At 37.7% G+C, this 60,948-nt stretch overlaps 3 protein-coding genes across 3 annotated transcripts in view; 1 reads left to right on the forward strand and 2 right to left on the reverse strand.

Moving 5' to 3' along the window:
* Positions 1-1,307, reverse strand: part of LOC137008630 (GTPase IMAP family member 4-like) — a 2,344-nt gene extending 1,037 nt beyond the window's left edge. The window contains exons 1-4 of the mRNA XM_067370367.1: positions 1,192-1,307; positions 544-575; positions 418-451; positions 1-304 (exon numbers count right to left, since the gene is read on the reverse strand). The exon at positions 1-304 is cut by the window's left edge and continues 1,037 nt beyond it. Of these exons, the coding sequence (XP_067226468.1) occupies positions 1-304; positions 418-451; positions 544-546 (341 nt within the window). The 5' untranslated portion in view covers positions 547-575; positions 1,192-1,307. The remainder of the gene's footprint in view (positions 305-417; positions 452-543; positions 576-1,191) is intronic.
* Positions 1,308-2,216: 909 nt separating this feature from the next.
* LOC137008646 (GTPase IMAP family member 9-like) lies at positions 2,217-5,518 on the forward strand. Its single transcript, XM_067370368.1, has 2 exons — positions 2,217-2,320; positions 3,297-5,518. Exon 2 carries the CDS (start codon positions 3,299-3,301, stop codon positions 4,295-4,297), a length of 999 nt encoding a protein of 332 aa, XP_067226469.1. The 5' UTR covers positions 2,217-2,320; positions 3,297-3,298; the 3' UTR covers positions 4,298-5,518.
* A 49,375-nt stretch (positions 5,519-54,893) lies between these two features.
* LOC137003432 (GTPase IMAP family member 9-like) lies at positions 54,894-60,168 on the reverse strand. The gene is made up of 4 exons (XM_067363586.1): positions 60,135-60,168; positions 57,320-57,385; positions 55,883-55,918; positions 54,894-55,750 (listed from the first exon to the last, which is right to left on the reverse strand). Exons 1-4 carry the CDS (start codon positions 60,166-60,168, stop codon positions 54,894-54,896), a joined length of 993 nt encoding a protein of 330 aa, XP_067219687.1.
* Between the last annotated feature and the right edge of the window lie 780 nt (positions 60,169-60,948).

Raw genomic sequence — 60,948 nt, forward strand, 5'->3', positions numbered from 1 at the left:
AATGGCACAACAAATAAAAACGCATGAACTCCTGGAGCAGAAAGATACATGCTTCTCGCAAACTCCCTCGAGAGCTGCTCTTTTGGAAGATTAGTACAAAAAAACCCAGGAGTGTCGATGACAGACACAGATCTGCCATTAATCTCTGCTCTCTCAACACTAGATATATTTGTAACAGCAGACAGACTTCGTCCACATCTGAATCTGTTCTCTCCCAGGATGGTGTTTCCTGCAGAACTTTTCCCAACTCCGGTTTTCCCCAGGAGGACAATATTAATGTTGCTATTGTTCTGCAGTGGAGCTTCTACATGTTCCAACAGGAAGAGAGAAAAACTCAGGAAGAGACATCATCAATGGATATTATTTCTGTACACATATTGTGTGTGTGTGTGTGTGTGTGGTCAATACAAGATTTACCTGCATTATTCCTCCTCTGACGCAGATTCTCAGCCTGTGTGAGATTATCAGACACATTCATAATAAAGTATTAAAATCATAACAAACATTTTTTTTCTATAAGAAAAAATGTCCAAATTTTTATACCATTGTCTGCTGTCGTCCTGTTGCTGCAAGACCTGTAAAAACAGCAAATTTTCATTATAATTTTGCACACAAATTGATCAGAAACATGAAATAGAGGAACCCTCAAGTTCCTCTTTCACTTCATTCCTTTCTATTCAATACTAAACTAAAGTAAATAAAAACAAATTGCAGAGCTTCTGACTTCCTGTTTTTGTTGTTGGATCTCCAGTCGATTTACAGCTAATTTTATCATGGTGTGATTTTATCTGGATATAAATGATAGATCTACTGAAATGTTTGCATATCAACAGGTATGAAGCATGAAGCTGGTAAAAGGGATACAATTAAGTCATGTTTACGCAGTAAATCATAATAAAACACCCAGTTCACAGATTTTGAACACAAAACTGCAGTCATTTTTGTTCATCTTTTGTTCCAGCAGCTCTGAGGAAATCTTCCTCAGCCTCCACACCCATTATAGACTCTTTCAGTTTCATAATGACATGAAATCCCCTCATTCAACTCCATGTTTAGTTCAACTGCAGCATTATCACATCTATCACACTCCCTGTGTCTTATTTTTATAACACACTGAACAGAAAGAAGACAACAACATCAAACAACCATGTTAAATCTGCTATTAAAGTGTAAGAATTTAAAAATACTCACTGCAATGCTGATCTTCAGACACTTGAACTGTGTAAATTTAGTTTCAGTTTTTGAACGATCCCAGATTTATAAACATATCAGATGTCATCAGCTCCACCCACCAGAGCAGAAAAGAGGTCAGAATGGAAATTTCCTGAATCCAAGATGACACAGCAGATGTTGAATTCCTGTGAAATAACAGAGAACAGTCATTATTCTTACATGATTATAAATTATAACTTGAGATTTACCTTTATATAAGAAAAGTCTAATTGAAACTATACTGACATTTAATTATAATGTTTTGTGGGACAATTATATCACTTATATAACAGGATTACATCAAAGATCATCATCAGGGACTATTGTGAAACTTCACTGATCACATATTTTCCCATTAAGGGCCTCATTTCAACCTTTGTGTGTTAAATATGATCAAATACAAACCTGAGATAAAGTTCACCTAATTTCATCAAGCAGCAGTTGAGCTCTCTTTACATGATCATCATATGAAAGTCTTGAAGACTTATAGTGTATTGAAGATTTAGTTACTCTGGGCTGATGTAGAAACCTCATGATGTGATTCATGAACCTTCTCTATTAGGCCCAGGCAATACAACAACAACAGTTTGATCAGTACAGGTGGATAAAACCTGTAGTAAAGAAACAAATAGGCTAAATAAAACATTTTTTTCAGTAGTCATCTTTGCATTTTCCCTATGTCGCTTTACACACGTTTGACCAGCAGATGTTTCTGTTGTCTAGAAAGAGTGAATCATTTTCAGTGTCGACTGGTTGAGACTCAGAAATACGTGAACCCTGATTTCTCTCATATGTATAAATAACCCTGATTTACTTGTGAGTAGCCTAGCCTAGATACAGCATTAGTGAACGTGTGTTATCCACGTCTTATTTTACCGTCGATTTTGTTGCATTAAAAATTGTAGGCTTGGGAAAAAACATAACTTGAACAAGAACAATGGAGCTGTGGAGTTCAGAAGTGGGGCGGGACAATCGAAAGTGAAAGTACAGACGCCATTTTGATGAAGCCACTGAAATCCATTTTGCAGCGCCAGTGCTGCTGTCAACCTGAGCATAATCAACTGCACATATTAACCTCTTTGGATCAACAACCGAGACAGAACAAACGGTAAGGCGACCTGTGTCCTATATACGAATGCAATTCGTATTAATTACTTGATCAGTAGCCTAGCCTTTTTTATTATTATACGCGATATCTAACATCAGCATACTGACGAGCTGATGCTGAACATAGCGGATAGCGGGTCACAACGCTTTTTGACTTTCTCAGTTTGTGTAAATCTTCTGAGGGTTCAGAGAACTTATTTTGTTCCACATCAATTTCACAAATATGTGGCTTTGTTTCATTAATACAGTGTATACTTTTATTTACCCCGAGAGAAGAGAAGGGAAATGTGACAACATGCCCCATAGGTAGAGAACATTGTAACATGAACATATGACAGCTTAAAATGTTATCTGATCTAAAATACTATACATGACAAACTGAAATATTTTGTCAATAAAAGACAATAATTATTTTTTCATATAAAATAATAGCATTTTTTTAGAAATTCAAATTTAAATAATTTTGTAGTTTGACAATGAACACTGTAAAACACAGCTATACAGCACTGGTCAAAACAATATACAGACAAACTGATGAAGAAAGACATTCAGAAAATCACAGAGCTGAACTCAACACTCTTCTCCCTCCACAGAACACAAGACAAAGACGAGACAGTACAAATGCAGTATTTTGAGCTGAAACTTCACAGACACATTCAGGGGACACCTTAGACTTATATTACATCTTGTAAAATAACATTTGATGGCACCTTTAAATAAATGTTCAGTGATATCTCCCAAAGATTTTTGAATTTTGGCGCAATTTTTCTCTATATATTGTCGATATGGCAACTAGTAAATATGCTAAGTTTCTTCATGCTAGCATGTGTGGAAGTATTTAAACCCCACGTTTGTGCCCTGCGCTCCCCTACTAACAGAGTGAATATTGCTGTTTATTTTTAAAGCTCTTTTAAGAATGAACATAGCTTAAAGAATAATAATACCTATAAATACGCAATATGTCTTGTGTTTTTTAGTGATGGAGCGAACTGTCGATCTTCGGATTCTGCTGATCGGTAAAACCGGTTCAGGAGTGAGCGCTTCTGGAAACACTATCCTGGGTGAAAATGTGTTTCAATCCAGTCGGAGCCTGACCTCCATCACTGACAGATGCCAAACACACACGGCTGAAGTGTCAAACAGAAGAGTTACTGTGCTGGACACTCCAAACTTCTTTAATTCATCTAAAATTGATCTGAGTGTGGAGTTGAAGAGAGGACTGAACATGTGTTCTCCGGGAATTCATGTGATCCTTCTGGTTCTCCCTTTACACACTTTTACTCAGCAAGATGTGGATACCCTGTTTTTATTCAAGCAGATGTTTGGAGTGAAGGCCATGAAACACACATTTGTCCTCTTCACACACGGAGAAGAACTTCAGAATAAATCTCTTGATCAACTAATAAGACAAAACGCAGAGCTGTCCAAACTAACAGAAGAGTGTGGAGGGAGATTTCACCTGCTGAACAACAAAGATCTGAATAACAGAGATCAGGTCACCAAACTCCTGATGAAGATCCAACGAATGGTGTCTGACAATCAAAACAGCTGCTACACGTTACAGATGTTTAAAGATCAGTCGCTCAGAGTATTTCTGCTGAGATTTATGAAGCCCAAATACCTGTATGCAGTCAGTGTTGTTATTGTGTTTGCTCTGGGTTGTGTTAATATGAGGAATGAAGGTTCATTTGATGTTAAATCATTTCTGTATGGCTGTGCTGGAGGTGTGTTGTCAGCAGTGACAGGAGCCGCTTCAGGAGCCGTTTGCACACAGATATACAACAATCACAGGATCAGGAGATTCACTGAAGTACATCTGAAATCTGATCTGCTGGAAATCATGTGTGGTTGTGCTGCTGGAGGGATCACGGGGTGTTTTGTGGGTCCAGCAGGTTTATCAGCTACATTATTGAGAGGAACACTGGGGGGTGTTGGGGTTACACTCTTCTGGAATTTGCATGATAAAATATTATATTGATATTATGGATGATTATAATAAATGGATGCACAGACGGTTCATTGTGCAGAATGTAATAAACCAGCAGTATCTTCAGTGAATGAATAGCTATTTGAATGGACAACTTACAAGTTTTGTTGGGCTTAAAGGGATAGTTTACAAAAAAATGAAAAACCCATCATCATTTATTTAACCTCATGTTGCTCTAAACCGGTATGAGTTTCTTTGTTCTGCTGAACACTAAAAAGATATTGTGAAGAATGTTTGTTACCAGCCATCGACTTCCTTCCTTCCTTTCTTTTTTGTTGTTGGATGAACTGAAGAATGAACAATTTTATTTAATATTTTTTACTAAATATTTTAGTGACTGGACATATTGAGTCAAATTATCCATATATATTTGATTCATAATCAACTTTATTTTTATTGTACCTTTAAAGCAACAAGGAGGTTTACAGACCTGCAGAATTCAGCTTCAACCCTGATTAAACACACCTAAACCAGCTAATCAAGCTGAAAATGCATATTTTCCTACTATACTCTGGTGAGTAGGAGTACATGAAAAGAGTCCCTTATAACATATTCCATATATTTATGATTTATGATCAAACTGTGATACCATGCAACAAAGATGCATTAAATTGATCAAAAGTGACAGTAAAGACATTCATAATGTTACAAAAGAATGTTTCAATAAATGTAATTATACTATTCATTTAACTTTCTATTAATCAAAAAATCCCGAAAAAAAATCACCATTTCTACAAAGATCTGAAGCAGCACAAATGTTTTCAACATTGATAATAATAATCAGAAATGTTTCTGAAGGATCATGTGACACTGACGACTGTAGTAAAGATGCCAGAAATAAAGACAACATGGCAAATGTATATGTCCAGGTTGCATTTATACAACATATCCTTTTTTTTATATGATATGTGAAATATGATCTGAGGGGCAGCTGAAGATTTCCTCCTCCACAGAGAAAGTGCATTTTTAAGTGCATTTCAATCATTACACATCATATAAACTAGCTAGAGACTCGAAGAATAAATAGACTTTTAAAGATCCCAGCCTAGCCCAACTTCATTTAAAAAACACAACACTGCAATGAGCAAAGCTCTATTTATTGTGTTGTGTGCTTGGCTTTTGTCTTTGTACCTCACTTAAAATCTGAAATGATATATGTCAGATCATGTAATTGTGATAATTCACCTCTGGCTAATTTCGTGCTGCGCTGTATTTCCAGATTTGATTAAAACATCTAGATTGAGTTGACTGCTGAGATTCTTGTGTTCACTGAAAAAGGTTAAATGTATTTGATACTCGAAACAAATTTTCTGACTGGCTTGTGGCATGAGAGCAATCACATTATATATATTAAATTATTATATTTAAAATCATCTTTTCTTTGGCCAACAACATCGGTAAAAACGTATTAATTTGTTAATGATAAGTTGCTTTACTATATACAATGAGTAAATATAATGGGATATATTATCTTACTCTGTAAGAGATTTCACATTAGATGTTTTTTCATCAAAGTAACTTTTTTCTTTTTTTCTTATAAATTAATATTTCTTACAAATTACTAAATTAAACTAATGACTATTTGTATGCATGTTACCATGATGGTGTTTTATATATGTGTGCAAGACACTGTGCACCTTCTGTAAATTAGTCTTTACTTCAATTTATTCAATTTGCTTGTTTTATGGAGGTTATCAGTATATTATAAAGGTTCAAGGCAGATTTTAGTACTTTGGATGTTTGGTATTTTAACATTATAAAACAGGTAGTTCCGGCTCTTGATTCTGATTGGTTGAGCCGCATTTGAAGCTGTTGTAAAATTCCCAAAAACATAGAGCTGACCGCATTACATGTATCAATTTACTGACAACAATAGGAAACATAAATGAGTTAAAGAATGAATAAAAGTAACCATCACAATAAATAAATGCATATACAAGTCAACAACACACAAAACAAAGCTTTATTCAAACTTATTGTTCTGACAATCAGTTATTTACAGGTTGTGAACCATCTCACACAGCTGTGCCAATTCTGTGGCTTTATTCTGATCAAGCAGCTGATGAACACCTTCATCCATCATGTCCCTCACTGCTGCTCTTCTCAATGGGGACATCATTGATCCAGAGGATGAGGAAGATGATGATGGACCGCTGAACCCCTCAACCTTGAAGCAGGAGTGGGAGAAGATGTGCTGGAGAATCTGACTGCTGTTGTGTCATGTGCTCTCCATCAGCATGACTAAATAAACAGATTAAAACATTTCACAATTCATTCATGTCAGAATTCAGTTTCTTGCCATACTAAATTGCATATTTATACAATTAAAGGCTAATTTTTGTCTTGGCTTCATTACTTTTGTGGTGTGGTGGTCTAAACCACTGAGCTGGTCAGCAGAAGGTTGCTGGTTTGATCTCTGCAGCGTCTCCTCCAGTGTGTCCTTGATCAAGACACTTTCCTCCAGGTTACTCCAGCGGGATCATCCCTGTAATAAAAGCACTGTAAGTCACATCGGATAAAAGCATCTGTCAAATGTACAAATGTAAATGTGATTTTTGTAAATCCTTTTTTCTAGTGTATATTATAGTTATAATACTATAATATAAATGCGTACATACATTTAATACAATTTTTATTTGTGTATTTACATTACTGTACATTCATGTAATGTTAGCATGTTGACAACAGTGTATTCTACATAATAGCACAAATTCATCACTCAGATGTCTATTTTATGTTATGATGTGCTCATCATCTGCAATACTTAGTGAATATTTTCCTGTCAGATGTTAAATAAACATTTAGTAGGCATCTAGTAGTCTATGTATGTGAATCTGGCTGTGGTTAGTAGTGGAGTGATGAGGTCCTCTGCTGGTGGACTGGTGTAACTGCAGTCTTGACAGTTGATTTATTCACAATTACACGTAAGCTGGGAATTCAGCTCTTTTCCTCTCGCAGGCTAAAAGAAAACTATATAATAACATTAAGGTGTGCATTTAGTTTTCTGACAGACATTCTGAGCACAATTAATTGCAAAAAAGGTACCAGGAAAATCAATGAGCCTTACCACACAGTCAGCCAGTCATCCATTACAAATTAAACCTGACGATATTAATCTGTCTGACACAAAAATAAATAAATTGATAGATAAAATGTTTATTTGAGTCCAAATGACTATTATATTACAGATTACAACAATGAAAAACCTTAAAGAAGCAATGCACAAAATATTTGGACAAAGCAACAAAACGCTATAATAGCCTGCATTTTAAATATAAAAATTAATTTGGTGACTATAATCTATTACAAATAACAAATAACCACTTTTGGTCTGGGATAAGATCAGCAAATTATTAGTAAAAGATTATTACATTTTGATGAAATGTCAGTATTTTTTTCAACTTTAATTGTGGGTGCAAAAATTCAGCGTTAGTTCAGGCAGGCCTCATAATAGTCAAGCTCCGCTATCAGCTGCTCCGGTTTCTTTGGACTTTATTGGCAACTCTAAAATAAGGCGCATTACTTAAACGCAGCTTCCATCTCTCTGCTTGCTTGGCTGCTTACAACCCACCTCCTCCCCAGCTCCTCCTTAAACTTGTGTTTAACTTAATCAGTGTCATTCTGTTGTCATTGATGCAGCTCTGTTCTCAATAGGGGGATTTTCTGCTGCTCTCCTAGTTTAAAAAAAAATGGGAGGTTGTCCCCAGAAGCTGCTGCTGTTTCCGGTCTTGGCTTTCATGGAGCTCATGAAAAGGACTGGGAATTTAGAACAGAGCCATACCGCCAAATTGTAACTTTAGCAAAATATGCCAATAAAAAATCAACTAAATTTTGTCTCTTGTAATTTTTGACTTAAGTGGTCCTGACTGAAGTGATGTTGATTCAATAATTAAAGCAGGGTATCTCTCCATGATTCTCTCTACTGTCTGTTCTTCTAGCAGATCACCATGAGTGAAGAGAATGATGACCAAAGAACATCTCAATCTCAATCTCCTCTGTATATTTTTTTTTGTTGAGTGTAATAACAATACCAAGTAATTGCTTAATTGCTGTAAAGTGCAATATTCAACATTCTATAACTTAAAACAAGTAAACACAGTAAAAATAGCCCATTAATGAGCAATATTAAAAATTATTCAGCAATCCAGAGTTTATTACACAACACTGTACACAACACAAACATTACAGTATTAAAAATCAATTAAACCTAAAAAAAAACTTTAAACATTTAAAACATTATTTTTTACTCAGTGCTTCACAGCATTTAGTCCTCTCATATCTGTCAGCATTCATATTAATAAGAGTTTATGAGACAACACAATATACACAACACACAATAATTGCAATATTAATTAAAATATGTTTTTCATTAAAACATTTTTTTTTTACCTCTGTTTTCATGCCTATAAAGAGAATGTGAGACAAGTAAGACCATCCTGGACTTTCCTGGACCCTCTATCATTACTCCTGTGGCAAATCCAAATTAAGATTGATCTTATCTTATCCCTTTTAACCTAGCAGTCCTCATCACTGCTTTCCTCCAAGTCCTGCCTACCAACATGGTTACCTCCCACACCAGCCAGTGCATCCTTAGAAGTTGTAAACTCTCAGATTAAATCCTAATTCACCTAGAGGGAGGATGAAAGACAAACTGTCCTGAACCTTCTCCATCACTGGCTGCTGTGTTTGAGTGTTTGTGTGTGTGTGTGTGCAAGTGCTGCAGCGGCCATGATAAAGTCTATCTTATCCTATCTTACCTAGCAGTTTCAGCACATCAGCCTTCTTTTCTTTCCTGACACAGTTGATCCTTAGAGCAACAACTGGCTTAAAGGTGTTAAAAAAGCATTGATAGCACACTAATGTTCCTATTTTGTCCCATAGCAGGAATCTGAGAAAAGCCTCAAGGTGTTGTGCTCCCTGAGTTCATGCTGATCGACAGTACCCAAATAATACTGCAAAGCTGAGGCCACCATGTTGCTGTCTTTCTTGTTTTCACTCTCTAACCATGTCAAAAGGTGAATGTCCTCTTTACTCTGATCTTGAACAAGGCCACGGTGGCAAACAACACCAAAACTATACAGGTACAGCTGTCTTGAATTGAACAGGTGCTGCCCACATCTTTTCAAGCGTGTCCAAATGCCAGATTAAAGTCATACATAAATACATTATAATACAAAGCGTATGTCATGTGCTCATCATTTTGAAGGCGGAAGAGTTCATGCATCTTTTCCACATTCAAGTCAGCTGGAAGATACTTTCTGCCAGGTGCTCCATGGCGGGTATAACGGCTGACTCTGCAGGTAAATGTTTTAATGTGGTCTTTCACTAATTGTCTTTTGGCTGCCTTTTCACTTGAGTTGCGAGCACCACCTCAGTTTCCAGGCATTGGCACCCTATTTTTCATCCGATTGGTTGGCGATGTTGCAGAGCCGATCTTTTTTGATGCCTGAAAAAATAAATTCTTTATTAACACTGCCACTCTCATGTAAAGCTCTTGGTTAGAGCAGTGAGCAGTTACTGACTGAATGGAAAATAATTTACACCATGTTTGATAGCTGATAATTGATTAAAATTATTTAAAGTTTTTCTTTTCCACTTAATATCACCATTACATAAGCAACATTCCCAAGAAGAGCAAGAAGTGGTGTGTGTCAATTCAAGTGCTGATCACCTCAAGTTAACAAAACAACAAACTTTTTTCTGACAAAACACATTTAGGGTTCAGAACGTGCTATGTGTGGAGAATAACACAGCATTTTTATTTATTTATTTTTTTAAATATGCCGTTTATCGTTTTTGCAATTGTTAAAAATGTGATTTTGTTAATACAAACATATAAAAAGCATGTATACATTTGTGGCCATCCAATCTACTGCAAACTAGAAACATTAATTGGTACACTTTACAATAACAGTACATGAATAATCATGAACTAATACCTGAATTAATAGTTACTTCAACATGAACTCATGATTAGTTAAGATATGAACTAATGAAGAGTGATCCTTAACTACGACAGGAGTCATAAGGATTCATGCATGAAAACAGAAGCCTTAACTACGCGTTAATACATGTTTGATAATTAATGCATTAATTAACATTTAGGGTAAACTAAATCAAACAGTCTCTATAAGAAGGAATAATACATATTTGGACTTTGAAATAAATTTAAACAATTTATTCTTGTCAGAATTTAAACTACTGACATCAGCAGCTTCATTATAAACATTACTGAAAGGCACAGGATTAGTTTGCCATTATTTTCACTGACCCTCCTTATCAAACATATAAAATACTAAATACACTATTTATCTTAAAAGGTCTTAATCTGTTTTGTGATATTCTTTCCTATCAAACTAAACTACTGTGACTTACATCAGTTCCTGAGGAATCGGTTCCCAAAAAAATAACCAAACAGGAAACATGAACTAAGGTAAGGGAGCGTTTGCTGGGATCAGATTCAGAAGTTCACTCTCCATCCAGACGCAGGCCGTGATCATATACTGTACCTCCATTCTCTGACTTTTTGAAAAGTCACACAACATCACTTAACTGGGCTGAATAAGTTACTTAAATAGTCGTGTTAGTACATGTGTATTTGATAGTAAGTTAATGATAATCATGAGCTGAATTTGGTAAGTAGTTAATTATGATTGTGCCCCCTCAAGTAAAGTCATGACATGATGCACATATCACACATCATTAACTAATATATGAATAAACACTATAGAGTGTCATCCTTATTCCATCCTTATTCCTTTACATCCTAAACAGTTTCTGTTTCTGTACAAAAAAACTAAAATAAAAAGTATTTGTATTTTATTTTTATTTATATAATTAAACATATATGGACTTGAAAGCAAGCCATAAACATACCTGTAAAGACACACATAAGGCACATTTACATGTAAAATAGCGCGCGACCACAAGCTAATGCTAATCAAAGCATATACATTTAAATGACAAAAATACAAATACAGTTAATAACTGCACATAACCTCCTGAAAATCCCAATAAAACATACATGTAAATATGTCTTTAATTATTAATTCGGCTTACCAAAGCAGTCAACATTTATTAGTTTAAAATGCCAGCAACACAACAAACGTGGCAATAGAACACCTAACGTGCGCCACTAATGAGGGTCCCGCCAGAAACAAACCCTTCATACTTTAGTTCCGGGAATAAACTATGACTATTTAGCTATGACTAAATATAAATGAACTATAAAAATCAGAAAACAGTTTAGACCAAATTAAATTTATTAGTGGTAGTTAGTCTATTTTCCACATTTGATTAGACAGATCTATGTAATTAATGGCTAAATAATCATGTGCCATTGCAATTATTTGTCACAAAGCTGCAGATGGCAGATTATGATATTACAGTGTAAATTATGACAGTATTAAATCACGTTTAATTCAAATTCAGAGTACTTCTTGTTTACTCTTATGGAGGCTGATTTATTTAGTTTACCCCTAAATGTTAATTAATGCATTAATTATCAAACATGTATTAATGCGTAGTTAAGGCTGCTGTTTTCATGCATGAATCCTTATGACTCCTGTCGTAGTTAAGGATCACTCTTCATTAGTTCATGATTAGTTCATATCTTATCTAATCATGAGTTCATGTGGAAGTAACTATTAATTTAGGCATTAATTCATGGTTATTCATGTACTGTTATTGTAAAGTGTTACCCATTAATTTATATAAAATAATCAAGAAAGGTCTACTAAATATCTGAAAAGCAAATGAGCAGCACTAAAATGTTCTTTGTGCTTTAACACACTAAATGCATTCGATTTTTTTCATCAAAAATATGCATGACGCATAATGAAAACCTGTTTACATTAAACATGCATAATGTACATTAGTAGCACATGACAGCATCTGCTTAAAAGAGGTTATTACTGTAACATAAACAGAAGAGAAGAATGGGAAACGGGCTTCTGAAATCATGAAAACAGTTTAACTGATAAAAGTCTGCGTGGTATTTCAGTAAGAATAAAACATTGTTGAAGTCCCCCTGTGGTGAAAATCAGGTTTTTAATGTTGTTTATATGTCTATGTAGTGTTTTTAATATGCTTTAAGACAAACCATGTGCAAATTCAAAGTCAGCACCATTGCTGAGTATTTTCTCCTTAAAACAGCAGTTTATCAAATTTAATAATAAAACAGCAGTTTCCTGCCATCACAAACATGTGACCAGATTGTGGCAGACTGTGATGAAGCATTTTAACGGCCATCAACCGTAAATCCTGCAAAGTTTTTTATATTTTCATTTAAAAAAAAAATTAATATAAATTAATAACACTGTAGTATTATATTACCTTTGTATTAAATTACAAGAAACTAGTTAAAGCTACTGGAGGGTTTTTTAATACAGCGGATACGGGAGTTACGGTAAAATTTATGTTTTTCTCTCTTCTGACTGCTATTATCAATCTCTTTTTGAAAGTAGTAAAAACACTGTTGTGGAGTTTTTCTTGTGATATTTGAGCAAATGGAAACACAAAATATATTTAATGTAGTCTCTGGTTCAGCGCTATAGAAATGAACTTAACTATGATGACTTCCGCTTTTCTGCAGAGCTTTCTCTAAACCTGTGTGATTGAGTAGAGGCGGAGACTAATTTGCATATTCATGAAACCATATATACTATATAAAGCAAATGTGTAGAGTTACATTCAATCTTTTTTAAGGCATGAAAAAATTATTTTCACAAGAAAAATGTTTTAATTGTGTCATTTTGATTACCAAAGATGACTCTGACAAAATGATGAACTAGTTGTGAAAGTTGTGTGACAGCTCACCTCATTATCATCATCATGCAGCCGAATGATGAATAGTGCAGATAGAAACCATTCTGCTCTGTGGACACAAAATGATGGAGAATGATGTTTGAACAACTGACCTCATACAACAAATGTTGAAATCTCAATTTAAAATAAACACTAATCTACCATTATATTAAATATTCTACCTTACGGTCTCTGATCCAGAACATCTCATCAGCTGGATGTTTGTTTACAGTTGTTCAGGTGTTTTATACTGTATTGTTCGTGAGTTCTCCAGGTGGATCACAGCAGTGAGGAAGATGATGAAGATGAGGATGAGTTTCTTTCTTCTTTTTCAACTGGCAGCTTGACGAAGCATGTAGCAGTGATTTTAGCCCATCCTTTAATAGCTGAATCCTCTTTTATTCTTCACTGATTATACTCTTCTTCTCTCATCTGTCTTCATTACTTCATCTTTTGTTCCTCTTTATTACCATTAGATCCACTAAACAATATAATGATGCAGAACCCTGAAAAAATGGGTTTAACTCCACTGCTTGTTTCTGCCTCCAGTCATTTTTCCTAATTTCTCCTAATTTCACAATAAATAAATAAATACATACATAAATAAAAATTGAGGTCCAGGACTGGATAAATAAACACTTCTCACCATCTCCATAATTTACTCTGGTTTCATCTGTGTGTCAAATAGTCCAGAAGCATCAACTACAGACACATTCCTCTCAATCTTGCTTCTTGTTCATATTCTTCTCCACTGACTTTCTCCTTTCTCTCTCTCCTCGTTATCTTTTATTGTCTAGTTGTTTTCTCACTTCGTTCTCTCTCTGTATCTCCACTTTAAGTCTTTCTAGTTCAGATTTCTCAGCTTCAATCTCTGCTCTGATTCTCTCCTCTGTCTCTTTTCTCACTCTCTCAATCTCTTGTCTTTGTTTCTCCTCTTGTAGTTTTCTCACTTCCTCTCTCTGCCTCGATACAAATCTTGGTGGACTATTACATTCTGCTCTGATTCTCCTCACTGTCTCCTCTATTACTCTCTCAATCTCCTCTTGTCTTTGTTGTTTTCTCACTTCGTTCTCTCTCTGTATCTCCACTTTAAGAATTTCTAGTTCAGACCTTTCAGCTTTTAATTCTGCTCTGATTTTCTCCTCTGTCTTTTTCCTCATGCTCTCAATGTCCTTTTGTCTTTGATCCTCCTCTTGTTGTTGTCTATTTCTTTCCTCATTAATCTTACTCATTAGCGTCCTCAATATACATTTTAATATATATCTTGGTGGACCTTCATTTTCTGCTCTCATTCTCTCCACGATCTCCTTTATCAATCCCTCAATCTCCTCTGGTCGTTGTCTCTCTATTTCCTCTCTCATTAATATATGGCGTGATATAAATCTTGGTGGACCTTCTAATTCTGTTCTGATTTTCTCCTCTGTCTCCTTTATCAATCTCTCAATCTCCTCTTGTCTTTGTTTCTCTTCTTGTTGTTTTATCGCCTCTTCCTCTCTCTGTCTGTGCTCTTTCTCTATTGATTCAAAAAATATTTTAATATGCATGAATGGATCACGCTGCAACTCTGCACGGAATCTCTCCCTTATCTTATTTACTACTTTCTTAATCTCCTCTTGTTTTGTTCTCTCTTCCTCTCTCTGTCTCATTTGTTTAAGTCTTTCATGTAAAAATCTTGGTGGACCTTCAAATTCTGCTCTGATTCTCTTTTCTGTCTCATTTCTCACTCTCTCAATCTCCCCTTGTCTTTGTTTCTCCTCCTGTTGTTTTCTCTTATCTTCTACTCTCTGTCTCCTCTCTTCTTCCTCTCGTCTGAATCTCAGAGCATCTTCATACATCTGATTACTGTAGTGTCCTCCTCCATTCTGATCTATCATTGTGTCAATCTTTTGCAGTAGATCATTCACCTGCTCTCTGTTATATTGAGCTTCATTGTTGAAGATGTGATATCTGCCTCCACACTGCTGAACTAGATCTCTTAATCTACTGTTTCTCTCAATGAGTTTCTCTACAGACTTTCCTCTCAGCAGATCTCCATGAGTGAAGAGTATGATGGAGTATTTGAACACCTCCAGACCAAACATAATCTCAATCATCTGAGGAATCAGTTCCTCCTGTTCAGTGAATCTGTCATTTGCTCTGAGAACAATGAGAAAAGCATGAGGTCCAGGACTGGATATATAAACACTTTTTGCTATCTCCGTCACTAACTGCTCAGTGTTCATCTGTGTGTGAATGAATCCAGGAGTATCAACTACAGACACAGATCTGTCTGAAACAGTGGCGTGAACATCTGAACATTTACTGGTTACTGTATACGGGCCATATCCATATTCAAACACTTCCTGTCCCAGTATTGTGTTTCCAGCAGCACTTTTTCCAGCACCAGTTTTACCCAGAAGAACAATCCTTCTGGAAGTGTCTGATTCATCAGGAGCATGAAGTCTGACAGGAATCCATCTTGTCAGCCTCCCTACAATGTACAATAGAGAAAACAGATGTAAGCAGTGATCAGTTCACCTACTGGAAAAAAAACTGACATTGCAATTTTGATTTTCTGACATATATATTGTGACGTGCAAACATTTTTCAACAGATGACTTGAATAACTATTTGTAAAGACTTTGGGTTGATTTTCTAGGGAGTGCATCTGCAAAATAATAAACAAATGCACAGATATACATTAGCACAAAGATATAAATTATATAAGCAGTGCTTCATGTTTTTTCAGGTAAGTCTATCACTATTCAGGTATAGAAACAAATGTAAAATAACACAGCATGGTCTTCACTGTATTAATTCAATATAAGTAATATATTTAATCTTTATTAAAGCTACAAAGTCTAAAATTGATTATTTTTGTCTTTTGTTGTTTGATTAACAAATGACAGACGACTGTGGGTTGATTAGGCTGCTGTCACCCACATGGAAAGAACCTATATGTGGATATATGCGCATATATGAAACCTATATGCAGTGTATATGTACATATATGCTGCATATATGCACATATATGATAATATATATGCTGCATATATGCGCATATACTGCATATATGTGTATATATGCCACATATAGGCAAAATTGAGGTGCATATATGTGCATATACAGGAAATATAGGTCTCCTGTATTGCTTCTTCATATCCATATATATGCCCTATACATACAAGATATGTCTTCTATATAGCTAATGGCAGGATCTGGTCATTTTGTAGCTCATATCTCATTTTTGACTGTCATACATGATGCCTAGCTCATATTTTCTATTATCAAGGCAAAAACTAAGAATTAACGAAAAAAATTATGCAAGAACTTATGTATGTGCGAATGTAGCAGTTATGTATTTAGACAATTATTTTGTGATTCCACTTGCCATGACCATATTTGGGGTTTCCTGCCGCCATGCTGACTTGGGGTGTTGACGCACTTTGCTGCTTCCCAGTCTGCATGAGACATCACAGCGGTAGGTCGCACAAAGTTTTTGCGGTGATTCAATTAAGGCCATGTTTCATGTAACAGCTGAATTCACATGATATATTTGTATGATTGTAATCCAAAACCCCTCTGTGATGTACATTCAGATGTTTCGTTGATTATTTTTCTTTACTTAAGTTACTTTTAATATCTCTCTTTCTCAGCGTTGTGCGTTGCTGCCGCATGCTGTTTGTATGCTGCACAAGTCCTCATATATTGCCATTTGTGTTATACAGAATAAAGTGAGGACCTGATGGCAAGATTTTTCGCAGTCTGTCTTTGATTACGACACAACGCAGAAAACACACCGCTACACGAACACGTGAAATTGGTCCCACATGGAAAAAACCTATATAAACCTATATGTTTCAATATAGGTTTGATATAGGTTTTTAATATATGTGACATATATAAAATTGGCCGTTTTCCTATATTATGTGTACATATATGTACATATATGTGTACATATATATATATATATATATGTGTACATATATGTGTGCATATATGTGTGCATATATGTGTACATATATGTGTGCATATATGTACATATAATATAGGAAAACGGCCAATTTTATATATGTCACATATATGTAAAACCTATATCAAACCTATATTGAAACATATATGTTTATATAGGTTTTTTCCATGTGGGCACTTTGAGAGCTGCACAGCAGGGACGTCCAGAGTTCCTTAAGGGCAGGGGCTCAAATGTAAAAAAGGGTCATATGTATTACCGGTCAAAAGTTTGGACACATTACTATTTTTATTCTTATTGAAAGTAGTCTCTTATGCTCATCAAGCCTGCATTTATTTGAAAAAAAAAAAAAAAAAAAAAAGCAATAATATTGTGAACTATTATTACAATTTAAAATAATGGATTTCTATTGTTTTGCAATCGGCCTATCAGGATCAAAATCCTGATAGCCCAAATCCAAATAAAATGTGTTCTGCTGACAGACCCTTATGCAGACCGAATGAACTTAGAATTGATATGAATGCTTTGATTCAACAAGGAATCCAACGCCAACAAGTCAAGCTCTGCCGCAAGATGGAGAAAAAGGCGTCGCAAGCGAAGAGCTGCAACCCTTGGACAACATCGTATCAGCCCTACAGCCAAGGAAATAATTAAGTTGCTCAGACAACAACAGAGAATTAATGTTAAATTGATTTCATTGATTAAAAAATCTTTTGCTTTGAATAACTTTCATGCTGATCTAACTTGCATCACAGGAGGACTTGCAACGCTCTTGACAAGCAAGGCGCCTGCAAATTCTCCTGTGTCTGACTGAATGAACAAATGTTTTCCTGTTGTGGTTTTGGAAACTGGGGCCATGCTTAGGTTGAAAAAGGTTATTAGTTTAATAGAATAAAGGTTACTCGCTTTTGCTATGCTATGCGTTGCACCTGTTGCAACCAATATGTAGTCTATGCTTTGAAGATTGAGAAGGTGTGAAAACCACCAACGGTTGAATGCCGAAGAAAGGTGTTATCTATACCTTCTCACTTATGCTTAGTATAGGTTTTTGAATGTTAACTGGAAAATGGGGGGTCCTAGGTGTGCACTTATACTATAGCCTAGTTTTTGTTTTTTCTTTTTGCAATGTATGTTTTCTCTTCTTTTACCAAATAAGGAGACGATTGAGATCCTCCTCTTTCTGATGATTATAAAGTGTGAAACCTGTATCAGAAGTGCGCCGATTGGTGAAGACTCCACTCCTCTGTTTTGTATGAAGATTTTTATTCTGAACTTTGTCATTAAAAGATACCAGTATAATTGGTAATTTGTAAACTCTTTTAAGCAAGTCTCAGAGTGAATTATTCTTATATAAACCTATTAACTAGAACCTGAATATAAATATATATATCATATATAAGATATATATATGCAAATATATATATTAATTCCTTGCAAGCTCCAAGAGACGAATCCAGACTGAGTGTGGCTGGACCTTCCTTAGGAATTACTGATCAGCTGATTCTATCATCGACCCCGGACATTCTGCAGGTAAGGGCTGTTCATTGATCAGCTTTTATTGGGGAATGTGTTATTATCTAGTTGATTATTAATCGAAGGAAGTAAAAAATACAACATGGCGCCCAACGTGGGGCTCGATACGAATATAAGGAATAAGTATTCAGGGTTAATAGAATGAGGAGTTTGTAATGCCCACATACCACCACAGTTGAAATTGAAATTGACAGATCACTGTGCAGGGATGAAGTGAAAGTTCACTTCAACAGTGGAACTGGCAAAACACGGTTCAGAGGAACTGTAGAAGGGTTAAGGGTTCAGAGGAACCACAAACCACAAACACCGGCTCAGAGGAGCGGTGTGTAAGCGCGCGCAGGCTCGAGTGAAGACCTGTAAGAAAAGAGAGACAAATAGCTCAGAGACTCTTGAGGAGAGTGAGTTGTGTCAAAACAAAAACCGGTTTTTGATTGTTAAATAATAAAAGGGTATTATGGCCGCTCAAATGGTAACCATAGATCTAGTCCCTGAGGATACAGGGGGAAAACTAGAATGGGTTAATTCCACACAGTGTAGGTGTGGGTACGGTCAAATCCCTTGGGAAGAATTAAGGACTGCCGCTTCCGTAGTGAATATCAGACAACGGGAAGGAGCAGAGGTTCCACCCTTCATCTACTCCAACAGTGGAGGTAAAGATGGGTTCCCTAAAGTCAGATTATTCGATGAGAATGGGAGTCAGGTTAGAAATGTTCCAACGAGGAGTTGGACTGACCTCACTCCCAATGACTTAGAAGATGAGTCAGAGAGGGGCTCAGTAGCCCTTAGTTTCGTGCCTCACAGAGATGAGAACGAAGACGCTCTTGATCCCAGCGCTCCAGTCATTGAAGATCCCAAAAGCCCAAGTGAAGAATCCTCAGAGGAGGAAGAGTCGCTAAGAATATATTTCGGAAAAGGAACGAATTTAATTATTCTTAGAGAAGGCCGTTTAGAACAAGAGGAAGAATGTGACCTGATTGTTAATCCAACTAATAAGCTTCTCAAACATGACACTGGAGTCTCTGCCGCCTTAAAAGGAAGAGCAGGACGAGTGTTTCAGGACGAGTCAAATAAGCTATTACAGAACAGGCCAAATCCTCTATTTACAGGTGATGTAATTTTGCAGAAGCAAGGTGGACCTAATGGAAAGCCTGTACTGCACGTGGTCGGACAGGGAAAAGGCAAGGGCATAGAGCTGGAAGAACAGTTACGAGCAGTCATGGTTACGGATATTATCCTAGATAAAATCTGCGCCGTAGCTAGAGAAAATAAATATCGCTCCGTGGCCATGCCAATAATATTAGGCGAGGAATTTGGATTCGATGAAATCGAAACAGGGACCTCCCTAGTAACAGAATTATTAAGGAAGACACATCAGACGGATTGGCCTAAGATGTGGATGATCTGCCACCCAAATCCCGCAGTGTTGAAAAACATAACAAAAGCAGTGAATAAAAATACAAAAACTGGCGAGAGAGGGTCAGAACAGGAAGTTAGGCCAAAAGCAAAAGCATCAAAGCTCAGAGCAGACGCCCCAGAATATGTGCCAGATCCGCAATGGCCAATATTAAGACGAGTAAAAACTTCTAGAGGGAAAAAAGAACAGGTAGAAAATCCCTTTCCGAAGTTGAGGCTAGGAGAAAGTTATGAGACATTTAGAATAGGACAGGGGTCCTATAGGCCTACTCATGCAAAGAGTAGAAAAAAGGATACTCTTTTAGTTAAGGAAGATTTGTGGGATGAACAGTATGCTCCAGGGATAACCTGTGGTCAGGTTTGGAGTCTACTCAATGGTGGAGATGCTGTGGAAATACTGGCAGATACCACATTGACGCGAAGGGCAAAAAGGGCAATATTAGCACAGAAGGACCTAACTAATAGAGCAGCCCTAGAGAAAATTATTAGAAGCACAGTCGGGAATGAACGATATGATGAGTATTATTCAGACACAGCCGCTGAAAGCGATGATATAAATAGTAGCTCAGATAGTGAGGATCAGGAAGAGTCGGAGGAAGAAGAGCGGGTAGTAGCGAGCAGAGAGAGTGTTCCAACTCCCGTTAGAAGGCCCGCAACTCCGAGAAGGCTGAGATTTTAGGGAGAGAGTGGTTGAATCAGATGATCAACCTGACTCTGATGTAGACCCGCCAGCTGGAGTCAGTGAGCTAAATCAACACTTAGAGGCCCTGCACCTAGGAACACCAGGTCAGAGGCCCAAAACGATAAATAATGACCAGAGACGCCCCCAACTAGCAGTTGAGGCCAGTATAGTTAGACCTAAAGCAACGCTAGAAGAGTTAATGCAACGAGATCAGGAAATGAAAATGCTTAAGAAGGCCAAGCTAAAGAATACCACGGTTAAGGGAAAACTCAGAGAGTTAGTCCGTTATGGAGAACAGATGAGAATTTCGGGTGAATCTATAGACTCCCACATTCTTGCGGAATTTGGAATTCATGGGGGGCGAAAGCTGGCCCAAACCCTTGAAGGCTTAATTCCCACTGATAAAGAAGAAGTTGATCAAAAGCAGTTTGAAGAGAAATGGCTTGCTGTCGGTTCTTTATCAGCTTGTCAGGAAGTCGCAGAGAGGGGGGTCGAAGGCATTTTGAAATTGATCTTTCGTGGTGTTAAGAGAGGAGCTTTAGTAGGAGCTAGAGAATTTCTTTTGTATGGTCCTGAAACGCTTCCAGAAGAATTAGAACGAGCCCTGATCCGATATGATCGGAAGACAGAATTAATTCAGGCAGACAGAGAAAAGGCCCAAAACAAGCCATCCAAGTCAAAAGATCAAAATAGAAGGTCAGGCCGTGACAGGAAGCCATATAACCGCCATGAGACAGAGAGTAAGCCCCCGTCGCACCCTGAGCACAGAATAAGCCACAAGGGGAAGCCAGGTGCAGATCGAGGGAGAAGAGTGAGTCCTAAAAACCAACCTTATGAGAAAAACAGGTATAGAGAACAGTCCAGGCCCAGAATGAACAAAAGTGAAAATAAAGAAAAGAGTACATATATAAGCCCAGAAAAATGGGCCAAAATGAGTCAGGATGAGAGAGCTCAGGCAGTAGCAGAAAGAGGGAAAAACAAACCCAGTGCAAAAATCGGCATGAATAAAGTAGTAGAGACACGAGTAGAAGTTGAAGAAGTGAAACCTAAAAAGGTCAAACGCAAAAGGAAGAAAGCAGAGGAAATAGACGAATAGGTAAATTCGGCTCCCCTGAAAACTGCACTTTTAAGCACCGTTGAGAAAGATAAGAAATTGTATAAAACTTATGACGAAACCACATTTCGCGTTGACACAGGTGCCGATGTTTCGGTTATAAAACATTCGGAAAAACATGGCGAATTGGTAGGTGAGATTAAAGTGCAGGATTTTGATGGAAATGTCAGAAAGAAAGATGTTTGGGAAAAAGAGAAAATTAAAGTAGTCATAGGAAATGAAAATCTACTCAGCCCCGGAGATTTGTTAACCATAGGAAAATTAGGAGTAGTTGACAGAGATAGTGAAATAAAAAGAATCGTAAATGAGTCTGAATTAAGTGAAAAAGCTGGAAATAATGTTAAGGAAATATATGGACAGTTATTCGAGAAGTAAAAATGATTGTGGAAAAGTCCAATCAAAATTTGAACATGTAATTCAAGGGGGAATTCCGCCCCCACAGAGGCAGTATAAAATTAATAGTAAAGCAGAAAAAGAGATAGGCACAACTATCAGAGAATTGACTGAACAGGGGATTATCAGAAGATTGGATAAAAATGAATCAGCAGTCACGAACGCCCCAATTCAGGCCGTAGCCAAGCCGACGGGAGATTTTCGTTTAGTGACCAATTATAAAGCATTGAACAAAGTAACTGTACCAGATACCCGGTATCTGATTAACTGCAGTGAAGCTAGCGCGGACATCGGAAAAGAAAAGAAATATCTTTCTAAGATTGATCTCGCAAACGGTTTCTGGAGCATTCCATTAGCCAAAGAGAGTCAGGGAAAGACAGCTTTTACATATCAAGGTAATCAGTATGTGTATACGAGATTACCGCAGGGATACAAAAATTCACCAAATGTTTTTCAGAGCATGATGATTGAAACCCTAGCTGGGTTGCCAGTCACAGTCTACATTGATGATATTTTGATAGCCACTGAAACAGAGGAAGAACACATGAGAGTGTTAGGCCAGACGCTAGACAGAATAACCAAAGCAGGTTTGAAACCTAGCCTTAAGAAAATGGAGATAGGGAAAAGTGAAGTAGATTTCTTAGGATTTAAACTAGGAAAGGACACAAAAGCCCTAACAACCAATACGAGACAGAAGCTAGAAGAAATGGAGAGGTCAGGCCCTCCTAAATCTAGAAAGCAGTTACAATCCCTGCTGGGAACCCTGAATTTTATCAGAGAGCTGATTCCGAAATATTCTAGGGAAGCTAAAGTATTATATCAGGGAACTAGAGAGGGAAAGTGGCAGTGGACAGAAGCAATGGAGACAGCTAGACTGAGATTGATCAGAATGGCTTTAGACAGTGGAGAGCTTGAACGGCGGGATGAAAAAGTACCGCTAGAAGTTAACGTACATGAGGACGGAGATGAGGTGACCCTAACACATTTTAATAGGGATGGAAAAGCGCCTATCGCCTTTTTAACTCATATGCAAGAGCCCTCTATGACTAAATATGACCCGAATGGTCCCGAGCGAATTTTAGCTGCAGTAACAAAAAGATTATTGCAGTTGAAGGCAGTTGCAAAAGAGCAGCCAATAATAATCTCATCAATGGCTGGTGAGCTTGCAAGGTTAAAGAAAAATTTAGTCATGAATATGGCAGTAATCCATGCCCACCGATGGGACCAGTGGAACCTGGTCCTAGGGGACAATCAATTAGAGTGGTGTATGATTAAAATGAAGCGTAAAGAAAAAATGACTAAATACCATGATAAACATCAACACCTGCCAAAGTATTTTACTGACGGAAGTGAAAGGGCAGGGACGGTTAAGTGGGGTTATTTAGTCAAAAAGGATGGACAGCTGATCACTTCTCAGTGTCAGGAGATTGAGGGAACAGCACAGTTAGCAGAAGTTATGGCTGTAGTAAAAGCTCTAGAGAAAGCTGTGGAACTGGGTCACAAGGAAGTGGTTTTGACATGTGATTCAGAATATGTGGCAGGAGGTATCAAGGAGGGGCTAGCGACATGGCAAGCTAACGGCTTCCACACTGCTAAAAACAAGCCCATGGCTCACAAAGAACAGTGGCAAAGGATAGCTGAATTGTTACAGGAAGTGACGTGTCATTGTTATCACCAGGTTAGCCACACCCTCCAGGAAACAGAATCGGCCGTAGGAAACAGAGAAATAGACCGCCTTATAGGGAGAGTCCAATTACAAGGTATAACTGAATTGTTTGAGAAACTCCACGATGAATTAAATCATCCAAGTTATAACATGATTCAATTGGAACTTAGGTTGAGAAACTTAAGCATCCCCAATTGGAGGATGAGGTATAGAGAAGTTAAACAAGAGTAAGGCATATGCAGGAAGTTTATGACCGCGAAAGGGGCCCCAGACAGTGAGTTACCACATGAATACAGAGCACAACAGCTGAGTTTAGACTTTGCTGGTCCTTTGTATCCAAAGACTAAGCTAGGAAATTGTTATTTTCTCTTAGCTATTGACAACTGTACTAAACAAAAGATGATATGGCCTATGCGTACAGCAACTGAAGAAAATGTAATTAAATGTTTAAAGGAATGGATCAGATACGAGGGAAAAATGGAAAGCATTAGAGCGGACGGAGCACGGAATATTAGCGGGAAACTAATAGAGGACTTTTGTAAGGAAAATAAAATACTTCTAGTCAAATCTATAGCCTACCGTCCGGAAACCAACTCTATCGCAGAGCGTGCAATTCGCGAAGTGAAGGAATGGTTTAGTAAAAACAAGGATTTAGGAGAATGGGATACTCTTATTGATAAGTGTCTCTCGAATCTCAACAGGTGCGTTAAGAAGGAATCGAAAAAGAAGGAGGTAAAGGAGAATTCGAGATTCCGACCAGGAGACACCGTAATTTTAACAAGACGAAAGAAGGTAGGCCGGTTTACTGAAGGTTTAGGGACAGTGGATACGGTTAAAGCGATCACTGGACCGAACATGGTAGAATTACAAAATAACGGACGGCAATCGAATAAAGACCTAGTCAAAAAATACTGAAAGGATGGATGAGATAATCCAAATCAGTAATGCTAGGGGGCTGATAAGGGTTGAACATGGAAAGCATGGATCAAGAGCAATGTTGTGGTTAGGACCAGAGCTAGAGAGGGTTGAGGGTGTGTTAGGAGAACCAGTCTCACCAATAGAAACGATAGTTCGTCCATACCTATGTGTAATCTGTGAACGTCCATGTGCCTTGCCTAACATTTCCCCCGTAGAGAAAAAGGAAATGGGCAAAGAATGGATGGTACAGAATCAGTCCCAAATCGAAATAGGCGGAACACTTCTATGTTCCGGCTGTCGTACCACACACCCCAAGATAAGAATTGATTCGTACAGAGTCTCTGGAAATATTGGGGAAAAGTGTGCTTGTACATGGGATGGCCTTAGACTAAAGCTGTGTGGTGGATGTGTGGCAAGGGACAGGAAGCTGGAGTCTTCCAGGTCCGTGTGGGAATCCTTGAGGGTGATGAAACCCTTAGGATTCTTTCGAGAGGGAATATTGACCAGATTCTTTAGGCATCCTTTTCTAGGGATGAGAGAACCTGAGAAAAGGGCATTCTTGCAGACAAGATACCCAATTTTTCCCAATGACACAAGAGATTCCAAAGACCGAGCCCAAAGAGAACGGGAGGAATTGGTCAAGGAAATTTTAAGGAAAGATCGGGATAATGATCTTACCTTAGCTCTGAGTGAATCCATGAGATGGAATCTCACTCTGTGGATGGAACCCCTAAAGAAATGTTTTCCAGAGGTGAACATGAGGGTGGGGTCCCGAGGAAAGTTAGCATGGACCTATGTGAGAAGGGGTCTGCAGTGGCAAGTAAGGAGCTGGGGCTCGCTAGCCATAGAAATAGCGCAGGAAGGAGGCTGGAAAAATAGCCCGGACTATAATAAAGATTTTAGAGGAAGTCAGGTTAGATCCAATGTCACCAAAGAAAAGCGCACAGCCAAAAGGAAGGAGAAATTTGAGGAGTTGGAAGTGGCTCCAGTTAAAGATATAGAAGAACACAAAGTGTGGGGTCTTGGTGAAGGCGTTTACACTGTCGGTATACCATACAGTGATGGCCAGGTGACCGAAGAACCACAGGAAAAATTCAAAATTGTGATTCATCTAAAAATGAATGTGTTGGTGTGTGCGCACCCAGATTTTGATTGGATTGGAGGGCTAGAAGTTGAATTACATAAAGTAGCCCCTGACATTGTTATGATGAAGCAAGGCTCTATCTTTAAACGGAGCCATAGGGTCGTTGAGGGGCCTAAGAACTAACCTCTGCCCAACAGGATGAAAAAGGCCGTGTCCATGGAGAGTCTGACGGGAGAACTTGACGCGGCCAAACAGAGTGTCCGAAGACTACGAAGACAGAGGCGTTGCTGGAAATGGATAAGTATTGCTTTATGGTATTTGGTATTAATCGGATTATTTTTCGTAGGATTATTACGATTAAGCCATTTAATAGAACTAGAATTAATTACAGGACGGATAATAATAGCCCAAGTACAAATTGAACGGACAAATGTATCTGGATATGATTTAACCGTACATATGACTAATGAAAAAGATAAAAACAAGATTGAAAATAAAACTGTAGGTTTTTGGAAGTGGTTAGATAATAACAGAACTGAGAATGACAGTAAACTGTATTATATGGTTAAACTGCCTAAAACGAAAATTAAAAGTACAGTGAAAATAAAACACTGGTATGACGAGGAAATTAATATATTTGAAACAAATAGTTTCATTGAACAGTTAGAAGGAAATGAAACCGTCAACTATTTTATCGGATCTACTACTAGAATTAGCAGTGATGAGGAATTAAATATTTGTTGCTGGATATTTAGACTAGGGAATGATTTTGACCCTTGGAACATAAACCAATGTAGTTGTAAGGAGCCGGTCGTGAGAACTAAAAGGAATCGGTTAATGAATATAAGACGACGGGAAGATGATTTAAGTAAAAATGTAAATGATTGGATTAAAGCCAGTAAGATCTTAAATCCTGAGGGTGAATTTGTCTTACTGACCACCGTTAAAGAATAACGTTATAAGTTATGGGAGACGAGAATATATCGAGAAAGAAAACAACTATGCTACCTCAATAGGTTCGGTGTTAAACGACACCTTGCCATGGTTATGGACAGCCAAAATGAATTTACCCAGAGCTAAATATAATAAAGAGAAGGAGACCTGGGAAATAGATGACAGGGTAAGGCCAGTCGATGTCTATTTAGTTAAGATGGAAATTAATAAGACATTAAAAACCGAACATGAAATTATTAAACACTACGAAGATAGAACAAAGGAGATGGATAAATGCGTTAGGGAAGCGATCGGGAAAAAGAAACAGGGACAGAAGTACCAGTATGTTAAAAACGATTTTAATGACTTCTCCTATGCTAATCTTTGTGATAAAAATGGAACTAAGATGGATTGCACTGACTTTATTTACGGTATCAATCCCGAAACTGGTAAACGGACAAATGAAACAATTAGTATAAAAAGGAGGTTATATTTACAAAGGGTAGGCCAGAAAAATATGAAAGATAAACAAGGAGTTTATAAATTGAGCCTGATTTACCATAATGAAGTTATTTACGGCCTGTCTGGAAAAGAGTGTGGTGAACTTATAAGGAGCTGCTCGGAGGGACAGGATGCTATAACCGTAAATCAAATGTTGGCCGTTCTATGTTTTTGGACATATGGCCTTTTGCCGTTACCATGGACTTTTAGTCAGAATAGAGTCACACATAGGTTTGAGATGACTTACGGTGCTGAAGGAGTTATAAGTGATGTTGTTAGACACAAAGATTGGGAAATTTTTCATGCACCTGCCAGAATTAGCGAAAATAGCCTAATTAGATATAATCTTACCTATGGAAAACATAAAACCGTGTTATCTAATCTAGATGCACTTGCCATAGATGATCTGAGTGACTTGATCAAGAGAAAAAATTGGAAGAGAAAATGGTGCGAGGCCAAAGACCAAAATTATTATTTAGGTCTAGGTTGGATGAAAAATATTACATGTAATAGAAGTCGTGAAATATCAGGCGTTTTTATCGGAGGCCCGCGCTGGTACCAGGAACCCGGGATTTTCCTAAAAGAAGGAATTAACGGGATAAAGAAAGCTGCGACCACGGTAGTGGACTTTGTTACGAATGGTGTCTTTAGTGGAGTGATAGACTTCTTTGTGAACATAGGCTGGTACGCTCTCTACTGTGGCCTAGCCGCGACAGGAACTGCACTCTTTTTCATTGTGGTGAGGTGTGTGTGTAATTCTCTAGGTCACAGGTGGTGCTCAAAGTCAAGCAAACCAACCAATGAGCTTGAGGTCCTCGAGAAACTGTTAGATTTCCAAAGTCGTGGGCAGAGGCGAATTGTAAGAAAAGGAAGTATGTCTAAAACGCCTCTGTTGTAAAAAGCTCCACCTTATCTGTAAGTTAAAAGAGAATAGGAGGAGTAACAGGAAAGATATATGTCAACTGCCTAAATTTTAGTTACCCACAAACCGACTTTTACTCTTAGGAGAACATCTCGCGGGGCTTCTAAATTGAGAAAACTTTTTGACTTTCAGCCAGAGCTGACTTTTAATTGTTCCTGATCAAAGACCAACAGAGATCCAAATTGACAAAAGTTAGAATGGCATCCAACGGGAATTTTAACACAAGTAATGTGACTGCGGACGATCTCCAGAATGTTCCAGGAACATCTGGTAGTTTCCCTCAGGTCAGTGTTTCTTTAATCTATCTTATTTGGATGCTTCTAAATGGATGTAATAGAAATCTCTGGTGGCACAGCGCAGTAGGCGTAATACAATTTGGCAGAATTATATTAACGGGAAATTTAAGTAAAATCATTTTTGTTTGTGATCTTATGATTTGCTCTGAGGGTTGGTCTAAGATATTAAAAATCAGAGGAATTATAGCACTGTTTATTACAAGTGTATTTAAATTTGGTAGTGATATAGTATTGACCATAATTAAGAAACAAGAATTAATGATGTGGTGTGAAATGACAATAATATTCATTAATACGATGTATCTACTATGTTTACTATTGTATAAACATGGCAGAGATGCTATCTTATGGTTAATAATTGGGGGATTAAGCTTGAGTGTTTTTTCCATTGGAATGATATTAGATCATGAAAACATAATATTAATGGGGATAATAATCCTAATGAGCAGATGGGATAAAGCGAAGAAAACAATAAAGTGCTGCAGAGAGTGTTGGAACGATCTAGTCATAGTGACTTCTGATGCCATATCTGCCTAAATTTCAGATGCTGCTAACCAAGATTGCCGAAATGGAAACTGACCACAATTGCGAATCTTGTACTACGGGGAGAAGTTTTGGGAGTGAAGAAAGTATTAATGAAACTGATAAGGTGTTAAGAATTGATGAAGTCACTCTCAAAAAAATATAAATCTAAATACCTGTGTTTTGGATGTGGAGGATCTGTGAAAAAGGTGTATTTTGAATTAATTGATGGACAGAGAAGGTGCAGAGACTGTATGAATAATCAGCAAATTACAATCAAAAATCTGTTTAATCAAGATACAAGTCTATGGAATTATGCATTGTTAATGAGTTGTAGACATGACCTAGATCCCCTGGAGGAATTAAGAACCTCCGGGTTCACCGAAAGAAAATTAGAAGAAAGAGATGGGGTATATATAATTCCATGGTTTATAAAATTATGTGTGATGGGTCGAACCAATGTTAAATGGCAACCTGGTGGCAAAAGGATTCGCTGTGTCCTACAAGTGATTGAGCTCATGATGGAAAAAATTTACGATGTCTGGAATGGCAATGAATTGGTTGAGACAAAAGTAATCGAACCGACTGGACTCTTCGGTCTCGCTATTATTTTCTCTTCGTCTTTGTCATACAGGTGGCTTCAGTAGTGATCCAGCGGAACCGCCAGTTGTCTGGAATGACCCTAGGACAGTTCCTAACAGTGGCAGCCGCCTCTCCTGGGACCATCGAACGGGAAGATTTGATAGCCCAAATCCAAATAAAATGTGTTCTGCTGACAGACCCTTATGCAGACCGAATGAACTTAGAATTGATATGAATGCTTTGATTCAACAAGGAATCCAACGCCAACAAGTCAAGCTCTGCCGCAAGATGGAGAAAAAGGCGTCGCAAGCGAAGAGCTGCAACCCTTGGACAACATCGTATCAGCCCTACAGCCAAGGAAATAATTAAGTTGCTCAGACAACAACAGAGAATTAATGTTAAATTGATTTCATTGATTAAAAAATCTTTTGCTTTGAATAACTTTCATGCTGATCTAACTTGCATCACAGGAGGACTTGCAACGCTCTTGACAAGCAAGGCGCCTGCAAATTCTCCTGTGTCTGACTGAATGAACAAATGTTTTCCTGTTGTGGTTTTGGAAACTGGGGCCATGCTTAGGTTGAAAAAGGTTATTAGTTTAATAGAATAAAGGTTACTCGCTTTTGCTATGCTATGCGTTGCACCTGTTGCAACCAATATGTAGTCTATGCTTTGAAGATTGAGAAGGTGTGAAAACCACCAACGGTTGAATGCCGAAGAAAGGTGTTATCTATACCTTCTCACTTATGCTTAGTATAGGATTTTGAAGGTTAACAGGAAACTGGGGGGGCCTAGGTGTGCACTTATACTATAGCCTAGTTTTTGTTTTTTCTTTTTGCAATGTATGTTTTCTCTTCTTTTACCAAATAAGGAGACGATTGAGATCCTCCTCTTTCTGATGATTATAAAGTGTGAAACCTGTATCAGAAGTGCGCCGATTGGTGAAGACTCCACTCCTCTGTTTTGTATGAAGATTTTTATTCTGAACTTTGTCATTAAAAGATACCAGTATAATTGGTAATTTGTAAACTCTTTTAAGCAAGTCTCAGAGTGAATTATTCTTATATAAACCTATTAACTAGAACCTGAATATAAATATATATATCATATATAAGATATATATATGCAAATATATATATTAATTCCTTGCGAGCTCCAAGAGACGAATCCAGACTGAGTGTGGCTGGACCTTCCTTAGGAATTACTGATCAGCTGATTCTATCATCGACCCCGGACATTCTGCAGGTAAGGGCTGTTCATTGATCAGCTTTTATTGGGGAATGTGTTATTATCTAGTTGATTATTAATCGAAGGAAGTAAAAAATACAACACTATTTTAATATTGAACTGATTCTTGAGAAGTGGATCAAAATAGGGTGCAATATTGAAAAAAATAAAACCTTACTGTTACAAGTGAGGCTCCCGCACTTCCTCCCTCGCACCACCGGAGGGAGAACTCATCTGAATATTGACTCTTTACTATTCAGACTACATTTCCCAGAGGCCCTCATTCCTGGGACTGATTGCGCTCACACCTACACCACATCACAATCTCACGCTTTATAAGCAGCACACACACACTCACACACACCGTGAAGTCTTGATTTGCCTCTGTGATTATTTCTGAGCGTTACTGAGGACTGTTATTCTGGTTGTCGATTGGACTGTTTTCCCCTGCGTGATTCTCTGCTGCCTGCGCTGACCCTCGCCTGTTTTTGGACTGTTTGTTTGCTGCCTGCCCTGATCTCTGCCTGTCTATTGAACTATGTTTGCCTGCTGCCTGCCTCAATCTCAGCCTGTTCCTGTTTACGTCTCTGCCTTGCCCTTGCATTGTTGTGTTTGCTTTTAATAAAAAGCTGCAAATGGATCCCCACTCTGTTGACCCCTCATTACACTTATACTCAGACAAATTAAACTACATTTATGTACATGTTCTAAGATACTGAGCTATGCTTTGATACAACCTCCCAACTTTTCTCTTTTTTTTTAAATCAAAATATGCTTTTCTAGCCTGGTAATACCAGACTCTGCTACTTCACTTTGCTTCGTAGACAGAGTCTGGAATGGCATAATAGAGAAGTGTTTTCTCTCTCGCCAGGGGGCGCTTGTCTGAAGTTTAAAATCATTGGTTACCCGTAAGCCAATCAGATACGTTTAGTTATGACGTATGTTATGTGCCTGTACAGCCGCATCGAAGCACAGACATCATGCATCGAACTCAAATCTATGATTGAACTTCCACTGTAAACCTGTTGTAAACACATCATAAAACAAATGTTTATCAAACACTCTTCTTGTTCTGGCTTCAGTTTGAAAAAGAGTTGAATGTTCTCCATAACAGAGCGAATTGCATCCCGTGTCTCGTTTCCCATTTCCGCGGTCGTTTCGGTTTTCGATTTCTCTAACCTACAATGTAAAACTCGGCGCTTAGCATCTACGTCACGGCTCTCAGCCCGCCCTCTGTTCGTTGATTGGCCCGGCTGTTTCCCGACCGGTGGTAAACAGAAAGCTCTGACGCTGTCTCAGACTGAGTACAGAAGCGAAATGAAATTGAGCGGAAGTAGGAAGTCTGACGTAGTCAGGCTAATGCTTTTCACCTTGCCATCACTTATATTGTGTCAACATCACGAGACACCAAAAACACAAATGAATTTTCACTCACATTATGCAAGACCTATAATGAGTATAGTGAACCCCAATTTTTACCAAGGCTGACAGAGGCAGAAAATAAATAAAATAAAATAAATAAAAATAATAAAAAAATATATATATATATAATATTATATATATATATATATATATATATATAAATATATATATATATATATATATATATATATTGTTACGTCTATGACGTTTTGTATGTTGTGTACGCTGTGTATGTGTGTCTCTCTTTTAACAGGATTGGCCTATGGCTTGATGAGAGACTGTTACTGTTCGTTGATTGGACCAGAGAGGAGACCTGGACTATAAATTCTTCTGGATCTCGCTGGAGGGCGCTCTCACTTTTGCTCTCGCTTCCTCTGTACTCTTTGTTTGCAATGATCTCTTCTGTGTGTGTCTCTCTCCCTGATTACGGTTGTTCATGTGTCAATTCTGGTGTGAAGCTCTAAGTGAAATGCTGTTAAATCAAGTTATAATCTAAGAGTATTGTAAACCATTGTGAGAGCCTTGTGTCCTGAACTTCATTGTCTGACATGTTTGTAAACCATGTGCGAAGCTGTAGGGGGTGAGTGCCTGATTTTTGTAGGCCACTTGGCCACCACCTTTTCTCCTGTTTTGTGGTTTAGTTAAGGAGTGAGGTTATGTTGTTGTATTTTGTTTTCTTTACTTTTGAATGCACAGGGAAGGTAGTTAATTAATGGGAAGTTAGAGTATTGTTTGTTTATTATTTTGGCATTTGCTCACCCCTGATCATTTGCTTCTGTTCTTTTGTTTATGTACTTTTCATGTTTTTTTAATTATTTCTAACTGCTGCCGCACAAAAGACTTGAGCAAAGAGCCTAAGAAAAAAAATTAAGAAAATAAAAATGAGTACTTTAAAGGCCATTTTGTGTCGTGCCATTTATGTTGCGGTCCTGACCTAGACCGGGGCCGTAACATAAATTGGGGGCTCGTCCGACCGGTTGACCGTGGCGGATAGTTTAAAGGCTTGATTTTGTTTGTTTTCATTCATCTTAATTGAGCATTCGTTCGTCCGTTATGGATAACATAAATTAGGGACTCGTTGGTGCAATCGTACACTGTGGAAATTTATTTGGGCATATCAGTAAGGGTAAGATGAATTGGAGATTTGTTTATGGCTTGTTAATGAAGTTTTCATATATTGCGGATTCATTCAGGGCGTATCAATGAAAGTATGTGGTAGAATTAACCATGCATTTGTTTACCTGGTAATTTTCTGTTGGTGCGGAACGAGTTTACGGTCAAATATGGAATTTGATTTAACGTCGTTTACATTATCTCCTACTACGGAGGAATTTAACAAGTGTCGTAAGGCTGATTTGTTGCAGATTGCAGATTTCTTTAATATTTCTGTTCCTAGGGAGGGGCCAAAGCAGGTAGTTAAGGAGAAGTTGTATAGCAAATTGGTGGAGGCTGGAATTTTGCCAGATGAATCTGTTGAAAGGTTACCACGAAAGAGTGTTGAAACTGAGGTAGGTGAGGAAACTTTTTCTTTTATAGATCCTAGCCATTCTCGTTTTGATCCTATGTTAGCGATTAAACTAAAGGAGTTGGATCTACAGTTAAAGAAACAGGATTATGACGCGCAGTTGCTGCATTACCGAACTTTGGAATTAGAGGCTGATAGTAAGCTTAAATTGCGTAGTTTGGAACTACAAGCCAGAGCACAACCTAATGCACCTGTGCCTATGCCTAGGTCGAGACCTCCATCTCCTCGTACACCAGTGAATGCGCCAGTTTCAGCTGTACCGGTTCAAAGTCCGCCACATGCTGCTACTTCGTCTGTTGGTGAGTCTGTAACCAGTCTGGATGTGAGTAAATATGTTACACTTGTTCCTCATTTTAGAGAGACGGAGGTAGATTCGTATTTCGTCGCTTTTGAGCGTATTGCAGCTACATTACGTTGGCCGAAAGAGTTGTGGTCGTTGCTTCTGCAATGTAAATTAGTGGGTAAAGCTCAGGAAGTTTGTACCGCTTTACCTATCGAGCAAAGTCTGGATTATGATACTGTCAAAGCTGCTGTGTTGCGAGCGTACGAATTAGTACCTGAAGCTTATCGACAGAAATTTCGAAACCATCAGAAAATAACCAGTCAAACATTTAGTGAATTTGCTCGTGAGAAAACGGTGTTGTTCGATAAATGGTGTGCAGCAAGCCGCGTTACCACGTTTGAGCAGTTACGAGAACTTTTATTGTTGGAGGACTTTAAAAGTTGCATTTCGGAGGATATTGTGGTATACCTAAACGAACAGAAGGTATTGTCCGTACCGAAAGCTGCTGTTTTGGCAGACGAATTTGTGCTCACGCACAAAACTGTTTTTACCCCGTCTGTGTATAGAGAGAAAAGTGGCTCATCTGTTGAATTTTCTGTACGAAACAGTTCGAGAGTTTTTAATAGAGGTAAGGGAAAGCGAGAGAATAGAGAAGCCATTTCGAATGTGTCTCGTAACACGCATGTGTCTCGTGAGGGAGAAAGACGCGTGTGTTTTTTCTGCCGTGAGCCAGGACATTTAATTGTGGACTGTAAGCACTGGAATCAAGGTAAACCTCCTGAGAAACCAAAAGGGGTTGCTTTAGTCCAGACTGCTTCTATGCCATCTCAATCTTCTAGTGCGTATACTGATCTATACTGTCCATTTCTTATGAACGGTTCTGTATCTCTTTCAGATGAGCAGAGAGGTCTGAAGCCCATTACAATCTTGCGAGATACTGGTTCAGTTCAGTCTTTCATTCTGGAAAGTGCACTAGAATTTTCTGAACAGTCTTACTGCGGATCGAGCGTGTTAATCCGTGGCATTGAGCTTGGCTGTGTTAAAGTGCCTTTACATTCAGTTTATCTTCAGTCTGATTTGTTTACAGGCTTTACGAAGTTAGGAGTACGCTCTCAGCTTCCTGTTGAAGGAGTCGACCTGATTCTGGGTAATGATATTGCTGGTGGTAAAGTGTTTCCTCAGCCAATCGTAGTGGATACGCCAGATGTGACTGCGTTACGCGAACAGATTGATGTAAGTCAACAATTTCCGACTGTCTTTCCTGCCTGTGCGGTCACACGCGCTCAGACTAGAAAGTTTGATGATGTTCTAGATGTGTCTGAAACATTCATGACTGATAGAGCTGACAAAAAGGAATGTGTGCAGGATGTTTCTAATGTCTGTATTCCTGATCAAGCTGTTGCAGTCCGACTTGAGTCTCTGCTGGGAACAGGGAGGGAGCAGCTGGCTGCTGCGCAAAAAGCTGATCCGTCATTAGACAGGTGTGTTGCCGTAGCTGTACAGAAAAGTGAAGTTGCGAATAAGGATGTGGCTTACGTTTGGGAAGATGGAGTGCTCATGCGTAAATGGTCTCCATCAAAGAAGGAATTGAGCTGGAAAACTGTGTTTCAGGTAGTGGTCCCTGATATTTATCGTGAACAGATTTTGTGTCTAGCTCATGATCATGCCCTTTCTGGCCATTTAGGAGTAAATAAGACTTTCAGTCGCATCATTCGTTATTTCTACTGGCCTGGTTTGAAGTCAGCAGTTTCCAGATACTGTCGTTCATGTCATGTATGCCAGTTATCTGGTAAACCTAATAAAGTCATTCCTAATGCTCCACTTCATCCTATTCCAGTTTTGTCTGAACCATTCGAGAGAATCATTATTGATTGTGTTGGTCCGTTACCGAAGACAAAATCTGGTTACCAGTACCTGTTAACTCTGATGTGTGCTGCTACTCGGTATGCGGAGGCCTATGTTGAAGGCCTATGTAACGAGAAATGTACCACAGAATGTGTCCAAAACCACTGTTCCTGTTGCTGCTGCCATAGCGGTGTACTGTCCTGAGGAGGACGGCCTCAGGGTGCGAGAAGTGTCATGTGCTCGCCTGGAAAACTCAAAACTCTTGACGAACTTAAAATCTCATCTGTGTTACCTGAGTGAAGTGTGTCAAAATGATGTCATTGCTCTAATTGAAAAGTTCCCTTCTCTTTTCTCTGATGTGCCCAGTGAAACCACAGTGTTGGAGCACGACATTGACGTGGGTGATTATTCTCCCATCAAACAGAACTCTTATCGTGTAAACCCAGTCAAACGAAGAATAATGCAAGAAGAATCTGCATACCTGCTAGAACATGGTTTTGCGGTGCCAAGCTTGAGTTCGTGGAGCTCACCATGTCTCCTGGTGCCGAAGCCCGACGGGAGCTTTAGATTCTGCACAGACTACCGTAAGGTAAATTCCATTACGAAACCTGACTCTTATCCTTTGCCAAGGATGGATGACTGTATTGACAGGGTTGGCGCTGCAAAGTTCGTGACCAAGCTTGACCTGTTAAAAGGTTACTGGCAGGTCCCTCTGACGGCCAGGGCTTCAGAAATATCTGCTTTTGTCACGCCTGATCACTTCCTTCAGTACAAGAGGATGGCTTTCGGAATGCGAAATGCTCCCGCTACATTCCAACGCTTGATGAGAATTGTGCTTGCTGGAGTAGAGAACTGTGAAGCATACTTAGACGACATTGTCGTTTATTCATTCAACTGGAAACAGCATCTGACAAGTCTTCGTTCAGTGTTTGAGCGGTTAAATGCTGCATCACTTACCTTGAACCTTGCCAAGTGTGAGTTTGGTAAGGCCGTTGTGACCTACCTGGGAAAACGTGTGGGTCAGGGACAGGTGCGTCCTGTGGAGGCAAAAGTGGAGTGTATTGTTGATTTCCCAGCTCCAACTACAAAACGGGAGTTGCGTCGTTTCTTGGGAATGACGGGGTATTATCGTGCCTTTTGCAAAAACTTTGCTGAAATTGCATCACCACTCACAAGTCTACTGAGTCAGTCCAAGGCGTTTGATTGGAGTACAGAGTGTCAACTAGCTTTTGATGCTATCAAAAGGGTGTTGTGTAGTGCCCCAGTTTTGTCTGCTCCAAACTTTTTAAGAGCATTTAAGTTGGAAGTAGATGCAAGTGACATAGGAGCGGGTGCAGTTCTTATTCAAGAAGATGATGCGGGAATTGATCACCCAATTTGTTACTTCTCAAAGAAATTCACAAAGTCACAGCAGCATTACAGCACCGTCGAAAAAGAAGCCCTTGCATTGTTGTTGGCACTCCATTTTGAAATATATCTTGACGCTTGTACTGTGCCTATTTTGGTGTATACTGACCATAATCCCCTTGTGTTTCTTTTCCGAATGTCAAATTCAAACCAGAGGTTGATGCGCTGGTCTCTTCTGATCCAAGGTTTTAACCTGGAAATTCGGCACAAGAAAGGATGTGAGAATGTGATTGCTGACGCTTTGTCACATGCTCCAAGTAAGCCTGAGAGTTGAGAATTTTCTGGTTTTGTATTACAAATATTTATTTGTAATTTTAAGGGTGGGGGTGTTACGTCTATGACGTATTGTATGTTGTGTACGCTGTGTATGTGTGTCTCTCTTTTAACAGGATTGGCCTATGGCTTGATGAGAGACTGTTACTGTTCGTTGATTGGACCAGAGAGGAGACCTGGACTATAAATTCTTCTGGATCTCGCTGGAGGGCGCTCTCACTTTTGCTCTCGCTTCCTCTGTACTCTTTGTTTGCAATGATCTCTTCTGTGTGTGTCTCTCTCCCTGATTACGGTTGTTCATGTGTCAATTCTGGTGTGAAGCTCTAAGTGAAATGCTGTTAAATCAAGTTATAATCTAAGAGTATTGTAAACCATTGTGAGAGCCTTGTGTCCTGAACTTCATTGTCTGACATGTTTGTAAACCATGTGCGAAGCTGTAGGGGGTGAGTGCCTGATTTTTGTAGGCCACTTGGCCACCACCTTTTCTCCTGTTTTGTGGTTTAGTTAAGGAGTGAGGTTATGTTGTTGTATTTTGTTTTCTTTACTTTTGAATGCACAGGGAAGGTAGTTAATTAATGGGAAGTTAGAGTATTGTTTGTTTATTATTTTGGCATTTGCTCACCCCTGATCATTTGCTTCTGTTCTTTTGTTTATGTACTTTTCATGTTTTTTTAATTATTTCTAACTGCTGCCGCACAAAAGACTTGAGCAAAGAGCCTAAGAAAAAAAATTAAGAAAATAAAAATGAGTACTTTAAAGGCCATTTTGTGTCGTGCCATTTATGTTGCGGTCCTGACCTAGACCGGGGCCGTAACTATATATATATATATATATATATATATATATATATATATATATATATATATAATATATAAGACTTCCATCTGTGTTTAATTGGACAGTGAAATATAACTTTAACTTTATCTTTGACGGAAATCAAGATGTTTTTAACATTTCAAAACACATTCTCATGTTAGCAGACAGATTACATTTTCACTTATGACCAATAATTCCTCAAGAAAATATCATAATGAAATATTATCAAAATATTCATCTGACGGAGGTGACACAAACCTGAATTTGTAGTCATTTTAACCAATTACTGTATTAAAACAAACACAACAAACAGTGAGTATGTTAACAAAACAAAAATAATGACTTCATTCAAGATCTGTAGAACCTGGAAGAGCTGAATGTAAACAGCGTATAAGAATTACACAGAAGAGAAGTCCTTGAATAAAGTTATTTTTGTTTTGTTTTTGCGCACAAACAAATATTCTCATCTCTTCATAACATTAAGGTTGAACCACTGCAGTCACATGACTGTTTTAACTGTGTCTTTAGTATCTTTCTGGATCTTGAAACTGTTGGTTAAATTGCTATTTATGGAGGAGACAGAGAGCTCTCAGATCTCATCAAAAATATCTTAATGGATTAGTTCACACAAAAATGAAAATTATGTCATTAAATACTCACCATTAATTACTTTTTCCTCTTGTTGTTTTCTCTCCTCTTCATTTCTCTGTGTCCTCTTTTCTTCCTCTCGTCTGAATCTCTGAGCATCTTGAAACATCTGATTACTGTAGTGTCCTCCTCCATTCTGCTCTATCATTGTGTCAATCTCCTGCAGTAGATCATTCACCTGCTCTCTGTTATTCTGATCTTCATTGTTAAAGACGTGAAATCTGCCTCCACACTGCTGAACTAAACGTCTTAAACCACTGCTACAATCAATGAGTGTCTCTACTGACTCTCCATCTAGCAGATCTCCATGAGTGAAGAGAATGATGGAGTATTTGAACACCTCCAGACCAAACATAATCTCAATCATCTGAGGAATCAGTTCCTCCTGTTCAGTGAATCTGTCATTTGCTCTGAGAACAATGAGAAAAGCATGAGGTCCAGGACTGGATATATAAACACTTTTTGCTATCTCCGTCACTAACTGCTCAGTGTTCATCTGTGTGTGAATGAATCCAGGAGTATCAACTACAGACACAGATCTGTCTGAAACAGTGGCGTGAACATCTGAACATTTACTGGTTACTGTATACGGGCCATATCCATATTCAAACACTTCCTGTCCCAGTATTGTGTTTCCAGCAGCACTTTTTCCAGCACCAGTTTTACCCAGAAGAACAATCCTTCTGGAAGTGTCTGATTCATCAGGAGCATGAAGTCTGACAGGAATCCATCTTGTCAGCCTCCCTACAATGTACAATAGAGAAAACAGATGTAAGCAGTGATCAGTTCACCTACTGGATATATTGCAATATATATTGTGATGTGCAAACATTTGACAGATGACATTTTCATTAGCACAAAGATATAAACTATATAAGCAGTGCTTAATGTTTTTTTCAGGTAAGTCTAACACCATTGCACTTCCTCCCATTTGTAATAATATGAGTGCACTGTCTTTTTATATATAAAGTCTTTGACTATAATCAAGTCATGGAAAATGAATAACACATTCTACGTAGTATGTGTGATCGAAATTAAAAGAGAGCATGCATTAAATATTAAATACTGCTCATATTGATATAGTCTTTCTAATGCCAAAATATATACAATATAATTCCCCAACTATATAATTGCAAGAGAATGCAAAGCATGGAAATATATTTTTTCCACCACCATGTCCTGTTAGTGGCTTCCTAGGATGCGTCACATCCGTACGAATGATATTAGTAAACCCTGCAACTGCTGCCTATGAATGAAACTGACTACATGTGTGTATTAAGAGTTCAAATATCAAACTTTCTAGCAGATCTACATAAGAGAAGAGAATGATGGAGTATTTTAACAATTCTTCACCAAACAACATTTTAATCATCCGAGAAATCTGCTGCTCATGTACAGTGGATCGTCGCTTCAGTTTTTCTCCTTTTTCTGTATAAAAAGATATTAAAAAAACAAAAAAAACATATGTAATACCATTTTAACATTCACTTTACTCACAGTGGTTGAACTGAAATTCAGCAGGTTACAGTCCTTGTGAGTGAAATAAACTTTTTTTCCCAGACATTACATTCAAAGAAAATAAATGTTTTTTTCACATCTGTAAATAGCTTAAACGTCAGCCTTGGGGGAAATAAGTGTGAAGAACATTTACCATGTCATGCCGGAAAAAAATGGCTTGTGAGTATTATAATGATTTATTGTAATGAGTAAAACATTTTAATACACATATATCTCTCTGTAACTCTGTCTTGCTGCAGTGCAGCTGCATTTGAATCTCTAATGACAGTCAGTGAAAGCAGACCTTGACAAAAAATAATATTGTTTCCCAAACATTTATATAATATTTTGTATAATGATGACACACTCACCTATTGCATCTATTTTTGAAAGCAGCTCTGGAACTTGTCCATTAGGTCCTTTCTTCTTGTTGTTGAACACATGGTATCTCTGATCATATTTCTGAACGAGTTTCTTCAGTGCTTCAGCACTATTGATGAATTCATCTATAGTCTTCTTTTCTTCCTCCAGTTCATCTCCTCTGGTGAAGAGAATCAATGTTTTCTCCAAGCGTTTTTCACCCAGCAGCTTCTCAATTTTCTCCACAGTTTCTCCGTCTATTTTAATGAATCTGTCAGCTTCGATGACCAGCAGAAACACACAGTGACCTAATTCACATCTCTGAAGAACATTTTCATATATCTGCAGAACCTTTTCCTCACTAAGCTTTGTGTTAAATAATCCTGGTGTGTCATAAACAGTGACCCGTCGTCCACAGAAAGTCTTAGATTTAATAGCCAGATCTTGTGTGACTGAAGTTAAAAAAGCTTGTTGTCCCAGGATTGTGTTTCCTGATGCACTTTTTCCAGTTCCTATTTTTCCCAGTAACACCAAATTCAGACTTCTAATCCATCCAGCCATTTTCAAGAAGTGGCCTTAAGCTAAAAATGCTGTAAGACAAAAATGAACACACATTTATCTAATATCTCCTGGTATTTCATTCACTATATGTAGTACATGTGAATTCTTTTGAAAGGACCACCAACTGGCCCAGAGACAGTTTCAAATAGAGTGGCTGACTCTTGCATTGCTCTGTCTTTTCTTAGTGCTTCATTGCATCTATTATTATTATTATTATTATTATTATTATTACTTAAATAGTTTGATCAAGGTTTACTAATATAATTCACAGGAAAGACACACATTCTTCGGAGCCACTAAAGGGACATGGTGTTGGAAAAAATGAGATGGGAGGAAAAATATATTTCAGTCAACATTTTTTTTGTGGTGATAAAAATAGACCTATAAGTGAACAACAGCCTTTGATTAAATATATAATCAAAATAATACAGTATATAATAACAATGAAGCAATAATAATTGGTTTAAATAAAGGCTAAAAAGCAAGTAATTATATGTTTGTTTTTTTTAAAAATCACTTTAACATTGTATAACATTATTTATTAACAAATGCCTGCAGGGGTTCAATGATGTGTTACACTTTACAGCAGAATAAATCCTAGTTTAATATTGCCCAAGCAATATTTAATTCAAATGTTCATTGAGTAAACACAAATATTAGATATCTACAAGGTTTTTTACAGTTTTATGTATGTATGTTTTTATAGTCTTATCTGTATGACAGAGTATTTTAAGTTGTTTAGGAGTTATTTTAAGTGATCACAATGGCACCTTCATGGGTGCTTCTCAATTCTTATTTGTGCATCATCGCTTCCTTTCCTCGCATCTTAGCTCCACCCCTCCAGGATGTGAGGGAAGGACACAAGAGGTGCTTCTCAATATCCCTCCTCATTTCCTCGCTCCTCCGTCCTCCATCCTATGACCCGGAGCTCAGCCATCTTGAAGGACATCTCAATTCTCTAATTGCACCACGAGGAGGGGAGGAATGAGGACTGAGGAGGCTTCCCGAGGAGTCATGAGTGAGGATACACAGGTGCATCCTTTGCGGAAGTCTTTTTCGTCGAGAAACCTGACGCACGTATAAATTCTCCTCCCCCTTCATATCTGTCACAATAATTTAAATGTATGCTTTAATTTTGCAGTTTAAATGCACTTTACATCTCACATATTTCTACGGGGCATCATATTTTATTATACAATATATAGTTTTAAACGCTGCTCAGATTGCATAATTTCTTGAAGAATGATGGAGGGCAGATCATTCAGAAGACGTGATGCAAACAATGGATAATATATCAATATCTCATGGATTTAATGTTTTTGTGGACAAAAAGTGCTGTTGTTTGTTTTTCAATGGACACTCATGGACATTTTACCCAAGTGCTACCGAATGGATTCATCTCACGATCACTATTTTCATTACAAATTAATGAAGTCCCATTTTAATTTTGTTCTTTAGGTTTTAACCAGTGGTGTAGTCTATGTGATATGCAGGTATATGCCGCATGCTCACTAGGAAAGGTCAAGGATTTACGTATACCCACTTTAAAAAATGAATTCTCATATTTCAAATTCTGCCCATTTTAATAATAAAAATAATAATAATAAAAACATACAGTTTTTGTCGCTGTAGTTCAAGAGAAGGCAGCTTGAAGCGCTTTTGAACTGATCCTCTCCTCCGCTTTATTATCAGTTACAGCGCAAAATAAACATGAATGAACATCTGAAGGTATGTTAAAAGATACAGTACAACTTAACCGTGAAAAGAAGTTAATAAGAGCTTGTAAACAATGTCACGTAACGTCACATTTACCTCAGAAAAACTATATTCAGTGACAATAAACTCGTCAGCTAGAAAAATTAACTCTAGAGAGGAGAATTTAGCTAAATATATGCACCATATTATCTATTAATTGTAATTTTTAACGTTCTTCAATAGCCTATAATGCATGTTTGAATAAATACATCAAGCTGACAGCCACCATTTAAATGTTTATATTTAAAAACAAATGAATTGGTGTAGAAATCATTTTAAAGTTAATAGTATGGGGCGCCGCTTGTAAGAAAAACTGGTCAAATTCTGTTGGATTATCTACAAAAACAGATACATTTATCAATATTTACCTATATAAGCTTAATGCAATTAAAATTACTTAAAATAATTAAATAAATAAAATATCATAGTTAATTCTAAGTGTTTTATGGAAATTTAAACCTATATATATATATATATATTTAACCTTTATTTAACCAGGAAAGACTCACTGAGATTAAAAATCTATTTCACAGGAGTGTCCTGGCCAAAATGAGTAGCAATACAACTACTTTCAACACAGACTTACACCATAAACGCAAAATTAAAACAATTACATATCACAGAATCATCTTTCATTTGCCGGATGACTTTAAATTGATCCAAAGAGCACATTTTTTAACTTCAATTTCGATTTAAGCTGATTCCTGTCAAACGGGGCTGCATACACAAAAGCCTTCTTACCTAATTCAGATCTAGCAAAAGGAACAGAAAGAGTATAACAGTTTTGAAAATGAAGAAAATATTTCTCAACAGTTTTCTGTTGAACAGCAAAGATATGAAGAACACCCCCAAGATGGCTTTATAAATAATTAAGTACCAATGCATTTTTCTCCTACTAGACAACCCACTCTGTTACACAAGGCACAATGATGAGTTGAAGATTTACAATTTGATATAAATCTCCATGAGCATCATGATAAACATCATCTAAAGTAGAGAGAAAATATAATGGTGCAAACTTATACACTACGTTGCCATAATCAAGTACAGATAAAAAAGTAGCAGAAACCAATTTCTTTCTTGCATTAAATGACAAACAAAACTTGTTCCTAAAATAGAACCCAAGCTTAATTTTCATTTTTTTCTTCAGTTGTGTATATTAAATCTAAATGTAAATGTTAAATCTAAATTCTAAATATAAATGAAAATCCTATATGTAAATCTTTATATATACACATACACACACACACACACACACACACAATTGAACATAATTATAAACACAACACTTGCCCCAATTTTTCATGAGCTGAACTCAAAGATCTAAGACTTTCTATGTACAAAAAGGCCTATTTCTCTCAAATATTGTTCACAAACCAGTCTATATCTGTGTTAGTGAGCACTTCTCCTTTGCCGTGATAATCCATCCACCTCACAGGTGTGGCATATCAAGATGCTAATTAGACAACATGATTATTGCACAGGTGTGCCACAATAAATGGCCACTCTAAACCTGAGCTGTGGATCTCTGCAGCTACTCCAGAGTTACCATGGGCCTCTTGGCTACTTCTCTGATTAATGCTCTCCTTGCACAGCCTGTCAGTTTAGGTGGACGGCCATGTCTTGGTAGGTTTGCAGTTGTGCCATACTCTTTCCATTTCCGGATGATGGACTGTACAGTGCTCCGTGAGATGTTCAAGGCTTAGGATATTGATTTATAACCCTGTCTTAAACTTTTTCACAACTTTATCCCTGACCTGTCTGGTGTGTTCTTTGGTCTTCATGATGCTGTTTGTTCACTAATGTTCACAAACAAACTTCTGAGGGCTTCACAGAACAGCTGTATTTATCCTGAAATTAAATTACACACAGGTGGACACTATTTACTAATTAGGTGACTTCTGAAGGCAGCTGGTTCCAATGGATTTTAGTTGAGGGTATCAGAGTAAAGGGGGCTGAATACCATATCTCATGGATGCCACACTTTTCAGATATTTATTTGTGCGCCATTTATCATTTTCATTCCACTTCACAATTATGTGCCTCTTTGTGTTGGTCTATCTCATCAAATCCCAATGAAATAGATTTTTGTTTGTGGTTGTAATATGTGAAAATGTCGAAAGGTTCTGTGGGTATGAATACTTTTTTGCAAAGTAAGTCTCTGGTCTTTTCAAGTTTCAGCTTAAAATGCCCCACAAATTTGCCCCATATTTGGGGGTGAGCAAAAACATGACTTTTACTATATTACTATATTGCTGCTGGCTAAAAAATAAATCCAATTTTTTTTTTTTTTTTTTTTTTTTTTGTCCATAATTTAACCCAGCATTTTTATAGAGTTATGACAAATTTAGTTAGCCTACATTAATTATATAACACTGAATTCCCCTTAAGCAAACTAACCCTGCATAACCTGCTCCGGAGTAGCTTTTTACTTACATACCCCTCTGTTTTTGGAACCGTCAAGTTGAGGTTTTCTGCTTATTAATTCTCAAAAATTCCCAGGTATGTCACATAACCTGCTTTCTGGAACACCCCCCTGAAGTCGTGGTTATGTGACTGAACTGACTGGATTCATCCGGACTGATGAAAATCAGTGCTTTTAAACTTGCTGTAGAGGGTTTTTTCAGCGACCTAGTATGTCCAAACATTTATTTTCAGATCAGACCAGGAATAAAGACCTTTCCAAAATAAAATAGGTGTCCCCAAAGTCTCAAATTTCCACGCAGACAGAAAAAACTCGAAATGTATGAGAACAAGAAGGGAAAGGGAAGGGAATGAAATTATATTATAAAGCTAGCGCTTAAGAGTACAGCAGTGTTTACTTAAAAGTTAACATCAGAGTTAGGAGAAAATAATTCTTACCGTACAGAAAAAAAAAAAATCCTTTGAGAAGAGTTTCAGTTTTAACGTGAGCGTCGACTTTTCAGGCTGTACGAACTGATTTCGTTTCGTTTTCTGCAAATTTGTCGAAAAGCAGGATAATGGAGAGGCAGAGCTGTCACTACGGCCCTATCCCAAATGGCACCTCGTATGCAGTCTCGGTTTTGTGGACTTGTAATAGGGTCAGGACGCGGTGTGGTGAAGAGATGAGTCCCATGCGCCGTGCAGATGAGTCCCAGCTTGAGTATGGTCTCTGCGGAACCAAAAGGGGCGTTTCCCAATTTTGGGGCGGATTCAAACAGGATTTGCTCAAATCGAGTGGGATATTCCAGTTTTCTGAAATATGCTGTAGGCAGTGTCCTACCTAAGCATTGCTGCAGACCATGTACACCCTTTCATGGAGACGGTATTCACTGGTGTCTGTGGCTCTTCCAGCAGGATAATGCTCCTGCCACAAAGCAAAAATGGTTCAGGAATGGTTTGAGAAGCAAGCTATACATAACCATCCAATAAATCACAATAAGATATGTGATTTGTTGCTTTTGACATAAAACAAAGTCTCATGTTTCAAATTCTGCCCATTTTACTTTGAAATAATAATTAAAAAAAAAACATAAATACCGTTTTGGCGCACTTTAGCAACAGATCGCTGCAGTTAAAGAGAACCGGCAGCCTGAAGCGCACGTGAATAATCCTCTCCTCCAATTTAAAGGTGCCCTTGATTCAAAAATTGAATTTACCTCGGCATAGTTAAATAACAAGAGTTCAGTACATGGAAAAGACATACAGTGAGTCTCAAACCCCATTGTTTCCTCCTTTTATATAAATCTCATTTGTTTAAACGACTTCCGGAAAACACACGGATCTCAACATAACACCGATTGTTACGTAACAGTCGGGGGCTCCGCCCCCAATATTTGCATATGCCATTGCCAGCTGAGCTCATATTCAAGCCATTAGAAGGGCAGAACGTCTGGATGTGCACAGCAGAATCAACAGACTAGGTAAGTAAGCAAGGACAATAGCAAAAAAGGGCAGATGGAGCAATAATAACTGACATGATCCATGATAACACCATATTTTTTTTAGTGATATTTGTAAATTGTCTTTCTAAATGTTTCGTTAGCATGTTGCTAATGTACTGTTAAATGTGGTTAAAGTTACCATCGTTTCTTACTGTATTCACGGAGACAAGAGCCGTCACTATTTTCATTTTTAAACACTTGCAGTCTGTATAATTCATAAACACAACTTCATTCTTTATAAATCTCTCCAACAGTGTAGGATTAGCCGTTAGCCACGGAACACAGCCTCAAACTCATGCAGAATCAAGCGTTTAACATCCAAATATATACTTTACTCACATAATTCGAAGCATGCATACAGTGTGCATGACGAACATCTTGCAAAGATCCATTTGAGGGTTATATTAGCTGTGTGAACTCTGTAAATGCGCTGTAATATAGTCCAGAGCTCGTGTGGCAGGGAAGACACGATTGAAGGGGGCGGGGCCGAGTGAAAATCAGTGCATAGTTAATGATGCCCCAAAATAGGCAGTTAAAAAAATTAATAAAAAAAAATCTATGGGGTATTTTAAGCTGAAACTTCACAGACACATTCAGGAGACACTTTAGACTTATATTACATCTTTTAAAAACATGCTCAAGGGCACCTTTAATACCAGTTACAGCGCAAAATAAACATGAATGAACATCTTAAAACGGTATGTTAAAAGATACAGTACATTAATTTAATAGAGTACCTCAGGGATGATGCATTTTTGTAGGCAAAACCCGGAAACGAGTTAGCATTTTACTCCGGACTTCCGGTTCCAACGCCGTAAAGTCAATGGGTTTTTTGAATGGGTTTTTGCTAAATTGCCTGAAATTTGTCTGTGGTTAACAAAGCCTCTAAGTACTTTCACGTTTTGATCTATGACATAAAACACACCAGTTATAACCCGCTTGTGATTATTTTAAACCTTTATTGTGTCTTAAAATCGGCGGTTGCTAACAAATTGCTAAAAGGGACTACTTCCTTTGGCGGGGACTTTAGACGTCATCATGACAAAGGACATTTGGACAGCATTTCTCATGAAAAAGTGGATAAGTATTCATACACAGAGCAGATCATAATCAGTGAGCATGTTTTTAAATGAAGTTGTTTTCTAAATACAGTTTGAGGAAGCTTGGTGGTGACGACGTTGATCCGCGACCATGGTGTGCTGTAGTCCGTTTAGCCTACTGTTAGCCTTTTATATCTGATGACTTTATTTAGGATTCAAAATGTATAAATGTTGTGTTAACTTGTAAAGATTATCTTGATAGACAAAACGTGTAAGTGTCATAACCCTGTTAAACACAGAGCTTATTTTCTGCGATTTTCCAGGTCTATGGGAAAAATGCATAGGCTTTCGATCGAGGGAACCCGTGCGCCGCTAACTTCCGGGTTGGCCTACAAAAACACGTCATCCCTGAGGTACTCTATAATAAAAGTAGCCTAATTTAATAGTAATAATAATAGACTAGAAGAATGTAACAGGCCTACATTAATTGGAAATGCCAAATCCTCCTTCTGATGCTTTTGACTATATCTCTGGCTATCGTCTATACATGATCATCGTCTGTTGAGGCAACCTGAGTTATCGCGGGTTTATTTGGCGTTACTCTGCATGTTACATGAAAATTAAAATATGTAATGTCATAATTATAATGTTTTGAGAGTTTACTTATAATTATTGCATTAGGCTATGAATTAATAAACATTTATAAGAACTATTTAATGTCTTTTCATTTACAGTAGCATGAAGCACAAGTAATCAAGTAACTCGAGTATTGTTATGATAAGAAATCGACTAGCAGAAATCAGTAGTCGTGCAACCCCTACTCTACAGAACCAGATTGATATACCGGGTGACCCCTCGTTGTGACCATTGGAACAGTGTCGGACATCTGGCTCTCCTTGACGATCCTAGCATCCTTGCTAACCTGTGTGCCAAGTCGATCCCGACTCCACCAATTCCTGACCTCCAACCGGATACAGCTTCAGCTGTGATTGCTGTGTGGTACTTCAGAAATCGCTGCTTTACTCCAGGATTGGGACATCGCTGCATCGATATCATCAGAGAAAAATTACAGCTAGCCCTTGATCACTCAAAGCCTGATAAGTGTTACTGGTTTTGCAAAGACTTCCCAAACTGTGAGTGTGAGCAACAATTTGTTTACTGGTACACTTTTCTGCACCCGTTTCCTATAAATTAACAGGCTTACCATTCAACAAACATGAATATGGGCTACAGTTTTCTCATCGTGATCTTCCTCGTGCTCGGATGCTGACAAAGGACTGAAGCTTATGTTCAAACATTCTGATGCCTCTTCTGCAACTGGAGCTGCACACCTGGACAATTTGTGGTGGAGACTTTTGAATCACACTGCTCGACATGGAGGGTACTCTGAATGTTATGTGTGTGCTAATACTCCTCACTCTACTGACAAGCCATTTAGGTTTCAGCCTGTGCCCAGTTCTGATATTGAATTTAAATGTTTGGTGTGGATACAGGCAATGACTTTATTTTTGGCAAATGCCCACTGTTCTACTTGGATGATGTATATGCGACACAGGTTGAGTGCTGTGAATGTGACTAATATGGATTGGACCGAATGTGAATCCGCTTGTAAATTCATACCCCTTATTGAAAGTATTCCGGTGAACTTCCATAAACAAGCTAGTAATACGCGACTGAATCCGCTTCAGGTTTATGTTAGACCAAATCAAATCGTACCTTTGTGTGTCTGTCAAAATATTAGAATTGAAGCAAGATGGGTAGGGCACTCAAACGTTACGCAAATGTTGTAAGATTCTGGGGTCCATCTCAGTCCTCCGGAAATATGTGGTTATCACGAAATTTGACTTCCTATAGCCTAATGACTAATCGCGGCCTGACTAACTTGACTGTTTACTCCGACATGATTCTACCGCCAGTCCCAGTGGGTTATGTTTCTACTCCTTTGACCTTTATTGGGAAAGCCCTAGTTAAGAAACAAACTCACATCTGTACAAAACGTAATGGCTCTAAATTCCAAGAATACAGACCTCATTTGAGAATCTCTCCTGGTGTTAAAACCTTGGAGGGATTGTTTCCTTGGTACAGCACTGTACACAATGCATACCTGATTGATAATGTTAGTTTAGAATTGGAATCCTTTGCTAATTATGCGATCAAAGGATTTCACCTGTTGACCAATGAAATGAAAAGTATCAAACTCGTTACTCTGCAAAATCGCACTGCATTAGATTATTTCAGATGGAGGCGTCTGTGCTGTAATTGGAGAACGATATTGTACTTTCATTCCTGACATAAATAGTAACATGACTGATGTGATTCAACATATGACTGAATAGAAAGAAGAAATGTTTCAAATAATGATCACGTTCCACCTTCTGATCCCAAAACTGATGTGTTTTCCTGGATAGGAAATCAGATTGGCCATTCCTATTGGCACATTTTGGTTTGGTTTGTTATCTCAATCATCAATTCCCCTAAAAAGGCTAAGGTTGAGACTGGTACTGTTTACCAGGAAGTCGGTAACAGGAGCCAGAACGAGATATATCATAGCATTGCTTAATTTTTCCTTCTTCTATTTGATTGTTTGACACCAAAAAAAAAAGGTTAAAAAAATTCCTTTTGTATATCTTTTCCAGTTGCAAGTCCTCAATCCAGCAAAATTCCAGGGGATGTTCGGAGTCGGGTTCTTCTAGTGGTCCTCGTCTGACTAACCTGGTGAAGATTTCCAGTTAATATTTTACTGGTTAGCTGGGGTTTGAGAGGTATTCGTGACTTGGTTTAAATTGGATTTGTATTTTTTCCTTTTATTATTACATTTTTAATGTAACCATTTTGTATTTTTTCTAAAATTTTTTGGAATGAGTCTTTTCATGACTCAAGTGGGGGAATTGGTGTATCCAAAATAGTCAATTTCTGACCTTTCTTATCTATCTAAACAAGGCCTGGAAGGTTTAGATGTAAGTTTTTCCAATCTTAAGGTATAAAACCTGGCTCATTATTTCAATTGGTCCCCTTTTCCTGCTATCTCGACTTGCAATTTGCTGTCTCGCAGTGCCATTTCTAATGATTTTCTTCCAGATTACTATACTCAGATTCCGGAATGTTATTTTCATAGATGTTCGATTGCTGATTGTTATTTTACCTTTTGGTTTTATTTACATATTTCTATTATCGATTAAAGTTTGCGTGTGAGGCCCAATTTAAATTAAATAAATAAATAATTTTTCTTCAACACCATCAACGCCATGTTTCAGCATCAAAAACCTTTGCAATACATTTGTAAAAGGGTATTTTTAATGCATGTTTGGGCTGAGTTTTGTTGCATTTACACTGTTCTGACCACTAGGGGTCACCGTGGAGACGTGTGTCAGATTGTTTCGAAGCCTTGATACATTATGGCACATTTGCTTCAACTGCTTCAGTGTTTCACGAAGCCTCGATCTGCCCATCACTACAAACAGGGTCAACAACAGGCAGGCAAACACAATGACAAACACTCAGAAATGCAAACCGTACTACGGTTTGTATTTCTGAGTGTTTGTCATGAGTTTGAGGATGTGAGCGGCTTAAATAGTCCAGGTAATGCGCTGCAGCTGGGTATGGGTGCAGGTGATTGCCAGGGACGATTATGGGAAATGGAGTCTGGGAATAACTGGAACTGTGACACATATACTATACACTGTGAATTCTGAAACGTTTTTTTTTTTTTTTTGGGTTGGGTGCTTTGGTGTACATAAATGTATGAATTATGTGAAAAAAATATAATTTGGTTATTTGGTGTCTTTTTGGACATCTAAATTTACCTTGGAAAAAATCTGAAAAATACAGTTTTGTGAAAGTCACACTTCCATCTGATGGTTTACTTTTCTGGATATAGGCAATGATGGCAAAATGGACATGTTAAACAAGATAAATTATGTATGCTTAATTTCATGATAAGTGTGCGATTAATCATGATTTTAAAAAAATCTATTCGCAGCCCTAATAAATATACACTCACCTAAAAGATTATTAGGAACACCTGTTCAATTTCTCATGCAATTATCTAATGAACCAATCACATGGCAGTTACTTCAATGCATTTAGGGGTGTAGTCCTGGTCAAGACAATCTCCTGAACTCCAAACTGAATGTCAGAATGGGAAAGAAAGGTGATTTAAGCAATTTTGAGCCTGGGGCTGGTCTGAGTATTTCACAATCTGCTCAGTTACTGGGATTTTCACGCACAACCATTTCTAGGGTTTACAAAGAATGGTGTGAAAAGGGAAAAACATCCAGTATGCGGCAGTCCTGTGGGCGAAAATGCCTTGTTGATGCTAGAGGTCAGAGGAGAATGGGCCGACTGATTCAAGCTGATAGAAGAACAACTTTGACTGAAATAACCACTCGTTACAACCGAGGTATGCAGCAAAGCATTTGTGTAGCCACAACACGCACAACCTTGAGGCGGATGGGCTACAACAGCAGAAGACCCCACCGGGTACCACCCATCTCCACTACAAATAGGAAAAAGAGGCTACAATTTGCACGAGCTCAACAAAATTTGACAGTTGAAGACTGGAAAAATGTCTGATGGTCTGATTAGTCTCGATTTCTGTTGAGACGTTCAGATGGTAGAGTCATAATTTGGTGTAAACAGAATGAGAACATGGATCCATCATGCCTTGTTACCACTGTGCAGGCTGCTGGTGATGGTGTAATGGTGTGGGGGATGTTTTCTTGGCACACTTTAGGCCCTTTAGTGCCAATTGGGCATCGTTTAAATGCCACGGCCTACCTGAGCATTGTTCCTGACCATGTCCATCCCTTTATGACACGATGGCTACTTCCAGCAGGATAATGCACCATGTCACAAAGCTCGAATCATTTCAAATTGGTTTCTTGAACATGACAATGAGTTCACTGTACTAAAATGGCCCTCACAGTCACCAGATCTCAACCCAATAGAGCATCTTTGGGATGTGGTGGAACGGGAGCTTCGTGCCCTGGATGTGCATCCCACAAATCTCCATCAACTGCAAGATGCTATCCTATCAATATGGGCCAACATTTCTAAAGAATGCTTTCAGCACCTTGTTGAATCAATGCCACGTAGAATTAAGGCAGTTCTGAAGGCGAAAGGGGGTCAAACACAGTGTTTGTATGGTGTTCCTAATAATCCTTTAGGTGAGTGTATAAGTAAGTATATAAAAATGGCTTGTTTGACTTCCCACAATGCGAGTCTAAATCAATAAGATCCCAGTGGATTTCCCCCTTATTCTTGTGTACAGTAGTATTTCCTGAAACAAGACTGTAGATTAGAACAAATTTTCATATTAAAAACTGAATACTGATGTGACAAGTTTTTTGTTGTTGTTGTTGTTTTAAAAAAAAAAAAAAAAAAAAAAAAAAAAACAGTGATACAAGCATAAAGGTGAAAATAACAACTGTTAAATATTGTTGTGTTCAGTTATAATATGAAATAATCAAACATAAAACTGATTCATGATTTTCACTGCTGTAATGCCATGTATGGCATCTCTTTACCTAAATCAAATAATCTCACATAATTCAAGACATATCAGTTTAATGAAATATACAGTAAATGTTTGTTTACAAGTAATATTGTACACTCTGTATAGACCTTATAAGCCTGAAAATATAAACAGAATGTGATTAAAGTTTGACTTTGAGGATGTTGGAAATCTCAGAAGTGAAGACTCTGGAGACTTGGTTGAATCTTTAACAGGAATCTTAATTAAGAAATATTTCCATGTGGTATTAAGATACGTTTTGGTCTATCGGATCACAAGTGGACGACACTAAATACAGGTGTAAACATAAAACTCTTGAGCTTGACCACTTCCAGAGATGAAAATTCATTAGCCCAGATTGCTTTTGTAGTGTAAACACTCATGTGGTCAAATGTGTTTAAACAGGCACAAATAGACGATAACGATAAATGGTGTATGCTTAATTTCACGATAAGGCACTAGTGCTCTCTGCCTACTGACCTAACATGTAAACATTATGGCGTTTAAACTTTGTCGGCTGAAGTCCCAAGATTGGTTTGAAGATGAAAAATGTACCAAGCACAGTGTTCTTTCACCATTCTTAACACACACTCACTGTGTTCGGCTGGTGTTGAGGCCTTCAGGGCAGATAAAAAAATAAAGCTGCTCTCTATATATTTTTATAGCGTTTATACAGTATGCAAATTGTGTTATTTCATCCATTAAATCAAAAAATCTGACCCTCCCCTCGAAGTATTCAGGACAGAAGTAGTTAAAAGTGGGAAAAAGAGATGGATTAAAACACCAGGTGTAAACAGGAATGTGTCTCCCTCGTCCACTTGTGAGCCGATTGACCAAAACGCATCTTAATACCATGTGGAAACAGGGCCTTAGAATTAACAAGAACAAAAACACAGAATACAAAGACAACACAGGCAATCACCCCGACTGTACAGATAACGGTACCCCCAAATGGTGTAAACAGCAGCTGGTCACGAGAACTAAGACTATATACAAATTCACACATAGTTTGACTCTCAGTAGGAAAATCAAAGACTGACAAAAACCCCTTCACTGGAAACTCTATCGAATCTATTCAGTAAACTAATGCAATCATGATCCCCTTGAATGTCAAATACAGTATAGTTCATGTTAGTTTTTCATGTGATGTTATATCAGTATGTAGGATCAGCAGATTTTAAACAGATCCTTAAACGTATTATCCCACTAAATTTTTGAACAAATGATAGATCTTTGACAGTATACTCTCCTCACAAGTCGAATCATAAGTCCGTTCTGCCTCCTGTCTGACCTCGCTGAGCTTTGCTTCATAATAACGTGTGTACTCATTCAATCTCTCCTGCAGTTTATGCTTCTCTGCAGCAAATGTGGACTCCAGTTCTTTCTTTTTCTCTTGTAGTTTCTCCTCATAGAGCTTCTTCAGTTCATCTTCTTTACTTTTCAGCATGAGTTCCACTTCCTTGTAAAAGTCACTAGTGTAATGTTCACCTCCATTAGCAGCGACCATGTCGTCTACCTTCTCCAGCAGCTCCACAACTTGATTACGATCCTCCATGTTTTTATTATTGAAGACGTGATATCTTCCCCCGCAGTGATTAAGGATTACCTTCAGGTCCTCACTGGCATCTCTGATGTATCCGTCAATAGAGTTGTCTGTCAGTTCATCACCGTGAGTGAAGAGGACGATCGTGTGTTTATCTGCTTCTTCTCCAAATAAAGTTCGGATCTTCTCCACTGAGTTTCTCTCTTCTTTAGTGAATGTGCGCAATTTAATGACCAGGAGGATGGCGTGAGGTCCAGGTGCCGTCATGTTTATACACTTACGGATCTTCTGTTTCAGAAGACCTTCTGTTTTAATATCTGTGTCAAACATACCCGGCGTATCTACCACTGTAATTTCTCTTCCAGTCACCACTTCAGACTCTTTCCAGCACTCTTTAGTCACAGATGAAGCACTTTTTTCAACTCTGAAGGCCTTTCTGCCCAGGATTGTGTTTCCAGAAGAGCTTTTACCTGCTCCAGTCACTCCCACCAGCACCATCCTTCTCAAGGACACTGAACAAAAGAGGATAAGATCATGTGCATACAAATTAAACAGATTACAAGACGATTAATTTGCAGTAAAGTATATTAAGTCAAAGTAAGCAAATGCCTATATTGTAAACATTTGTACATGTTTATACTCACAATTTGGAATTTCTGAACGAAAGCTTCCACTTTTTTCTACAAAAATAGGTAGACATTCAGTTAATACCAGATTTTTGTTCTGTAGTAGTTTGGTGTAACGATGTCAGATCATATCATCAAACTTAAATCTACTTTTTTTTTTAATCTAGATTATTTATGTTCATTTGTTACAAAGCCATAAGTTATGGAACAACAATCTGTATGTAATGAACTAAATAATTTAACAGGACAACAACAGGAAAAGGCAAAAGTTATTGCTTATTAAACCCTTTTCAAAATGCACATGCTTTCGGCTCCTTGCACATTTCAGATATCAAATCAAACAATGGAAAATGACCATTGCAGCTTATCACTGTCACAGCTCTGGCTGCAATAGAGATGAGACTGGATTCAAATGCAGCAGTCTTTATTGATGATAAACTCCATTAAACAGAAATACTCAGGAATCTTCAGAACAAAAACAGCTCTCTGAACATAACCTGCTCCGGAGTATACTGTGCTGCTTGAAAGTTTGTGATCCACTTGCAGGGTCTTTGAAAATGTGAATAATTTTAACAAAATAAGAGAGATCATACAAAATGCATGTTATATTTTTATTTTAGTACTGTCCTGAGTAGGATATTTTACATAAAAAAATGTTTACATTTAGTTCACAAGACAAAAAAATGAATTTATAAATTTGACTCCATTCAAAAATTTTGGGAACCATTGATTCTCAATACTGTGTGGTTACCTGGATGATCTATGACTGTTTTAATGTTTTGTGATGGTTGTTCATGAGTCTCTTGTTTGTTCTCTGTTCTTCAGAAAAAATGAGCCCGATCACACGAAAATGCATATAAATAAACTCATTTTGGCGTATATATTCTACGAGATTACACATTCGTACTATTGATACACATTCTCATGTGATGTGTTGAAAATCTACAGGTCCCAAAAAGTCTTCTGTTTTCAAGCATTAACATATTTCCAGCAGTGACTGAATGATTTTGAGATCCATCTTTTCAGACTGAGAACAACTGACGCGCTCCCTTACCATAGGCTCACCCGCCATTGGTTCATTTTATTACAACACAAACCAATGGCCGTGCATTTTCACTCCGCGGGGCTTCAGAAATCGGAGAAAATGAGTTTTCCCTTAGCATCTAGCCAAAAGCAATGTTTCTCAAATTCTGGGGTGCACCCCACTGGTGGCGAATAGAGACATGACAAGTGGGGCGTGACAAACTGGAGGAAATTTGGTCACTTTTGTGCCCATCTCTATTAACCTTTTGATTGGTCCTATGGGATTTAGAAAGTTCAGAGACATCACTTAACTGCCAGATACAAACTGCACTTTTGCACTTTGGCTGGTGCTGAGCCAGAGACAGACGCGCTCAGCAGCTCTTGTCATTTATTACAACTATGCAGTGTTCTCATAGATCACCAGCCACTTACTTAGGCTACATGATTTTTGGGAGAATCCACTTGCTGTAACTCCAACTGACAGGTCTCTCGAAACATCTGCACAAACAAACAAACACACTCACTTACACATATTTGAGAATCAGAATATCAGATAGTTGATGACATGGTAAGCTAGTTTGTGAATATTTTGAATAAAAAAGGAGAAACTAAATAAAAGCGATACATCTGTCATGCGTTATTGTGGCTGCGGTATGTGACAAGCAGGACGTGTCGCCATTGAAACAATAAGGGGAAACGTTCTAAAATAACGGTTGTGTTAAAAAAAACTCAGCTAGAATATTTTAATTTAAACTCATGCATGAAAGGGTTAATTCCAAATTCAATTGCATTATTATTTATAATAATACCAATATTGAATTGGGAATTAACATTTTCATGCGTGAGTTTAAAGAGAGAAAATAAAACACTTTATTTAAAAGTAAAGTCTTTTCATGCACTTTTATTTTCTCTATTTAAAAGTTTTTAAAATGTGTTGTTATAAATGATAATAAAATAAATTTCAACACATTTTAAAAGTTAAACTTAAAATCATAGTTTACCATTTTGTTGGGGAGATTAGGGACAAGTGGGGCTCGGTACCTCCTACCAACAAAGTGGGGAATAGCATAAAATGTTTGAGAAACACAGGCCTAAAGGCATACGATGCAGTACATGTATAGAAAGGGAACTACTGAGTCATTTCAAGTTTTGCTGATTAAACTATTCTTTTGTCTCTGCCTGCAGTAACTATGAGTGAAATGTCACTTCATCATTGTGTATCAGACACCTTGGGGAATAAAGGTGAATTGCACCTATTCAGTCATCAAAGATTCAATTATTGTTATGCAGAAAAAAAAAAAAAAAAAAAAAAAAAAAAAATATATATATATATATATATATATATATATATATATATATATATATAGATGTATGTATTGTATTATGCATTTTATTTTTATTTTAAAATGTGTTTTTTTGTTTTAGGTTGATGTATAACATTCTGTTCAGCTGATTTCTCTTGTGATATTAATGCTAATTGTGTGATTGTATTGTTTTATTTATAATCCACTAATATGTACCGAACAAATACTTGAATTTATGTATTAAAACAGTTAGGCTATTTTTTTTTTAACCAGCTTAAACATACCCGCACATGTACTGTATAAAATACATACATGTGCAAACATATCCACTCAAAATCTACAAAACACTTGAAATGAAAAGCACTGCTGCAGTCTCATTTGAGGTATAGGCTAACTAAGAGTTCTGACTTAAAAGTAGTAACTACTAAGAGTTTATTTGCAAAAACAGATAACTCCATTTTTATGAATTCTCACAAATCATGTTTTTTTTTATTGTGCATTCCAAGTAATAACAATCAAACTGCAGTTGGACTGTTTTGATTAAGTAAAGATAACTCTAAAAAATACAGGTAAATTAAAAAATTAAAATTCAGTGAAAGTATGTTTTATATATATATTAAAAGTTTGTTTTTTAGCAAAAGCAGATAACTTCACATTTCATGTATCATAGTTAAACAAAACCCAAGTAATTGCATTTAAAACACTCTCAAACACACATGTGCACACAAACGCACACACACACCCACCCACCCACGCGCGCGCGCGCGCGCGCGCACACACACACACACACACACACACACACACACACAAACAGATCGGCACACATACACACACACGCACGCTCTCTCTCTCTCGCTTTCTCTCTCTCTCTCTCTCTCTCTCTCTCAAACACACACACACAGATCGGCACACAAGTACACATACACGCACTCATCCACACACGCATGTGCGCGCGCGCACACACACACACACACACACACACACACACACACACAAAAGGACAACCAATTTTTCAGCATGTAAGTCGTGTATGGTGTACAAGGACTTACAGGAGTCGAAATCATAAATCCTCGATCACTTTTAGTGAGCTTTGATAAAACTTCCCTCAGCTAGCACGTCTTTTTGAAGTGACTAGAAGCCTTGTCACCTGACCTGAATACTGCGCGCTGATTCGCTAAAACGGACTTATCGGTTTCTGTACACAAAGAACAAGGGCGCTTGTCGGCTTCTGCTGTAAAACGTGAACTTGCGATGCCTGAAAGTGGACAAAACCGGCTCTTCTGACAAAATGGATTTAGGGTACAGAACGTGCTATATATGGAGAATAATGCACAACACTTAGTTCATTTTTTTTAAAAATGGCGTTTATCGGTTTTTGCAAATGAACTCTTCAGTTACAAACATATTTGTATATTAGTAAGTCATTTCCGCATTCAAGCCACTACAGCCTTTGGCTTGAAGTCTTTGCATGCTCGCTCAAGTCACGGAATGCAGACCGGAATCTGGTCTAGCGAGATGCGAGAATGAAGCAAACATAAAAAAAACAACTTATTATTAGGCGAAACTCTGGTTTAACATTAATCCGGTGGGGGAAAAGACAGATTTAAAGTTTGTCAACTTAATTATCCGTTTCAGATTATTTTACAGCGTGTATTTTGCCATTTCAACAGCTAAGTTTCATTTCGTGTTCTTTAGTTTTAATTAAGTGTATTAAAGTGCTGTGATTCTCAGTTATATCTTAAATAAAATAACTGACAATATGAATTTGCCTACACGGCTTTGATGTAGCCTATTTCCAGATGTACACACTAAACATAAAGCATATGTTGCAAATCGAATGTAAAATAGTACGAAGATTCTGTGGTAAATACACTTTTGTGCCCTATAGATGAGCACACATTATTGTCAGTTAAAATATTATGAAGATAAAGACAGAAAGTTACCTTTTTTCTCTTTTGATGTGCTTGAGTACGACATGATGCATGCAGCAGGTGACTGTGTGCAGTAAAGAAAGTGGCGACTTCCTCAAAGGTGATCACAGGTGGATTCTTCTTCTTCTTGTTCTTCTTGTTATATGGCCATTCACTCCTTTGGAGTTCACAGGTGGATTAACCTGCGGATCGACGTAAACTGGGACCTGCGCGCGTGCGCGCAAATAATTTCACCTGATGCGGCGCAGATTTGTTTATTTGTGCCACTGAACACAAATAAACAAATCTGTTTTCCACATTATTTGTAAATGTTAGTATCATTATTAGACTGTTGTTCCCTCGGTTTTATTCCAATAAAATGATTAACACATTTGTGCCCAAATTTTTCTGAATTGTTTCATGCATATAGTCCTTTTAATAGTGTCCTATGTGAACATGTTCTGCATTTATTTTCCCTCGTTTTTTTTTTTTTTGAAATGTGCGGCAATTATAGTTCCCGGTGGGCAAATATGTTGTATGCACCCCTTCAATGTAAAATTTGAATAGGAGGAGAACATTTATGCATCTAACTCAAAATAACTGCTTTTAACAGATCAACAGATCAATCAAAGTTGAAGAACATTCGATGTGAACACAAAAAGCTGCATCTATCTTATAATCTCTTGAACATGAAAACACAACAAACAACAAATCCTTTTGTTTTAAAGTGGCTTCTGGCTGCTCCGCTTATTTCCCATGTTATTTTCATGTTAAACACACCTCACTTAAACCTCGCTCCAGACCAAGACGATATCAGTCCGCTTCAGATAGCCTATGTCTCTGCATC

This window comes from Chanodichthys erythropterus, chromosome 3 (assembly GCF_024489055.1).
Source record: "Chanodichthys erythropterus isolate Z2021 chromosome 3, ASM2448905v1, whole genome shotgun sequence".
In the NCBI taxonomy this organism is placed as follows: domain Eukaryota; kingdom Metazoa; phylum Chordata; class Actinopteri; order Cypriniformes; family Xenocyprididae; genus Chanodichthys; species Chanodichthys erythropterus.

Bases quoted from the DNA above. Each gene is read 5' to 3' on its own strand.
- LOC137008646 (XM_067370368.1), top strand. From the start codon at position 3,299: ATGGAGCGAACTGTCGATCTTCGGATTCTGCTGATCGGTAAAACCGGT.
- LOC137003432 (XM_067363586.1), bottom strand. From the start codon at position 60,168: ATGTCGTACTCAAGCACATCAAAAGAGAAAAAAG. The intron at 55,919-57,319 runs GTAAGTGGCTGG...CTATTTTTGTAG, and splicing joins CCAAAAATCATGTAGCCTAA to AAAAAAGTGGAAGCTTTCGT. The intron at 55,751-55,882 runs GTGAGTATAAAC...TCTTTTGTTCAG, and splicing joins TCGTTCAGAAATTCCAAATT to TGTCCTTGAGAAGGATGGTG.